Raw genomic sequence first — 72,089 nt, 5'->3', positions numbered from 1 at the left:
ATGAAGTGTATTGCAGCTCCATGCGCACAACATAGCAAAACCTCGCCACTGAAGAAACAAGACCTTGCAGCCCCCAGTCCGAAGACCAGTTGATGATAGAACACCAAAACGAAGAGCACCACCCAGACTCATTCGTTGGCGCCTAGGCATTCACTCGCCTAGCTCTTAGTCACCATACTCAGTTGGAATCACCTAATTTAATCTCTGAGGGAATTAGCCTTAACCCACACACGTACCCTCATGCGTCTAAGCGCTATGCGTGGGACACTCTTGCAAGCTGAGAGGTCCTTAACCAAATCTCCAAAGGCAACATCCTTTGATCCGCTGACACTGCTTAACCGAACAACGCTCTACGTCTATATTGTCACACAATGATGCACTAATGACGATATCAATGCCTATCGCATATTGTGCTACTACCGCACGTCATGGATTAAGTAAACTTATACCGCGCATTCCTACACTTGATGCATTTTTCACTCAATAGAGCTATGCACTGCACATGCCCCATTTCGAAAGATTGGCCCGGGACATTCTCCCTCACCCAAAACCATTGTTGTCCTCGACAATGTTGGTGCAGGTAAGAACACAATCTTCACTGATATATCAGTTTTCCTTTGTACTTATCTTTGGTTTACTCTTTTTCTTCAGCGTACTCAACTTGTTTTAGTTTACATTTACCATCACTGTAACCTTTAACACGTCAAGTCTCATACCTTTAACGCATCTTCGATTACTTAGACTGTGATCTTCTATTTTGTTAACATCAAGCATTTTCTGCTCGTGAGACCTTAGTATAGTCTGAAACACAAACGGACCATCCTCGCCCGTACGACAAACTTGTTGTCTTGATGCTCATAGTTGGGGTGCCTTCCAACCCCAACAAGGACAAGTCCAATCCCTTTGTGGTCCTCACAGAGAAACACGACCACCAATGTGTGCCGCGGGGATATTAACTCCCTTAAGCACCAACTTGTGATTTTTCATTAGTCCAAACTAGTCATCAAATGGAGGATGGTTGCTTGCGTATCACCACAATGCGGTCATTCAAAGTGTCTTCTTGAGTACTCATCCTCACAATGGCACTTTGCCCCAATGCTACACTCTCCTTCTGAAGCCAGCATGTTGGACTCTCTCTTAGAGTCAGAAAAATGTTTCCACAGGAACCAACGAGCCATGAACAATTTTTTCTGCACACACAATTCATTGAAGATCTGCAAACTCAAGAGACCAAAACAATGAACCTTTTGCTCAATGTGAGCATTCCGCTAACCCACAATGTTGGGAGAGAATCTAGATGTTTAATTGAGTCTCTCATACCCAAAGGTGCAAATCCATCTCGCTGAATCCAGCGTACATTCTCTGCATGCACAAGGAAACATGACACTCTACCTGTGAGCCTAACGCAAAACTGGTAGGAATTTTTTGCTTATCTACGTTCTCTTAGCCAACTGAATGGCAACCTTACACTCCTGCTTATCATCGATAAGATGTCCCATACCATCCTACCAATATTCTGCTTCTGTGCTCAGTCAATCACACTTCAACTACGCAAAATTATGTCACCAAGATAAACTATCATTGTCCTCTACAGTGTCGCACACAATGAAGAATAAGGTCTCCATGAATATTTCTGCTCTGATGCCAATTTGTCATGGGCTTACTTTTTTTCATAAGCCAGTATGGCGCAGCGGTCATTCCTGACCACTGCAAGCCTTTCTATTGCTCTATTATAGGCATAGAATGCTTCGCAAACCCACAACGCGCCAAGTTGACCAACATAACGGCCAAAGGCCGCGTACCAACATATTTTCATGTGCTGAATCATTTTTATTGGCCCTACGCACCACCACGTGCGCAGCTACCTAGCGAAAGTTGATCAAGCGCATTTTCAAATGCATATTTCATGTAGTTCATTCTGCTTAGTGCATAGTTGTCTCATACCAGCTATCACTTCTGAAAGAGGCATAAACTTTGTCTTAGCATTGTGTGCCATGAAGCGTATTGCAGCTCCATGCGCACAACATAGCAAAACCTTACCATTGAAGGAACAAGAACTTGCAGCCCCAGTCCAAAGACCAGTTGATGATTGAACACTATAGCAAAAAGCACCACCCAGACTCATTCGTTGGTGCCTAGGCATTCATTCGCCTAGCCTCAAGTTACCATACTTGGTTGGAATCACCTAATGTGATCCCTGGGGGAATTAGCCATAACCCACACGCACCCTCGTGCATCCAACTGATACGCGTGAGACACTCTTGCAAGCTGAGTTATCCTTAACCAAATCTTCAAAGGAAACATCCTCTGAGTCGCTGGCACTACTTAACTGAACAATGTTCCACGTGCCACCACACAACGATGCACTAACGATGATACTGATGCCTATCTCATGTCGTGCTACTATCGCACGTCACCAATCAAGCAAATGCATGTTGTGCGTTCCTACACTCAATGTATTTTCCACTCAGTAGAGCTTTGTACTGTACATTCCCCATTCTGAAAGATCGGTTGTAGACAGTTTCATTGTTTGATAAATAGGTTCCACTTAATTCTCAATGGGATATTTTGTGTCACCCCTATTGAGAAAGCCACCCTCTTTCATATCAAGTGATGTGAAACAAACACCACCTTTGGGGGGCGTTTGTGCAGTGCAAATATACCCCCCTCAAGGGTTTCAGCAGTCTTCTTTCGCTGAAATAGAATCCAAGGAAAGCTTTCTACGAAAAAGAAGGGGATTGTGTTGAAAATGACCCTCTCTTTCCATGGGAAAAGAGAGGGCAATGTTTAAACAGCCACGGTGGGGCCACAAAAATGCTTCGTGCTTGGCGATCTCCTGCAGAAAACCCTTGTTTTTGTGGCACACAAATGTGTCCTAAGGCATTTTTTTCGATCACATGAAAGGCAAGCACTTTGCACGACACAACAACCACGAAGGGATGGCAGTGGACAGGGAAAAAAATGAGACCCCGACCTGCCCCATCCCCGATCCTATTTTAGAGATGGCAGTGGACCGAAGGAAAATGGGCCCCCACCCTACCTCGCTCTGTTTGGAATAAGGATGTAGGAAATAAAACGATGATGGAGGTAGGGATCGAGGTTAAAATTAAAACTCGTGTGGGGATGAAAGGTAAGATTTTGAGACGAAGCCGGGGTGGTGACCTTGTCCCCCACCCCATTCCAGTGCCATCCCTAGCCACGAGAGTGCCTAAAATGCTCATTTCACACCAAACACTTCATTTCATGTGAAATGTGATGGGCTCCACATGAGTTTTCTGCGGATCGCATTAGTTGAATGTCTTGTGGGAAACTATGCCCCTTTCATTCGCAACATCGATCCCCGACGTGTATGGAAGGTGCATGAAACAAATGAACCTTACAACTTATGTTAGAAGCATATTTTCTTTTAAATGTGAAGCTGATTTTTACCAACCACTTTTGGGCTTATAAGTATCATCTAGGGATGTTGAATGAGCCGAGCTTGGGCTGTTTGGGCTTGGGCTTATAAGTATCATCTAGGGCGGTTAAACAAGCCAAGCTTGGGCTGTTTGGGCTCCGCTCTTTAAGGATAAGTCCCAGCTTGAGCTCGGCTTGTGAGCTGGTCACGAGTTGAGCTGAGCCAAGCTCGAGTTCATCCCAAGCCGTGCTTGGCGAGTCAATCGCAAGCTGGCTCATTTTTTTAAAATTTAATTTTAGGTGTTTTTTAAATTGGATAATATATATATAGTAATGCTAATGTTCTTCGAGAATACTTACTTCCACCTACTAGAAATCATAGTTGTAGGTTGCATATTCTCAATCATACCTTATAGATGCACTTAACATAGTTTATTTGATAGGAATCATGTTTTGGATCATGTTTTTTCAATATCAAAATAAGGTTTTTAAGTCATAGAATTTTGGTATATATATTGTGAGCCATTGATTCTTGAAGACCTTAAAAAACTTACATGTATGCCATAATCACATGATCCAAAACTTATTTTTCACTAAATAATGATTGCAGATCTTATATATAGGGTCTGTCAAAATTTGAAGCTTCTATTAGGTGAGAGTAGGTGCTCCGGGAGCACCCTATCATTATATATATATATATATATATATATTATAATAATATATAAGTATATAATATATAAAAATGATCCTATAAGAGCTGAGCTTGTCATGTTCATGCTCCGCTCATTTAGCTAAACAAGCTGGCTCATAGCTCAGCTCGTTAAGCTCAATGTTGGAGCCGAACCGAACAGCGAGCTGCTCATTTTGTTTCACAGCCCTACTAAAAGTGCTAACAGGTTGGATATGAGTCAGATGATAGTTTATCCAAATCCATATCCAATTTACACTTGACAAAGTCGAGCTGCATCGAGATTTCACATAGTAATACGAAGAGTGAGCAGCTCACCACAAGCTCGTCCATTTGGTTTAGCTCCATGCTCTCTCGAACATTACACTATCAATTATTGGTATGCACACTATGCCAAACCCTGTTGGGCCTCTTCTCACATGATTCATATGTACATATGAATCGCACATATGCATAATTTTAAAGATTATCTTAGGGTGTGTTTGATTCGCAGGACAAGTCCAAAGCAGCCTTGTACCTGCGGGACTTGTTTCACATTTGAGATGTGGACACAAAGAGGTCCCCATGGGGACAGCATTGTCCCCGCTTTAAAGGGGCATGCTGCACTTGTCTGTCGCTGCAGCGTTCGTTCGCACATCAAACGTGTTTATTCAGGCATTTTAAAAGTGCTTGTATCTCTATTGCTATTGCTATTGCTCTCGCTGTGGATCTACAAATCACTCCAACAGTTACTTGCCCTGCTCGTCATATGCCGCCTACGGGACAAGTTCATGATCGTCCTAAGGACGATTCGCAATAGGTGAAGATTCATCGGCGTCCTAAGGCCCCAGTTGCTCGTGCTGCTCGGGCTCTGACAGCAAATAGATTTCCTACTCTTTCTGAAAACAAAAATCTGGCAAAGGAACCACAGGCGTCAGATCAAGAATTACCCTCTTCATCACCATCAGTTGTGAGGGACGTCTCTGGCATGGCTATGGAAGTCGAACAGCAACCTCCTTTGAATGGATCATCTACTGAGTTTTCGGGACCCAATGTCATCGATTTGGAGGCTCAGTCGGAAAAGTTGCCTGACGTTTCTACCGGTACGGTGATTCAGTCGAAAGTATCTGCAGGTATGGTGAATCAGCCAGAACAGTTACGAAATTGCTCCACCTCTCACAGTAGTCCAGTTATGGGATAGTTGGAGACTTTGGATGGAAGGGTGGCCACGTTAGACTCAACTGCTTGCCATGTAGGGAAGTTGCTGCCTAAAGTGCCGCCTACTACAGACACATCCCCTGCTGATGTGGGTATGTTGATGCCCACTGTGGACAAATCACCTACCGATGTAGGTTTCATACGGTCTAATTAATGAGGATCCCTTCAAGTCCACTACACTTGACGATGAGACAAGTCGGGCTCCCAACAATACTGCTTTTCGTTTCAAGGCAGACCCTATTATTTCCAATGATAACATCCCTCCTTCACCGAATGGCGTTTTTCTTCATTACAGCATGGGGTCTCTACCAATTACAGCATCAACGCTACAAAACTGGGGCTTTTGATCCTTCTAGACCCACAACCCCGCAAGAAGTGGGTTGCCTAAGCAGTACCAATAGCTTTGTTAGGTTGCAACCACTTCGACAATCTCAAAATTGCTTGAAGGAAAGTGGATATGCTTCTATCGATAGTCATGTTTCTGATGTGCATAAGTGTAACGAGAAAATAACTCTCGCCAGTTGAAGCAGTTCTAAATGATCTCGTTTTTGTCTTGATATAGATTCTCGATTAGGGCTCGGTATTAGAGAGTATGATGTGGCTCTTTGTCATTGTATCTGAAGGAGTTGGCTCTAGCTGGTACATGTTGGAGAAACAAAGATTGCAAGGCATACATGCACCCTTCTACCAAGATTGCATCATCGAGAGTGAAGCGGGTCAAACCACGATAAAAGAAGGTTAGGGCAGCCTTGGCAATAGAGAGGCAGTTGGTCTGCTAACTTCCCTACCTTCGTAACAGGTGGACGGTTCTGACATCCACATAGTTTTGTCCGCCCTAAAAGAAAACTAACCCTACAATGCATAGGATCATGGTATGTTGGATTCGCACTCGAGCTGCTCTACTGACTTCTTCATATGCCTCATACGTATTGGCGGTAGAACTTAAATAAATTGATGTGCTGATTCCCAGATTCTTCGATAAGCGGCCAAGATGGGTGTCCTATTCTTCGAACAAGAGCATCTCGACGGTCAAGTCTTTTAGTATTGATAAAAAATTATTGCTCTAAAGGATCATCTAGCTGACCAGTTGGCTTTGATAGGCCCATGATATTGGTGAATTCGTACAAAAGCAAAGTCATCTCTCCCCATGAAAACTAAAAAGTACAAATGTGCAGATCAATCCACAGTCGTTCAGATGATTCAAAAACATACGGAAGAAGTTGGTGAGCCAAGAATAGTACCACCGAAAAAGAAAATGACCGATGTCGAGGATCCTATGCTCTGAACCATTCTTTTGTGTCAATTATCAGTCAAAAAGATATGGCAGGCAGTTCTCGCAGAGGCAGAGGTGCATCGACACTCATCTTCTATCAGGCATCGTTCAAGAATTCGATCTGATGTCTACTCATTGGTCCGGAGTATACCATGCCACCAAATATAGTTGGAGTTCTTTTGTCAGTCTTTCCATCTTTCTTGGACCTAACGTATCTTCCGATTATTTAGAGTGGTGGGAGATTGTATGCCCGCTCTCTTTTTGTCTATGATTTTACATCATTCTTTAAATAAAATTATTTTCTCATGTGAACCTTTATGGTATTCTTCCTTAGCTGAAATGTCCAGGGTTTGGGTTCGAGATGGGCAAGGCTGCAAATTGCGGGCATGTTGAGACTTCACCAACCTGAGATTGTGTTCTTTCTTGAGACGAAGACCTCAACTGAAGGTCTTGCATCTAAACTGGTCATCGTTCAGTAGGTGATGCTTCTTCACCCAGACCTGCGGATTCAGATAATATGGAGGTTGATGCTGTTTCAGAGCAGGAACAGTGTTTTTCCAAAAACCAACAGGCAATTGTCTGATATGAGTCCAGTTTGGACTCCCTCTTGTAAACGTTAATGTAATTAGTTTTCTTTCAATAAACAGGTAGGGATCCGCCTAACCCCAGCTTTCTCTGTAGAATAAAAAAAGAAAAAAAAAGTGCTTGTTTCTCTGTTCACACTTTAAGCATCACTTCCAATTTTATGCAAATAAAGAGAGTTGACTGTTAACTGTACAAAGTTAACTTGACTTTGAATGTTAACGAGAAGCTTGTTTCTGAAAAATAGAGAGGTTACTTTTCTTAATATGAAAATAAACATCCTTAATATTAAAAAAAATATCATTTTATGTTTAAAGAACAGGGGTGTAGCAAAAAAAAATCTGGGGGTTGGGGGGCAGCGCCCCCGAAAAAATTGTTTTTGAGATAAAATAAAAAATGGCTACAATTATTAATAAAAATCTATTTCATATGGACAAATCAAACTATTTGCTGCAGTCAGGGCTGGGCTAGGACTGGGCTAAAAAAATGGATAAAAATCTATTTCATATGGAATCAGGGCTGGGCTAGGACTGGACTAAAAAAATGAATAAAAATCTATTTCATATGGAATCAGGGCTGGTCTAGGACTGAGCTTTTAAAAAAAAATTAACTGCTTCGGGAGGCAGGACTGCGCTACAGCCCAGTCCTGCCCCCCCCCCCCCAGCTCCGCCTCTGGTGGGGTGTCGTACCGTGTTTGGATCTAGAATTCTACCATATATCATGAGTTAGATATGCACCCAAAACTGAACCACTTATCAAAAGTTGGACATCCGAATGCAACTCAAACCCAGCCCGCAAGCCTTGTTGTATATAAAGCTCATAAACAGGCCGAGAGGGCCTTGTTGACTTTGACTATAAAAAGTTTAAAGCGTATTGACTGCTGACTGTACGGAGTTGACTTGACTCGAGCAATGGCAATCTCCTCTACCTAACCCACTTTTGAATTTCAACAAAGACTAAAGTGAAAAGAATGAATGAAAGCAATCTACATATCCCCCTTTCCATGTGGCCCAACTCTAAGTAGAGTTCAAACGTCCACTCTAGCTTGAGGAGGAATGCCAAAAAGGAGCCCTGAACTTTCTTACTGTAATATGTTTGTTACAACCCCTACAGTTTTATGCTGCCATAACCGCGGCCATTAATTTACCACCGAGGTGGTATCCCATGTGGTAAGCGGAGACCCGTGTCAAGCTGCAAGCTTTGGCGCTACAAGAAAATAGGTTATTGCTGATGATATTTATCATCAATAATATATAATTTATGGTAGTCAATAACATAAATGTTAATAAATATCATTGCCCAGGTCATAAGCCTTTATGATCGTTTATATTACAATTTTTTACAATATTTTATATATCATCATGTATCTAAAATTAAATTCAATAATATGATATAGTCTATATAAAATGGTTGATTCTAAAATATCATCGATAATAGTAATTAAAAGCAACGATATTTATCGTCAGCTATACTAATTAAAACCAACAATAAATATCATCACCTATACTGTTGAAAGCCAACAATAAATATGGTCGATTATATATTAAAAGTTGACAACAATTATCATCGTAGAGATATTGAAAAATCATATATGTTCAAATAGTCGGTAATAAATATCATCGGTTATAATAATTAAATTCGACGATAAACATCATTGCCTGTATTATTTTATCATCGAGTATAGATTAAACTCGACAATAATTATCATTGTATATATATATATATATATATATATATATATATATATATATATATATATTAAAAAGTCATATATATTCAAATAACCAACTATAAATATCATCAATTATATTAAGAAAACTAACTATAAATATCATCGCAATTAACTTTGATATAACCAACCATAAATATTATTGTAAGTCTCTTTTTAACAAATATATATATATTTGTACAGGCACAATTTTTGCATAGAATCATGTGAATTTGCATATAACTTTTATATATTTTGATTAAAATTTGCTTAATTAGAAGAAAAATCACATGAAATCATACAAATTTGCATAGAAATTTTGCATTATTTGATGAAACTTTACTCAATTAATAGAAAAATTGTATAGAATTGTGCGAATTTGCATAAAAAGTTTTCGGAGTTTGATAAAAATTTGCCCAATTAAAAGGAAATGTGCATGGAATCATGCAAATTTTCATAAATTTTGCATAATTAAATCAAAAGTCTCTCAATTATTGAAAAATTCACATAGAATCGTGTGAATTTCTTTGTTTTGTTCTTGTATAAACTGGTTTTTTTATTATTACAGGACACTTCAATTATTACAAAAAAAATATAACACTTCAAACTCTACTATTACATAACAATTCAAACACACTTCAAACTTTAATTCAAATTTAAGATTTTTCTATTATTATGAAAACTGCTCTTCAATTCAAATAACCAAGCATATATAATTAAAAACAATCTATAACAGCAATTTTAATAATGCACAATAAAAAGGTCCATGGATAATTAGTAAAATATAAAAATGTGCACTATATCCTCAGACATAAATATCTTATATTTGTTGAACAAAATATTTTATATTTGTTTAACCTAAATATTAGAAACAAAAAATAAACTTCAATTGTTAGAAATCTCAAATCATCAATCAAACGCTAAAATACATCATGAACTTTTTTTATTCACTTTCTTTTCATCAAAAAAAAATAAGGACAAAGCAAAATCATCCAAATTCAGGCAGAGGATCTCCATAAACGTGTTAACACCTATATAAAAAAAATTAAACATGAGGATCTCAATACAATGTGAACAATCATAGAACATAAAAGAACATAATATATATTTAATGAAGAAACATGAGAATATCATGATTTTCAAAAAACTACCAAGATCTTGCCTTAATTATATAAACTACTTTGTTCACTTTTACTTTATGTGGATGATATGATCATTACAAGAAATGAAACTCATTAGATAGAATCATTGGAGCAAAGATTTTAAAACCAAACGACAATACAACAACAACAACAACAACAATTACGCCTTCATCCCAAAACAATTGGGGTCGGCGATATGAACCAACAAAGAAAATCATTCCGGGTCTTCCACATGAATCCTTCTCCTCCATTCATTTCTATCCAATGTCATGTCCTCGGTGAGGTTCAAAGCATTCATATCCTTTCCTATCACCTTCATCCATGTCTTCCTAGGCCTACCCCGACCTCTTTTAACTAATATATTTTCCCATTTCTCCATCCTTCTAACTGGAGCATCATTAGGCCTTCGTCGAATATGTCCAAACCACCGTAAACGATTCTCTCTCATCTTATTTTCAATGGGTGCAACGCCTACCTTCTTACGTATCTCCTCGTTCCGAATCTTATCTTTTATTGTATTTCCACACATCCATCTCAGCATACGCATCTCAGCTACACTCATTTTTTGAATATGATGTCTCTTGGCAGCCCAACATTCTGTACCATATAGTAAAGCGAGCCTAATAGTCGTCCTATAAAACTTTCCCTTCAACCGCAATGGCATTCTACGATCGCACAACACTCCAGTTGCACTCTTCCATTTCATCCACCCAACCTTTATCCTATGATTTACATCTCCATCAATTTCTCCATACTTTTGAATGATAGATCCCAAATATTTGAAAGAATCATCCACCGGTATTTCTTGCTCACCAAGCTTCACTACACTCCCATCTCTATTTCGTTGCTTACCAAATCGACATTCCATGTATTCTGTCTTACTCTTACTCAACTTAAAACCTCTTGCTTCCAATGTCTGTCTCCATAATTCTAACTTAGCATTGACCCCAACTCTAGACTCATCAATCAAAACAATATCATCAGCAAACAACATACACCACGGCACATTTTCTTGAATTGATCTCGTAAGCTCATCCATCACTATAGCAAATAGGAAAGGGCTTAAAGCAGATCCTTGATGTAACCCAACCGTTATAGGAAAATTAGTTGTCACCCCTCCACAAGTGCGGACATTGGTTACTACTCCTTCATACATATCTTTAATTATACTAATGTACTTGAGAGAAACACATTTCTTCATCAGTCCACCAGAGAACGTCCCTAGGTACTCTATCGTAAGCCTTCTCCAAATCAATAAAAACCATATGCAAATCTTTGTTCCTCTCTCTATTTCTCTCAATAAGTTGTCTAAGAAGATGTATAGCTTCCATAGTAGATCTTCCAGGCATAAAACCAAATTGATTCTCCGATATCATGACAACCTTCCTCAACCTAGACTCAATCACCTTCTCCCAAAGTTTCATAGTATGACTCATGAGTTTTATACCACGATAGTTTGTGCAATCTTGTATATCACCCTTATTCTTATATAGAGGCACCAAAGTACTCTTCCTCCACTCATTAGGCATCTTACTTGTCCGCCAAATCTTATTAAAAAGATTTGTCAACCATTCTAAACCTTTCTCTCCCAAGCATTTCCAAGCCTCGATAGGTATACCATCTGGGCCAACTGCCCTTCTTGATTTCATTTTCTTCAAAGCCTCTGCAATTTCTTTCTTTTGAATCTTGCGCATGAAGTCACGATTCATCTCATAAAAAGGAATGGAAAAGTCTCCAAGATCCTGAGCATGACTTTCATTAAATAGCTTATCAAAATAATCTTTCCATCTCTCCTTAATCTCCTCATCTTTGACTAAAACCCTTTGCGTTTCATCTTTGATACATCTAACCATACCCAGATCCCTCGATTTCCTATCTCTCATTTTTGCAATCCTATAAATATCCTTCTCACCCTCTTTGGTATCCAACTTATCATAAACCTCCTTATATACCTTATCTCTCGCGTTCCGAACTACTTTTTTAGCTTCCTTCTTTGCTATCATATACTTCTTCAAATTCTCATTATCATGACTTTTACTTAGATTTTTATAACACTCTCTTTTAACCTTAATAGCTAAATTGACATCCTTGTTCCACCACGATGTATCCTTACCTAGCGGTGCACCGCCTTTAGACTCACCCAATACCTCCTTAGCCACCTTTCTCATGCCACCCGCTATCTTATTCCACATAGATTCTGAATCCTCCTCGAGACACCAATCAACTTCCTTAACTACCCGCTCTACAAACATTCCTTGTTTAGCTCCTTTCAGTGCCCACCACTTAATTCTAGGATCTATCCTATGTCTATCCCTTTTGCGGCATTGTTTAATTCTAAGATCTAAAATTAAGACTTTATGTTGTGTAGCTACACTTTCTCCCGGTATAACCTTACAATCGATGCAACAACCCCTATCTCTCTTTCTAAGTAGGAAAAAATCTATCTGACTCGTATTAACCCCACTTTTAAATGTTACTAGGTGAGACTCCCTCTTCCTAAACCAAGTGTTTGCTAAAATCATATCATAGGACAAACCAAAATCTAAAATCCTTTCTCCACTATCGTTTCTTTCTCCTATACCATAGCCTCCATGGATACTCTCAAATCCATCCCTACTAATGCCTACATGCCCATTAAGGTCACCGCCGATGAAAAGCCCTTCTCCATAAGATATCCCTTGTACTACTCCATCTAAATCTTCCCAAAATTGACGCTTAGTGGAATCATCTAAACCTACTTGAGGTGCATAAACACTAATAATATTAATAATATCCGTACCTAATACTAATTTAATAAGTAAAATCCTATCACCCTTCCTACGGACCTCAACTACATTATCTATAAACTCACGACTCATAACAATCCCTACTCCATTCCTATTCCTATTTATTCCTGTATATCAAATCTTATATCCCCAAGGTTCTATCACTTTTGCTTTCTCACCTACCCATTTGGTCTCTTGTAGACATAAAATATAATCGTTCTCCTACACATAACATCTACTAACTCTACCAACTTACCAGTTAAAGACCCTATGCTCCAAGTGGCTAACCTAATTTTTTGGTCTTGGACTAACTTCTTTACCCCCACCCGTCCAACAAAGTGAGGGAACCCTTGCCTATTTGACACCACACCCGGGCGCCGGTGTGACGCGTCGCTTCCGTGCGACGACCTAGCAACCCTTGCCCATTTATCACTGCCTCCGGGCCTATAGAGTACAGCGCGTCGCTCAATAGGAAACGCCCCAACGAAATTCTCATATTGGTTCATATTCATAGGGTATGACTAAGTTTTTATGCTGGCTGTCACAGGCCTACCGCAACCCTCCTCCTTTATCCGGGCTTGGGACCGGCAGTGAATAACTAAACAGTTATACACAGGCGGTCAAAAGAAATTCGATCAAGTGGATTAATTTTCTAGAAAATGAAAATATTAACAGTAAAAGATAGATCCAGACGAAACAACTAAAATAGATATCTAGATAAATTCAGATAAAAATTGATCAAGTGAATGAGAAATGATAGATAATATATGCAGACTTTCGTATGTATATCATAAACCATGTAATCAGTTAGAGGTATAGCACATCATCAGCTCGATGTATATCTATAGCATATAATCAACTAGCGGTATCTCTTAGCGTATCAATGGTTGGCAAAACCAATGGGAAGTGAAAGTTATCCAATAGATTCATGCAAGATTAATAAATAAATTTTACCTTAAGAGCCTCATTGCAGAAAAACTTCTTAATCTAATATATTCCAATCATCATGCCTCAACGAGAAGGGTTGAACATTAAATTGATAAAACAAATTTGTAACAGGATATTGCTTGTTTAATCAAGTGATTAGCAATTTTACTTCAGAAATCAGTTGCCAACCAATGAAGGAGTAATCTTATAGCCTCATGGTTCACTTCTAAAACATTCTTAGTCACAATGTCGAGAAGTTTAGTGGATAAGTTGCATTTGTCCTTGATATCATAGATGGTCAGTTCCTTTGTAGAAACTATATGCAAATAGAGAATTCTTTGTGAAAGATGAAATCGCTACAAGAAAACAGGTCATTACCGATAATATTTATCATCGACAATATATGATTTATAGTGGCCAATAACATAAATGATGATATTTATCATGGCTCTAGGCATCGGCTTTTTATGATCGTTTATATTACTATTTTTGATGATATTTATATATCATCATTTTTATAAAAATAAATTTGACAATATGATATAGTCGATATAAAATGGTCGGCTCTAGAATGTCACCAGTAATAGTAATTAAAGGCAACAATAATTATTGAGTTGTACTAGTTAAAACCGACGATAAATATCGTCGCCTATATTATTTAAAGCTGATAATAAATATTGTCAACTATACCAGTTAAAACCAACAATAAATATTGTTGCATATATTATTTAAAACCGATAATAATTATCGGCATATTTATATTAAAAAACATATGTCCAAATAACCGACCACAAATATCGTCAGCTATGTTAGTTAAAATCAACGATAAATATCATCACCTATATTATTTTAAGCTGACGATAAATATCGTCAATTATAGATTAAAGTCGACGATAATTATCGTCGTATATATATTGAAAAATCATATATGTTCAACTAGCTGACGATAAATATCACCAGTTATATTAAGAAAACCGATTTGATCTAGCCAACGATAAATATCATCGGCATAAGTCATTTTATTAAAATATATATTTTTACTGACACAGTTTTTGCACCAGTAAAACATTACTTTTTAAAATATATATATATCACTAGCAATGAAAAGCCACAAATTGGACACCCAATCAGGAGAAATTATATCATATTAATGGCATAAATCTATATATATATATATATATATATATATATATATATATATATATATATATATATATATCACTACAAATTTGTGTAAGATGACACTGCTGTAATATGAATATTGAAAGAAGTCCTAGCTGCAGGTTATGGGCATTCGCTTATAAAGCATGTCAAAAGGAAATACTAAAAGCACTAAACAGAAGGGCCACTACTATAATTAATGACGTAAAACTGCAACTGAAAACTCACCACAATAACAACATTTTTGTCCACATCCTCCCGAAAAAAAAACCCTAAAAGAAAGGCAATTTGGATCACGGTGTGTGCCTTCAGATCTCTACAAAAATAAGTAAACAGAAAATAGAAGCAAAACGAAAAGTTAGATGAAAAATTTATTCCACATTACTAATACAATTCAAATAAAACCTGTCGCAGTCTTTACAAGAATGATGTTCGGAAGCAGAATCTTAAAATGCGCATGTAACTTACAGCTGAGTGGAATCCAATGCCCATCAGGATATATGGACGTATCATCTGTTTTCTCAATCTTGTCACCATTGTCCAACATACTCTGCAATTTTGCAAAGCTGTAGAGGGCACTTGAGGAGTGAGATGCATATCATCCTGCTCTTCAAGCTCCCTGGAACCATTTGCAGGATCTTTTAAACTGACACTATGTGAAGAATGCAAAGAACCAGAAGTTTGTGTCCTGCTCCAGCCATTAGTGCTAATTTGGGAGTATTTTGGCATAAAAGAAGAAACAAAATTACAATTCTGATTTGAAAGTTGTTGTGACTGACCTAAATGCGACTCCCCTAAATGTGCCTCAGTGGAACAAGAAGAATGCTCAAGAACATTCTGAGCCCTTGTTGGTGCTTTCGTTTCTTCAACATCTGAAGACTTCACATCACATGAACCAGAGAATTGATCCCTGAAGAAAAATATGAATTAGAAAATCAATCTTATAAAAATAAATGAATTGGATAGGAAAAACTAATCAATAGAAAAAGGCCTCACCTTCTAAGGGTGCCAGACTGGCTCATGGAACTGATTCTTAGCAGTGCAAAAACACATGGAGGAGAACAACAATTAAGCTCTTGGAATGAGTGTGAAACATGAGCAGACTTAACTGGCTTAATAGGAGACAGATAAGAAATGGAGTTGAACACAGGATATCCCTACACAGAGAAAAAGATGTTATCAGAAGGCAATCTTCAGGGGCAGGACTTCTAGTAGCCAATGGTTTGAGAAAGAAGTCAAAGCTTTAGATGTGCCCAGAAATTAAAATGGCAGGGGAAAAAAGGGAAAAGATTCAGTGGAAAAAGCAGCTCATACAGAGAGGCATTGACCAATAAAAAAATGAGTAGACAAACCATTTATAATTGCTATTAATTATTTCCACATCACCATGCTAATCTATCCATAACAAATAGTTCAGAAGAAGAAGAAAATGGTGGGCATCAAACAATTGGGAGGCAATGGGGCAGAGGCAAGGAAAAAGGACAAAATTAACATCTTCAGTAGAGAATTGCCAAACGTAATCAGCATTAGGCCAAAGTGGTAATGCAGCAAGTAGCAACAAACCAAACTTAAGTACATATTTAGGCCAACATTAATCATTAAAAAAATTATCTGCAATGATGAAAGTAGACACCAATCGGCCATGAAGGAGTAAGAAACAAGACCAGAAGGACATGACTTTAACCCCAAACATGGAAACCAGACACAAATCTTCAAATGAGCAAACAAAATACCTAGTTTGAATGGTGAATGTCTGGTTCAGTATAAAAAACCATCAATATTATTAAGTTTGCATAGAAATACAAGTCAAGTTTCATTATTTGATTCCACGTCAGACAAGGAATCACCAAATATTTTTATGGTTATGAATCGAACATCAAAATTCATGTTCATTAGTGTTGCAGATCAAGATAATAATAGCACATCAGCAGGAAAGCTCCGTGACAAGGTGAAGTAAAAATGAGAAGCTAGACCAAGAAACACCTACAGAACCATCAGGCATTTCAGACTGACAAGAAATCCGTAAAAGATAATACGAACAATAGTGGCCCTCAAGACAATGGGAAAAAAGCATTAGATCTCAAAAACCAAGTAGGAAAGAGCAAAAAAAAGAAGGCAAAAATAGGGATGGGGATGCAATATCAACCAAAGAACACACTCCAATTTGACAAGAAAAAGAAATGCAAGTTTTAGAATTTTGAGAAGAAAAAGGCAATAGATATAAGTGCAAGGAACAGAGTACTAACTATAGATCATACCGCAGTTAATGAGCATATACAGCACTGCTAAATGACCCTACAAGATCATAGTGCAGCTATATCGCAAAACAAGAGGCACTTAATTAGAATTAAGGAAAGGTGCTAGCATATTTGAATACTGTCTTCACCTATCCAACCTATTTAAGCTTTTATATTTGAATTGAGCACAAGTGTCACCTATTTCCTTGTTCTTTTTCAAGATAGAACTAAAAACACATCCTGCCTTATACATCCAAATCCTCGACTGAAAATGCTTGTTCAACCACACATTAATACTAGTTGACATCTAAAATGCAGAGAAAAATTAAACAAGCACATGAACACCAAAAGTAAGAGTCAAAATGAATACAAGAGAAAATCACGTCAATCCATAAGATACTATATCTTTCAAGCATTTCAACAAAGAGTTGATGTGCAACTTCTCAATCTCCAAAGGTTCAACCATCAAGAAGAACCACAACATCCAAATCATGCCCCCAAATTTTAAAGTTTATCCCGACCACCAATGATGGCACCAAGGGATGCAACATCTCTTTTGATCGTCATTTAACAAAACTTGGTGAACATCGGACCAAAAAAAAAAGGTTTCTCTCCCTCAAAATCAAATATCTTTCATTGGTACCTTGGTGGGTGTCTTCAATTCATCCAGATAGCTTATTCTCTCTACTACAATGTGTTAATTTCGACCAAATTTGATGAGAACCATCGACAAAACTTCATGAAAATCCAAAGAAAAGAGAGAGAGAGAGAAGCTCAGCCATCCACTCATGGTTCTGCTGTCGATGGTGTGCTTGTCCTGGATAATGGTGTCAAGGAGGGAGGGATCGGCGAAGACGACAATGACTCTGGGTCGACCGTGACCTAGCGATAAAAACCCTAATGCCACATCGTTTATATGTTGCATGCTATAAATAACAAAATCAGCTTGGACATCTTCCCCGCGAAGAAGAAAATACGCCTTCCCGATCCCGATCCTTCCTACGAGAAGAAGTTTTTATTTCCTTCCAAAAAACTGCTTTTAAAATCACTATTCTAGATGGGAAGGAGTTTCATTTAAGGCTTCCAAACACCTTCCCATCTAGAAAACATAGGGTCACATCCTGGAAGACCTTCTGAGTTCAGGATGGGGCGCCAAAAGTTGCCTAAGCAAACGATTCTTAACAGATTTAAATAAACACCCCCTTCATGTTTGCTTCACTAAACATGTAAAATAATTATATTCTACCATTGTGGTTGACACATGCAAGCATTTAAAATTAGTAAATTAAAATGAAATGAAATATTCAGATGTGAGGTATACTTGATGAGAAAACTGGTGAGGGATATTAAGATTGAGATAAAAGACGTAGTATGATTTAATTCAGTTAATTGGCTTAGATTTGTCACACAACATGATTGAGTTTGATGAGGCATTACTAGGATGGTTGGCGTTAGGTGAACAAAGTGACATCTGATGCGTCCACCCTTGATAGGGTGCAGAGTGTGTGAGGAAATGCAATGACGAGGAACACAGAGAGAAACTGTATAAATGTATTGTCTATATTAGGGTGCATTTGAATAGCAGACACATGAGAACAGGACTAGCCAGAACGTTCATGCACATCTGCAAACAGGATAAGACGCACTATCCTGGCCTGTCCATGCACCCTAGAAAATAAATTTTTATGTTTTTTTTGTCCATGTGCCATTTTCCGTTGTTCTGTGCCCCACAAAACATCGGCAAACATCAAATAACCGTCCACGGAATGCACCAATATTGCTTTTGCATGTTTCATGTATGTGTGGATGCGCGGACACGCATGGGACCCTGGCTTGGTGCATCTGACAGACAGGTGCAGATGACGATTCACACGCATGGGACCTAGGCTAAGTACCGTTTGGATGACACCCAAAAAAAGGTTGGTTTTGGGGTATCAAACTAGGTTTATGCCACAACACTAGATTTTGGGAAAGACTGAGTTTTCAACCCAGATTTGTAAAACAGGTTCTCTTATTTTTTTAACCGGGTTTATTGGGGGTGGGGGGGGTGGGGGGGACTGTTGGGATTCTCTGGCGTAAGAGGTTCAAAGGTGTACTTGAAGAAGCCATTCCAGTCTGGCAATGGCAGATGGTGTTTCGCAGAGCAGAAGAAACGTGAGAAGATTTTCTCCTCAGCGAGATCGCAACCCTTCAATGAGCACAGGTACCTTCAGCAACTGGTGAGCAGGATCCTATTCCACTTTTTGAAATCTCAAAAAAAGGAATTTTTCTTGATCTCTCTCTTGATCCAGGTTTCTCATTGACGCCCTGTTTTATAGCCTTAGTTAGTGAACAATTAAGATAATTGTTCTCTCTAATCTTTAGTGTTTATCAGAAGGGACACCTTTTTGAGGAGTCCCGAACGTGGGTAACTACCACACAATGTGTGTTACTCTAACATTCTCCCACTTGTTCCAACGATAAACCCTTAACTAGAAAACTTTATGGGACTGACTTGATTAATAAATTGGCCTTTACAAATCTATTCTACAGATTCTTAGTTGAATCTTTAATCCTTGCGAGATTAACAATAAACAATCATAATGAGAATCAAAATTATATGTGATCACTTTATTCATATGCATATGTCAAAAAGAGTTTAACATGCTCATCCTCAATACATGTTCGAAATACAATCCTGGTGCTAGCCCTTTAGTAAAAAGTTCAACAGTCATTTCTTTGATACCAATATTAACAATATGCACTAGATGATTCTATGTCCTTTCTTTAACCACAAAGTACTTTAATTTTATATGCTTATATGACATAGTACTTTTATTGTTATTCAAAAAGGACACCGCAACTTTATTATCACAGTAGACCTTCAGTGGCTTCTCAATGGAATCAACCACCTTTAACTGTGATATGAAGTTCTTCAACCATATGGCCTACGAAATAGTCGTGTACAATGTTATAAACTCTGTCTCCATGGTGTGAGCAGTAGTGGTTGTCTGTTTCCCACTCCTCCAAGAGATCGCTCCCCTAGCAAGTAAGAAGACATACCTAGTAGTAGATTTTCTATTATCAAGACATCCTTCTAAGTCCTCATTTGAGTAGCCAATGACCTCGAGCTGATTAACCTTATGATACATCAATATATAGTTTTTTGACCCTTGTAAATATCGCAAGACTTTCTTAACAGCCTTTCAATGGGATATGCCTAGATTACACTGAAAACTACTAAGCACTCCTACTGCGAAAGAGATATTTGGTCGTGAACAAGTCTACGTGTATTGCAAGCTGCCAACAACTGATGCATATGGATAAACACTCATATGTGCTTTGTCAATATCGTTCTGTGAAAAATCCTTTAGGCTCAGTTTATCACCTTTTGATATGGGTGATATACCAGGAGAATAATTCTCCATCCCATATCGCTTTAATACCTTATTTATGTAGGATTTTTAGGAGAGGCTTAAAAAGTCTTTTGCTCTGTCTCGACGGATCTCTATGCTCAGTACATAAGCAGCCTCACCCATATCTTTTATATCAAAATGCGATGCAAGAAACTATTTTGTCTCTATAAGTAACTTTATATCGTTGGTTGTCAGCAAAATGGCATCCACATACAACATCAATATAATGAACTTACTCTCACTTTTTTTAAGGTATATACATTGATCAATAATGTTTTTTGTAAACCCGAAAGTCACAATGACTTGGAAAAATTTAATATACAATTGTCAAGAGGCCTGTTTAAGTCCATATATTGATTTATTAAGTTTGCAAACCAAACAATCATCTTCAGAAAAACTAAGATGTTGATTCATGTATACCTCTTCATTCAGATCCTCGTTAAGAAACATTTTTACATTTATTTGATGTAGCTCTAAGTCATAATGAGCTACAAGGGCTAAAATTATCATTGACTCCTTTAGACAGGAGAGAAAGTCTCATTATAGCCAATGCCCTCCATCTGGGTCAACCCGTTAGCAACCAATCTTGCCTTATGTCTTTCTATGTTACCTTTAGAGTCTCTTTTGGTCTTAAAGACTTATTTACACCCTATGAGTTTTACTCTTTTAGGTAACTCGACAAGATCTCATACTTGATTTTTAGCCATAGAGTCTAACTCTCTTTTCATGGCTTCTATCTAGTGTGAAGATTGTTTACTTTCAACAGCTTTCATAAAGGTCAACGGATCATCATCTATATTTATGAAATCATCAGGCTCCAAAAGGTACACCACATAATCAGGATGTATGACAGATTTTTTAATTCTTATAGATCTCCAAACAGGTCGTTCTTCAAATTTAGATTGAACCTGTTCATGCTCTTCTGCATTGTCCAGAATATGTTTACTTTGGATTTGTGTATCAACAATCGGATGATCAACCACATCAATATTAAGAATAACAATATGGTATCTCTCGGTGCTCTCCTTAACAAGTAATGAAATTGGATCATGTATTTCTTCAAAACCAAGATTCTTGTACCAGATGAAACCGCTTGCACAACTCAAATCGAGTCCAACTGAACCATCTTCAAGAAATTTTGCCTTATCCATTTCAATAATCTATGGTGAATGAGATGGCCAATAAAACATGTATCCTTTTGATCTATCTGGACAACCAATGAAAAATCCACTGGTTGTTCCTGGATCAAAGGCTTTAATGTGGGGGTTATATAACTTAGCATCTACAGGACATCCTCATATGTGCATATAAGACAGTGATGGTTTTCTATCTGTCCATAACTCGTAGGGAGTTTTAGGCACAGATTTCATAGGAACCTTATTCAAAATATATACAACAGTCCTTAAGGCTTCACAACACAATTTTATGGGAAGTATTGAATAATTCAACATGGCCTTGACCATTTTTTTAAGCGTATGATTTCTCCTTTCAGCTACACCATTCTGGTAAGCACTACCCAGCATGGTATACTTAAGCACAATGTCTTCCGCTTTTAGAAATCGCGTTAATGGTTTTTCCCTTTGACCCATCTCAGTAAACCTACCATAATATTTGTCACATCTATCAGACTTGACTATCTCAATAACTTTATCAGTTTGTTTCTCTACTTCTTTCTTAAATTCTTTAAACATTTGAAAAACATCATATTTTTCATAAATCAAGTAGAGATACATATAACGAGAATAATCATCAATGAAGGTGACAAAATATCTTTTGCTTGTATAACAAGGGGTAAATGGTCCACATACATCTGTATGAACTATTTTTAATATCTCACTACTATGTTTGGCACCCTCTTTATATATGTTTGTTTGCTTAGCCTTTATGCAATCAACACACAAGTCATTGTCAGTAAAATCTAGAGATTTAAAAATCTCTTCATTTACGAGTCTCTTTATTCTCTTTTCAAAGATATGACCCAACTTTCGATGCCAAAGCATGTAAGACTTATCATTAATCATGATACATTTATTGCCAACCAATACATATTCAGAAGTCAAAGACTCCTGAGTTTAGATCTTCATGTTTAATTTGTATAAACCATCATAAACTAATGCAGAACCAATTTCAATTGAATTTCTGTAAATGAATAACTTAGAGTTTTCAAATTTAAAGCAATATCCAAATTTATCCAAAATTGAAATTAAAATTAAATTTCTATTGTATGATAAAACATAAAAGACATCATGAAGTTTCAAATCTACGCTGGTATCTAAAGTGATCCTGCAGGTCCCAACACCCTTCGCATGTGAACGCATCTTGTTTCCCGAATAGACGCTTTTCTCATGCATTGTTGGTTCTCTTCTGTTCAAGAATGACTGCAAGCAATTGACAATATGAACAATAACACCAGAATCAATCCACCAGCTATTTTCAGAAATATGTAATAAATTATATTTATGAGAAACAAATGACAAATTACCTTTCTTTTTTAACCATTTCTTGTACTTTATACAAATTGTCTTCCTATGTTCCTTCTTCTTGCAAAAGAAGCACTTTATGGGAGCAGAATCAGGTCGCTTGTTTTGAGATGTCTTATCTTTTACTGACTTCTTCCTAGCATTTTTCTTAAATGTATTTTTTTTTGTCCTACCTTGGATCCATGAGAAGTCATATGTGCACTTTGCACATTCTCTCTTTTTAATCTATCTTCCTCTTCAACACACTTGGTCATAAGTTCATTGAATGTTCATTCATCATTATGTGTGTTGTAAGAGATTTTGAAAGGTCCATAAAGAATCAAATGCACTAAGAATGGGTCAGAAATGGTCAAATTCATGTCATTTAGCTGAGACGCTATGTTTCTCATTTCCAAAATGTTCTGGCAAATATTACCCCCTCCAAAATATTTCATAAATATAAGTTTCGACATTAGGGTGTTGGCTCTGGCCTTATTCAAATTGATAAATTATGCTTCAATAGCACTCAGGAATTCCTTCACTGCCCTGCATTATGGGATAACACTGTGAATATTCTTAGCTACCTTAGATTGCAAAAGCAACATGCTAAATCTATTCGAGTGCTCCCACTTTTCAAAAGTACTATTTTGTTCGGCAGTGCTTTGATCTGTCAGGATAACAAGCTCATCCATTCTTAAGACCAAATTTAAATCCATATACCTTGATGTAAAAAGGATAGTTTCTTTTCAATCACTAAAATTAGATCTATCAAGAAAATGAATAGTATTCGAGTCATCTAAAATCACAGAACTAGAAACTGCATGACAAAAGACACGTATCAAAAGAAAGCATATATGAGACAAACCTGATGGAAAAAGTAATAAATAAAAGGCTCTAAATATGCTTATTTTCGAGCAAGTGTAGGGAGTCATTGAAGCCTTACTTTTGTAAGAACTTCAATATGCATAACCACCATGCCTTTTGACCATAATTGGTAAAACTAAGGTTCATGTAAAACTAGACCATCATCACAAGGTACTTTTAGATACATGTGTGTGATGTGTCTCAACACATTTGCCTTATTTTACCCTACTTGAATTTCAAACACGACAAAACTTTCTTTGGGTCATTTATCATTTCATGAATCTAAGTACAACATTAATATTGGCTAAAGCTCTATGATAGAACAAAAATTTGACAACACACATGTATTCAGTCACTTTGGTGATATGAATTCACTAAGTCATCTAGCTATCCTTGATGCCAATATTATACATTCTTTATACATGCACAATTATAAATAAATGAACATGTTAACAAAATATAAACTTTAACATATTACAACTTGATGTTTACGCCCATGAAATGAAGAAAAATAAATATCCAAATAAAAAAATATATAATGAATCGGCAAAAAAAAAACTTGAACCAGTCCTAAAACCGCATGAACCAATCACTACGACCCTTGACTGATCCTAAAATCACATGAATCAGTCACTAAGACCCTTGAATCGGTCCTAAATTTGCATGAACCGGTCTCTGAAGCTCTAAACCAGATCCAGTTGACTGAGAATCGGTTCCAGAACGTCCTGGATCAGTTCTGAAACCCAGTGAAACGATTGAACCAGTTCACTGTTACTGTTACAGTGCAGTGGATTTGGTTCTTTCAGGTATGCCAGATCTAGAACCATATAACTCGGTTTAACTAGATTCTGAATCTGACATAGATAGAACCAGGTCCAGTTACTCGAATTTGATCCGAGGACATTTGGACTCTGGTACTGTGATCTGCAACCCTGTATCCAGATCCAACCCGGTAGTTTTATGAGTTGGTACAGGTCTGTAGATCTGGATCTAAAGCAATGACTCAATCTAGTGAAACAGTATGGATTGGATACAAATACAGAGTCCAGATCGGGTTCCACAAACCCGACCTAAATCCAAAACCAAAATGGGTCTGGGACTCTTATCTGAGAACTGAATCCGATCCAAAGAACCTTTATGAATCAGTACGGGTTCGGATCCAATTACGAACCCAATCCTAATCCAAAGCTACATGGGTATGGGTTCTGAGAATACTGGATCCCTCACCCAAACTTAAACCCTATCCAATTGAATCTTATGGATCGGTATGAGTGGGGCAGGTCCGGATCCAAATATGGACCCGACCTGAAACATTAATTAAAACCCCTTTTTACGAATTAGGGTTTTAGAAACCCTTAACCCCCCCCCCCCTCTGAACTTTTCTCTTTCCTCCTGAAAGATCGTCATCACCCTCCCTCGAAACCAAAATGCCAAAAAGAAGTCGTCGGTGGCTGGTTGTCGACGACTTCTATTGTGGATGGAGGAGGGCGGTAACCTCCACTCTATTATGGCTGACAATTGGAAGAACGGTGGAAATCTGCCGCGATTCAGCCACGACAGGGAAACCAAAACAGGCGGTGATCGAAAGCCGGCGACTCGGTCGATCGGTGGAACTTTACTGCCAGTAAAGATCAATCGACTGCATCCACCATGACCGTCAGTCGACAGTGGTCTCAGAAAGCTCTTTTTGCAGAAGGAAAAAAGATCCCTCCGACGATTGGTAAGTAATCTTTTGATTTGGGCATTTTGGGAAACAACTGGCACAACGTCGGGCATTTCTGAAACCGATAGAGTATCGTCTGGCATGACATCTCCCTCCTTCAAGAAACTGACCCTATTGGGTTCGTAGAGGGAGATGTGTCGTCGTTCATATGGACGGGGACCAGTCTGCCGAACAAATGCATCATCAAAGGGGCATACAACGCAGCATCATGCAGCGGTATGGGTTGTGGGCCCATAACCCAATGTTGGGATTCTCTGCGTGTAAGAGGTTCGAAGGTGTACCTGAAGAAGCCATTCCATTCCAGCAATGGCATATGGTGTTTCGCAGAGCATAAAAAACATGGAAAAATTTTCTCTTCGGTCGGATCACAACCCTCTAATGAGTGCAGGCACCTTCAACAACCGGTGAGCAGAATCCTGTTCCACTTTTTGAAATCTCAAAAAAAGAAATTTTTCTTGATCCTTTTCTTGATCTCTCTCTTGATCCAGGTTTCTCATTGACACCCAATTTTATAGCCTTAGTTAGGGAACATTTAAGATAATTGTTCCCTCTAATCTTTAGTGTTTATCAGAAGGGACACCTTTTTGAGGAGTCCCGAATGTGGGTAACTACCACACAAATTCTGAAAATCAGGTTTTTGGTCACCAAAACAGCCCTTTCATGTTGGTTTTTGGCAAACCAGGTTTGTTATAATCTTCGAACTTTGAATTATTTTTCATGTCGCCCACGTGCCATGTAGCTAAGGGCGTTTTAATGATGACTTTTCAGCTACATTTTGAATTCAAGGTAAAGTTCGATTCTTTTTCAAAATCTCTTTTTTTAGTTGGTGTCAGCCATTCAAAAAAATAGCTGTTTTAGAGCCTAAGTTTGAACAGCTCTTGTCCAAACTGGGCTTGAGCTCATCTCGGCTCAAGCCCAAAATTTTTACTTAAAAGAAGTTTCAAAGATATTGAGGATGGTGGGATTGGGACTACCCACCTCCCCTACAAAAGGCTTACGCCTTACCCGTCTTAAGCAAGCGCTTGCTGTGTTGAGTTTGTCATAAATCATTCACATACCAATAGTGGACACCTTACATAACTGCACAAACTAAGCTTAATCGGGCTAATCAAGCTCAGCTCGTTTATGTGTACTGATGAGCTTGAGCCCTTGCTCCAGCTTGACTCATTTATCTACTCGAACAAGTTCAAGCTGAGTTTAAACGAGTTAAGCCCAAGCTGGCTCTGCTCATTGTGCACCCCTACGTGTCAAGTCTTATATATCCAGCTAGATTGGGTGTGTCAATTTGAACGCCCAGTCTTAAGCAGGTTGGATTTAATCGGGTTCCATTGAAATGATGGTTCATCCTTATCTGCACCAAGCCTGTTTATTATTACTCAAATGAGTCAGGTCCAAAGATCTGTGGGTTTCAACTTCAACCTGTAGGGTGTAAATGAAGTGAATGAATCGAATAGGACATGTCCAGGCTCAGCTTGTTTACTAATAGATTAAGCTTGTGACTCAACTTGTGCTCTTGTTTAGCTAAGCTAAGCTCATTTTTTAATGGTACGAGACTCATAAAACATTTCATGTTATTTATACATGAAATATACATAATTTTTTTAGGGTTACTATTTGGTGCCTTTGAAAATACCAAATTATATGGAATTATTGAGCTAAAAATAATAGGTTAAAGCATTATCAGCTCAATCTGACCACGTAGATATGCTTGCCTTAAGGATCAAGCCTTGGTTATTGTTATTTTGATCAAAAAATATGATTTTTGCAGTCATGATATTTTAGTGCATTATAGACAGTTCATTTTTAGAGAGCCCTTAAAATACCTGTTTATATCTCAGAATCATATGATTCAAAACTCATATTCCCACTAAACAAACATTGTAGATCACATCCACAATATGTAATTTACAAAAAAAAAAAAAACTAAAACAGTATGATTTTCAACTCAATAGTTTTATATAATTTGGTGCCTTAAAAACTAAAAACTAAAACCATATTCCCACTAAACAAACATTGTAATTAACCTAATTTTTTTATATATTACACTTAAATATATATTTTTTATACATTAACCTTAATAGTTCATGTTTTATGTATAGATTTTTCATACAAAGTTTTCTTCGTGTATATATTTTATGCATTATTCTCTTTATACACACACGAGCTCATCCGACCTGAATTTGGGCTCGGCTTGTTTAAGCTAAACGAATTGCTCGTGGCTGGGCTAGCTAGCTATACCAACCGATGATGAACGAGTTCATAATGAACTGAACCGAGCTGAGTCACGTGCTGCTAGGGCTGTCCAAACCCGGCTCATCTTGAGTTGTGTATTTTTTAGCATTGACGAACCCAAAAAATCAATACACGCACAATGATTTTGTGTAAAGCACAAAAACTCCGAAAATCACTATACTACTATATACGTGTAGCGACTTTTCTTTGTTTTTTTGTGTAAAGTACTCGGCCCCGATCCACTGAATCTGCTCTGAAAGTAAAAAGGAGAAATGATTGCATTTGAAGAACAGAGAGCATCCAATGCCTGAAGAAGCCAAGGTCGCTTTCTCTTGACATGGCCTCGAATCCAGTAGCAGGCCCCACACCCACTCCCCGATATGAAAAGTTGGTGGTCTTTCCCAATCCCATTTGCTGCACCCTACCTTCTCTCTTCCCAATTCTCAACCACAAAACAAACATAACCCAACCAAAGGTACTGAAATAAATAACTCAAATTAAAGGATCGAGATTTCAAATTTCAAAGTCTCCTTCTCTCACTCCTCCCACCGAGGCCGAGGCCATTAAATTTTTCATCATCCTTCCAACTCCGGACAGATTCACCGAGCCGCGCACTGACTGCCCCTCCACTGTAGAAAACTTCGATTTCTAACTAAAAATCCACACTAACCAGCAGTACCCGCTACCCACTACCCACCACTCTCTCTCTCTCTCTCTCTCTCTCTCTCTTCCCGCGCCAGCCAGCCGAGCATGGTAGGTTCAGATGGGACGTCCGGAGGCCTAAACGACGGCGTTGTTGGTTATCTCTTACCAGTTAAAAAAACCCTTCTTTATTTCCAAACTTGTCTTCTTTTTTCTTTTCAGAACGGTTCTTCTCTGAAGATAGCTTCTTTCTGCTCTTTTTTTTTTCAGTGACATCGATATTGGCGTTGTTGAAGGACTGCTGGATGCTGCTCCAAAGGAGACGCTGAGGCTACTTATCTTTAGCTTTCTCCTTGTCTCTTTGGAAACGGAGAAAGTAAGGTTGACCTGATCTCCCTTCTTCTTCTTCTTCATTCTTCTGTTGATGGAAACAACCACCGGAAGATGGAGCGTTTGAAGAGTTGTTGAGAGGAAGGAAGGAAGAAGAAGAAAAGGAGCTTTCCGTTTCATTTATGAGCACAACTGCAATCGTTGCAGCAGTGACAACGACTGGTCAGCTTATCCGCTTTCTCTTATTTCATCTCACTACTGTGCTGCTTTCAGTTCTCCATTTAGGAGCACAGCCAAGGAAGTAGCTGTGCTCGAGCTTGGCTTGGTCAACGGAGCCAAGCCTGTGTTTGACCTTGGTCTCTGTTGACGAGGCGAGCTCAGATTCTTCAGCTTCAAATTTGAAGCGATTCGAATGAATGACCATGATCTGTTCCCCCACTGACTACGTCCACATGCAACTGACACGCCCGGTCGGTCTACTAAGTCAGAGGAGGTCAGGGTTATGTTGGAAATTCAAAAACGAAAATTAACGGGAAATCACCTTGTGCCATGTAGTGCCAGTGTGCATGGTTTGTCAGACGCTGTTTTTTTCCAATGGAAATCGTGTTTTCAGCCTTAGGAACCCGTTTGTTTGGTGCAACTTTTCGTGGGAAATTGCTGAGCTGGCATCTCTTCAATTTCATTTCCCAATACGAGCCAAACATATGTGCGATGCTAAGAAAGTATCATGTTGGCACAAGTGGGCCTACACTCCAAGCACGTTTGGTTGGATCACATGTAAGAATCACTCTCTCATTTGAGAGAATGATTCTTAGATGACCCCAAATCTCATGTTCGGTCCGCACAGCATTTGTCCGGCATATCAAACACGACCTAAAATTCATCTGTCGACATAAAATCGCCACTGAGACGTAACAAAACATGATTTCAATGGTTAGTTTTTGTTTTGGAGTTTGATTACGTGTAAGTTAAAACTGTAGGACACAGCACAGTTAAGGTTACAGTGAGGAACTACACTACAAATCTAATGGTGTGTTGGTTACAATTGTGTGAAACTAGATTTGCGCTCCTGTGCAGGAAAGCGCGTACTTTCATATGAAACTGCTTATTTCGTGTGAAAGGTGGTGGCACACGGGTCATTCACTTCACATGAAAGTGGGTCTTTCTCACCCTAAACCCTTTAAGGTGAATGAAACAGATGCCCTTTGAATGTGGCAAGCAGTATTAGGACCAATTTCTTTTCATGCTGATAATAGTGACCCCATATGAAAAGAGGATGGGTGCATAACTATTGCATATTTGTTTGCTTCCGATGAGAACGTTCTCCCACCCTTCTTTTTGTGATGGGGCCTCACCAAAGGAGAGGGTGGTGTATGTTCACCCCCGATGATTCATTGAATCCCATGTCTGTGTTCGGGGTCCCAAATAACACCACGTATCTAAGCACATGGGGCTCGTATTTTCGTGTATGTTGACATCACTCAGCATTGGAGTCTGGTTCAGTTGTAAAGACTTAAGTACCCTTTCTTGTTATTCTTGCCATAAAATGATGGTTTGAGAAAATGACAAAAATATCCTTCGTTCAAGAAAGGAAAACAAACTGTTCAAAAAAAAGACAAACATGTCAATCCAGAAAGTCGAGGATGATGTTCACTCTTCAAAGTCTACACAGCGAAACGAACCTTAGTCGACGATCCGTTAGTGAGCCGGCGATCCGATGGTCATCCGGCGAAACGAACTTGAGCCATAAAAAATGTCTGTTTGAACTTTTCATCGTCATCTTCTTCATCTTCCTTCTCCGTAAAACACTGTGAAACCCCCTCTCTCTCTATAGAGAAGAAATCAAGGGAGGCAAAGAGTTCTCCTTAGAGAAGGTCATGAACATCAACCCTCTCACTCTCTCTCCCTTCTCTTTCTACTTCTGTGCACACCCAGCAGACGATCCTACATTGCTCCATCAAACACCGACTGATCTGCACACTGATTGTAGCATCGTTTAACTTGATTCGTTGTGGAGCCTGATTTAGAGTTTTTGCCCTTACAGGAGGGGGGTCCGGGGGGTCCCCCCGGCGCGGGTCCCTTGTATAATTTTTTTGAGGCCTTGTATAATTTTTTTATTTTCTTTCCCATAGCGATTATAGTGTTATCCGGTCTTTCAACAACGATTTGTATTGTCTTTCGCAAATCACTACAACGATTTGTAGTGTTGTTGGATCTCACTATAGCGATTTGTAGTGTGTTCCGCAAATCAGTATAGCGATTTGTAGTGTTATTTAGTAAGCAAATTGCTGTAAATCGCTACCTGAATTAGGACCAACTTGTCAGGGCGATATCTCCTTAATTGGAGATCATGTTCCAAATTCGTAAAAAATGGTGTCTTCGTTATTGTGTGTAGTTTATTCCTGTAAATTTTCAACAATTTCTATTGTCATTTCATTCTCCATTTTAACTAAAAACTAGACCCCTATTGTGCAACTCAAACCAGACCTGCGCCAGGGGGGAGCCCCCGGACCCCGCCTCCTGTAAGGGCAAAAACTCTAAATCAGGGTCCACAACGAATCAAGTTGAACGATGTTACCCACGCTGGGAGGAGCCCCCAACCCCCCCCCTCCTGTAAGGGCAAAAACTCTAAATCAGGCTCCACAACGAATCAAGTTGAACAATGCTATCAACGTTGGGAGGAGCCCACAAACCCTCCTCCTATAAGGGCAAAAACTTTGAATCAAGCTCCACAACTCATCAAGTTGAATGATGCTACCCACGCTGAGAGGAGCCCTTAGACCCCTCTTCTGTAAGGGTAAAAACTCTGAATCAGGCTCCACAACTCTTCAAGTTCAATGATGCTACCCACACTGGGAGGAGCCCCCAGACCCCTCTCTTGTAAGGGTAAAAACTATGAACAGGATCCACAACTCATTTATTTGAATGATGCTACCAACGCTAGGAGGTGCCCCCAAACCCTCCTCTTGTAAGGGTAAAAACTCTTAATCAGGCTCTACAACAGTCAATGTACAGGTCAGTCGGTGCTTGATAGAGCAATGTATGATCCTCTGCTGGAAGTGCACAGAAGCATAAAGAGAAGGGAGAGAGAGAGTGAGAGAGTTGATGTTCATGACCTCCTCCAAGAGAGATTTTTTTCTCGGATAATCCTGCAGTGCAGAGACTGGGTCTTAAATAATCATCTTTGGGGGCACTTAAGTCTTTGCAATCACTCTTTTTCTAGAATCGTTATTTTTTTTTGGCACCAATGGACAAGAGGGTACTTAAGTCTTTGCAATCGTATCAAACTCTAATGCTAATTAATGCTGACAAACATGGAGATACGAGACACACAGGCTTAAATACGTGGTGCTTTTTTGGACCCCCGAGCATGAGATGCCCTGTTCGGGAGGGGAAGAAACATATAACCAGCTTCGTCACGAAAGTGCTCTGTCTTGTGTGTGAAAAGCCTTTACTTTTGGGGAGCACTCCACTTGGGGAATAATCTTTTTTTTTTAGTTTTCCCACGGGAAATCCTTTTACCTAATTTTTACCATAGGACGTGTAAGTGAATTAGCAGCATCTCTCCATCCGGGACGAAAATTTTCATGTCTGGACCTCCAAAAGAAGGATGGGGACAAGTAGGCTGAGTAGACCATCATATGGTCCGGTCCGGTCCGCCCCTTACTGAGTCCAATCTTAATCGCCAGGTCCCGCCTTAATTGCACGCCCCCTGGCTCGACACTTGTTGACCCATGTTCCATAGGCCACGGGAATTGGGTATGAAATAATTGAATGAGCTACCTTGACTGTAGTGTTGGTGGGAACAACTGGGGGCAGTACTCAGGCCCTTACCATCATCTGTAGCATTTTGGTTTTTAATATCAGCCCACGGTTTTTAATATCAGCCCACCTATTGATCAATATCACGATTCATTTGGCATGTTGGTACTCTGAAAATGACCCAAAAAGCAAACTCTGCACCATTCAAGACCCGGTTGTCAATGCATTTAAGTGCCCCTCCCTTCTCTGTTGCTGCTGTTGCAGCTTAGCCTTTATGCTCTTATTGCCACCCTCGAGGTAACCGTTGAGAACTATAAATTTTACATCCGAGAGAGAGAGAGAGATTGACAAACAACAAAAAGTAGTAAAAGCAGAATGATCGACTGCCAAAATTCCATCTTTTGTTTTTTGCACTCAGCTGTAATTTTTTGTCCCCTGTTGCCACTTTTTTCTTTGGCAGCTTATGCATTTCTCTGTTTCTTGCAGAGTCTTTTGCATAATAGTCTCGTCTCATCTTACTCTCTCCTCTCTTTTTCTTCCCAGACCAAATAGTTGAGGAATCTCTACTGTTTGCCCTTTTTCCTTCCTAATGGATGTTGAAAAAAACTTATTGTTAATCTCTTTCAGATGGGGAATTGAGATATTAAAATAAGAAAGAACAAGAGGCTTGGTTTGGTGCACTGGACATCATCGATACAAAGGATTCACGTGGTTGGTAATCATGCATAGGCTAGCCTGCTGCCGTAAAGATCGGGAGTTCAGTATGGATTTCGAGGAACACCAGAGTAAGCAACCATAACCTTCTTTTCTCACTGTTCATCAAAAAAAGAAAATCCAACTTTATCATGTGATAGTTTCATTATATCCTCTCCTATTCCTTTGCTGCACATTTCTGTTTATATCTGTTTCTGAAGTTCTTTGCTTTCATAAATTATCTTTTGCATCAATGGCATCACCTTCTGTAACTGTTTTCTGTGAAACGCTAAGATATTTGAGACTACCCACTGTGGAATCTCTTCCAAAAGAAAGGAGTTCAATTACATCTGTATATTCCGATTGTTCTTTTCGTCCATCGATTGCAGAGATCAATTTTGTGTTGCCATCTAATGAATTTCATTTTGCACAGAATGATTTGATGATGGGCTTAGTAGAGTTTCTGTATGTACATGTAATTATTTCGCTATTAGAGGTTTTTTAGTTGGCGCTGAGTTTCATCTCTGTCTGTGCCTTGAGTGCACTTCAATCACCATCACCAGATTTCGATTTTGATTTGATTAGCTTCTGCAGGGATTATGACATACGATGGTCTTGAAAGTTGCATGCATAACTATGCTTTTGAGAATGAGAGCAGCAGCACGGCAGAATTTTACTGCGCAGATTCATTGGAGGAAGATGCCTTTAGCGCTTCATCAAGCAAAGAAGGCTCTGGATCTTTCTCCTCGCAAGGGCTACTGAGCGAGCAGGAAGCAAAACAGAGTGATGAATGTGAATCCCTTCTCGGTCCGCAACATTTCTATGCCAGGGAAAAACCATCTTACACCCTGCAAGTAGATGATGTTGACATCATGAAGGAGAGGTTTTCAAAGCTGCTTCTTGGTGAAGACATGTCTGGAGGGTGCAAGGGGCTGAGCACTGCTCTAGCATTGTCGAATGCGATAACCAATCTTGCAGGTTACATTTATCTATTGAGCTCTTTTGATGTGGTGTTCAATTCTAAATTCTCCCAAGTTGAATTAACTTACACCAAGTTATACTGTTTGATCTTTAGCTTTTAGGTCCTACATCTTGAGCTGGGCCACTTCCTCGAGATTCCACTTGTTTAACTGTACAGGTGCTTATTTGTTGTCCTCATGTTTCCCCTGAGATTTTGAAATTTCTGTGCAGCATCTGTCTTTGGAGAACTATGGAAGCTAGAGCCATTATCGGAAGGCAAAAGAAGAAAATGGCAAAAGGAAATGGACTGGTTGCTCTCTCCTGCTAACTACATGGTTGAACTAGTTCCTGCCAAGCAACATGTACCAAATGGACGATGTTTGGAGGTATAGACATGGACTCTATTGTGTGCGTCCAACTAGTTGTACGATTAAGCCAGATTAAAACCTCTTTCTTTTTCGTTTATGTAACTATTTTGCAGATAATGACACCTAGAGTTCGCCACGACATACATATGAATCTTCCAGCACTTAAGAAGCTTGACACAATGCTTATAGTAAGTTGAGAAAATAACTTACTTGACATTTACTTGCAGTTGCATCCAAATTCTCTGTGTTGTGGTCCTGCCCTGCATGTGTATTGGGCAATACTTGTCATAGACACCAGAAGTATCAATCTCTGTGTTTGTTGCTTGACTGAATGGATCAACTGACTTGACCAAAGTTTCCGGTAAGCCAATTCAGGTGACACTCCTTTGAGAGTATTTTAGATTCGGCTCCTTCCATTAAGTTCTGCATTTCCTGGCTGAGTGTGGTGAATCCTAAACACAATGGATGGGTGTGGACAAAAACTTGAATGATCCCTTTAGTCTTATGCATTTGCAAGCCTGAGTAACTCTTTTCCTCAAGTTCTACATGACCATTGACCCCAAATGTGCGTTCATTGAATTGAATGTAGACTCTGGGAAATCATAAGTCTCTTTTGACCTTTGGTACCTGGACAGTCCATTTTGCTCTCCATACCCGTGACGACACAGGGATATGCATGTCGACACGCATCGACACCTGGACACGCCATTTTACCCTCCGTACATACAAGCTTTATTCAATTTATAATTTATAATTATATTTTTATTTTATAACTTTATGTTTTTAGTATATAATATATTTTAGATATAGCATATATATTTAGATTATATTCAGTTTATTTTGAATTTATTTGTATTTATGTGATATTTAATATATATGCATACATATATATATAGTTGTGCCTCCATGCACACATTTTTTGGAATTGCCGTGTTGTACCCAAGGTTGCCAAATAGGAAGCGGAAGTGAGTAGCGATGCATTTTAAAATGTATAGAAAGCGGGAAGCAAAAAATAAAAAAAACAACAATATAAGAATTGAATGGGAATTGAAATAGAATGCAAATAAAAACTAAAATAAAAGTGATTGTTCATAAATTTCATGATTTTTTAGTGTAAGAATTAAATTTTTATCAAAATCTAAAAATGATGACTGTCAATTTAGAGAAAGCGAAGTGAGTTAGAAGCGTGAGAGGAAACACATAAAAAACATGAAAAGTAGAGTGAGAGGACATATAAGAAGAATAGATGAAGCGTGGGAGAATCGAGATTCTCATCAAGTTTCAGAAATGGGGAGTGTCGGGCTTCCAAAGCGATTTTCTGGGAAGCGGGCTTTCCACTTATCTAAGAAGCTTTCGGTAACTCTGGCTTGTACCCATACCCATACCCCCACACCTGCACCTGCACCTGCACCTGCACCTGCACCCGCACCCAGGAGACAACTTTTGACACATTCTGCAAAAGATGATAGTTTTTAGCTAATACCTTCCGTCGCTTATGGATTCCTTGCATGTAACTCATGAAATAGTCAACAATACCATTCAGTGTGTTTTGATTCAACGAAACAGACATCCTAAAGGAGGCCACTAGCATAGCCATTGTTTTACTTTATCAAAACTTGGTAATGTTGATGTGGTGTCTGCTGTGGTTTGTTCAGTTTATCTTCAGTTGAAGCTTGGCTATACTGGACCTGGTTCTGCAACTTTTTGGAATATGCCCCACTTATCTTGGAAATGTAGACTTATTCAAAATAGTGAACCTATGTAGTTATTGTACCTCGTTATGCAATTTTTTAGAATATGCCCCACTTATCTTGGAAAATTACACAAGGTGCATTGTTCTTAAAGCATGTTTGTTAATCCAGGATGCTGGACTCCAAGCAGGCTAGGATGACTGTTAGGTCAAATCCTATGTCATTCATGGAGGGTCGTAATAACTAATACTTATCTCAAGCTTCCTGGTGAATGACTGATTTTTTTAATTGGATTAAGCCTTGCGAAAAAGTATTTTTACCAATGAAATTCCAAATAACTCAGCTTCCAAGAATTGCATTCTATGTTTATGTAAATGAATTGGATCACTAAACAGAACCCCATTTGCATTTAATGGGACGTGCCGGCTCAGATTTGATTTTGCTGATTTTATCTTTGACTATGCATGTGAATATACCACTAGTGACCGGTTGACATTGTTTTGAACAGTGCATCCACAACTTGGTTGTTCCCTCATCCATAACCAGCTGAGATTTAATTTTTCTTTTCTGTTTTAGCTTCATTATTGTGACTAATTGAAACTGAAAGACTTTTACAGGAAATGCTGGATTCAATGGTGGACACAGAGTTTTGGTATGCAGAAGGAGGCAGCAGAGCAGAAGGAAGAAGTAAATCTCTCAGACAAAGCAAGAAATGGTGGCTTCCAGTTCCTCGAGTCCCTTTAACTGGCCTTTCTGCTGAAGCAAGGAAAAGGTTGATTATTCAGTCGGAGGCCACACGCCAAGTACTGAAAGCAGTTAAATCTATAAATGAGCAGGTTATATCAGAAATTCCAATTCCTAAAGCCATTCATGATACTTTTCCAAAGGTAGAATCTCATTTGCTTTACTTTGCAAATTGGAAATGTTTTTAGGCTCATATAAGTCACAAAATTATCTTTTTTTTTTCGATTTATCGCAATATTCACGGCCTATTTACAGAATGTTAAAATCCATGACATACTTAAAAAGTTAAGAGAGTTAAATGATGTTTCTTCAGGAAATATAATTTTATACTACTATATCCTTTTTATCAGAAAGTATCCGAGAATTTTTCAAGGAAACCCACTTTTTAAATCTCTTGAGGAGTCACTTCATCACTATTATTATAAGACCAATATTTGTAACTATAGTTTACATATATATTTTTTCAAGGAAACAGAAACGTTCTATTAAAAGGAAAAAAAATGTAATGTAGGGTGACAAGAACAATAAAGCATGCATTAGAGTCCCCTCTTTACTAGGGACCAATTCTACATGATCCAATCTATTTCCATGTTCTCACAGTCCCAGCGATTCTTTGCATACAAAATAATATTTTGCATAGTGTGATGCATAGCAGTTGGCTCATTGGCATCATCCTTAGAAATTTTACAATTTCTTTCCTTCCATACAAGGATCAAGCAAGGTACAACCACCATCTTCAAACGACCTGCCACCTTTTTCCCTTTCTACTCACTAGGGGTACCAGAATTAAATCCTAAGTTGATGAGTTCACAACATGACCTTTCTGGGAATCTGACCGATCTAAATTGCACTGGAAGTATGAGAAATTCCAAAATAGGTGTTGAACATCCTTCTCAGCTCTGAGACCTAAACACATTTGTTCACCAAAGAGAAGCCTCTATCTTTGATATTCTGATATGTTAATGCTCTATTTTGTGACATTAACCAATAAAAAATCACTGTTCTCAGTGACATTCCTGACACAAAGTCTTCTAGGAAAGGAGAATTACTTGGACTTGAGAATGGCGAGTAGCAAGATGTGTCTAAGAAAATGATTGGTGGAATATCTCTGCATTAGCAAGTCGTGTGTCTGAGAGTGGACACTGCTGCAACAGTGCTAGGAGCTTGTTGTATTCCAGTTCCAGTGATGCCATACCATCTAGAGGGCGCCTTTCACCTTCCAGCTGTCTATGTCATTCCAGCTATCTGAAATCTCTCTCTATCTCTATCTCAGCACAGCCTATAAGACCTTGGAAAGTAAGTGTACAGACAAATGACGTGTCACAATGCAGTAGCTTGGCCGTTTCCCGTTTTGGCCTTGATCTTCTCCAAGAAAGCACCAAAACATTTGACCCAACCCTTCTAAACCTTAGGTCTCCCTTCCAAATTGGCCCTCTTTTTCCATTTCCAAGGCCGTCCAACCAAACTATATCTCTGATTTACCAACCTTACCCACCAAACACTGACAGTTCTGCCACCACCATTTTAAAATTAGAGCCATATTCTTAGTTCTGAGGTCTCTCATTCCAAGACCCCCTCTACTCCTAGGCTGAATTCTTTCACTCTACTAAGCTAATAGGATCCCTTTGATTCTCTTTCCAGAGTAAATTCCTTGGGCATTCAAGTTGAAAGGTATTGAGGCTAAGTCATAAACAACGGATATATATATGATTTTTCACATTTGTAATTTTCAGATAACCCTGTCATCCACCTCAATCTAATGAGCAGTCTGCAATATACTTCTAACCAGAAAGAGACAATTTCTTGATACCTGAAATACTCCTACACTTGCTGGGATACATATTCAAACCCATCACTTTAGCAAATATTTGCATGACCAATCATATTCTCCAATTTTGGCATCTTCTGCCCTCTCCATTAAAAGCAACTCAGGTGCATTAAACTTTTCACACACAATGGGTCCAATCCAAATTACTGAACTGCTTTAAAAAGTAATAGCCTAAGAGCTCCCACATTGCTAACAACAAAGGGGGTAAAGCGTCTCCTTGGTGCCATCCCCTTCGGGGCTTGAGTCATTCATCACTTCCTGTATTCATGAAAACTGAAATAAAGGCCGATTCCAGCAAACCTTTTATCCACACTCTCCATCTATCCCCAAACCCCATTCCCTTGAGGCAATAAAATAGAAAGTCTCAACTTGCTGAATCATGTCTACCTGAGGATTTCTAAAATAAAATTATCAAAAAATTGAAATGAAAAGAATTTTTGAATTTTCAAAAAAACAATTCTGGGAAAATGCCCCTATAATTTCACATTTTTATTGTGATATCATTCATTTGAGAGCCTTTTCATTTAGAAAATTAAAATGATAACTTCGACAAAAGGATCGTGATACGACTAGGAGACCAATACATGCAGTAAAATGCTTTGCTATACCATATTATTCAGTTGGATCAGCCTGTTATAGGTCCATGACGACTTTAGACTTCAAGCCATGTTTTGTTGGACAAAGCTGCCAGTAATTGATTTTCTTATTTCATTTTTCAGACAATAAAAGCTTGCCTAAGTGAATCACTGTACAAAACTTTAAACATGAAGTCAGGTTCCAGTGGTGAAATTATGCAGTCAGAAGATGAAGCCTTAGATACTGCAAACAGATTACAGATGGCCATACTCACTGGAAAACAAAGGTTATCTAGCAATGTGACTGGGAAAGATATGGTTCGTAATTCATGGTCATTCACAAAAGACCATGAACACGAAGTGGAAAAGACAGAAGGTTGCTTACAGCAAGCTGAAGCAGTTCTGCTTCAACTCAAGCTTAGATTCCCAAACCTTCCACATACCTTTCTTGACATCACCAGGGTGCGGTTCAACAAGGTCAGCTTCATTCATTTCACTAACTGCTTCAATCAGAACATAAAATGCTTGAACTATTTTAGTAGGAACCTAAAAAATTTGGACTGATTAAAGATTAATTGGGTAATGGTATTTGCTTAAATAAGCTCATGCATGGCCAGGGAAGGTGCTCAATCCTAAAGAGTTTGGAAGCAGATCAGGTCATGCTGAAAATGAGCGTTTTCGCTCATGCTGACATCGTGGCCATCCGATTTGCATTTTAAAAAGCTCAAAAGTCAACAAAACCACGTGGCATTCATCCAAAATGCAAACAGACGGTCACGATGTCCGCATGAGCGAAAACGCTCATTTTCAGCATGACCTGATCTGCTTCCAAAGAGTTTGCCAGATTGAGAAATGAGAGTCTGGCTGGATCTTTTACCATGGTTGGTTTCAATCAGATTATGTGCTATCTTGACTGGTGAGAGCCATCTTGTTTTAATTATGCGGGGTTTAGCATGCCCAATCCCTGATTGCATAATCAAGGTCTGCCTGGGAACTTTCACTACAAAGGTTCCTGTCAAATTGCCTGCCATCTCCGAATCCTTCCACTAGTAGGTTGAGCTATTAGTGAGAATTTCATTGATTGATTGTCCTAGAATGGAGCTGGTGGAATCGTAGCCTTTACCTGTTTGGGACCATGTTCATCAAGCCTGAAAACCAATGCAGTGTAACAAAAGCTCACTATCTATCATGATGAACCCTCAGAAACTGTGTATCCGACTTGTGTTGATGTTCGGAGCTCTGTGGAATTATACATTTGCAGAAGACTGAAAATGACATGTTTGCCTCGGACATATATCTAAGACAAAAGTTCCAAATCACCATAGCTGTTAATTTGAGCAGTTAGCATTTCTATGCCCAAGATTCAGGGCAATTGGTTGATCTTCCAGGAGATTATCATGAGAAGACACTTAGAACAGATGATTTTCACACGACAACCAATCATTCTGAGATGAAAAAGCTTATTTTCATGCAACCAAATGTCACGACAATGGCCTGCTAGTTTGATTTGTATTTATTGCATAAAACTTTTCAAAGCGAAGATCTAAACCGTTTCTTTCCATGCTTGCATTTGATTGTTTACAGGACGTCGGGTATTCAATTTTGGAAGCCTACTCTAGAGTTCTTGGCAACTTGGCATACAGCATTCTCTCAAGAATTAGAGATGTCTTGCAGGAAGACGAGATGACCGAGAGTCATCTTGAAAGACTACAGAATCTAGTCACTGTATCTGAATCACACAATAAATCAGAATTAACTGAGGAACATACTTCTGGTACTCAGGAAGACTGTCTACGAAATGTTTCCACAAAACATTCTTTGAACCACAACGATGGTGGAAATAAAGCTTCTGAAGCAAATTCTACCGGGAGTGGAGTGACAACCATTGTTGTGCCAGTGGCAGCTGGTCGTGGAAGTGGTTGTTGCTATGGAAGAGAAAGTTGTAGCGTTGTTACCCCTGTGATTTCCCCTTAATAGTATTTCTACATATTCTTTGAAAGTATCAGGGAAGGATGATAGCCGGCCACATGCACATACAATGTTCAGCTCGGGCTTCAGCTTCAGCTTATTCACTGGGACTTTTTTTCATGAATCTTTGTTGCAGTGAATCGGTATGAGCTATGAGGAAGCTGTTTGATTGCCTGTACTCCGTGTGTATCTTGATTATATTGCCGTATAAAAATATGGTCCACCGCATGCTTATTCTAAGTTTACTCGTAGAATCTAAAGCTTCACTTGCTTCACAATGGACCAGTACTCGGTAGGGGCTGAGATGATGTTGCCACACCATCGACATTCAAGTCACGAGAGAGAGAGAGAGAGAGAGAGAGAGAGAGAGTAGTCAATGGTTTGGAAAGAATGAAGGAAGCTAGTTTTTTGCAATCAAAGACTCGTAAGTCGTCTTTTGTTGCTTTGCACATGGGAATTGTAGTACACGAAAAATAAGCATAGAATCTGCTCCTCACCAGTTCGTATTTTTCATTCGAAGTGCTATACAAAGAGTGTGTCCGTTCTTTTCACACAAAAAAAAAACCTTCTCTTAAAAACATCCAACCAAATACTTTTGGAAGAACTACATTTCGAGGAAAAAAGGCATGATATGTACAAGTATGGAAGTTGGAGTTTCCACAGTATGGCCAAAATGCCGTGTTTCCTAAATGTCCTATAATTTACCAAATTTGCCTTACGGACAATATTGTTGGTTTTCAAATTTTTTTTGTCACTTTTATCCCTTAGGTGTGAATTTTTTATTTTTGCATGTCATGATGCTAAAATAATACACCCATGAAAGTCTTAAACAAAATCACATGTGGTTGCAAAACTCTAAAAAAGTTTGTGAAATTTTAAACAATTTGCTAAATTTGTCATGTCTTTCTCCTAAAAACTTGCAAATATCATAAATTTTGCGAAGGTCTGAAAATTGTGAATTTGTTTACAAGTATTACATGAAGTATTGCCAAAATTCGATATTGTGAAATCTCTTATTCGAATCGCACCTGAATTGCTAAATTAATTTTTCTTGCAATTTTGATTGTACATTTTTTTGATATATATATAAGGGATCCTTTGGATAATTCAAATCGAAGTAATTTGATATCTGAATCGGCCCTATATGATATGATGGATCGATATAAATGCTCCAACACTCCATCTTTGTCATATATTTCACACATCATACTAGATAGATATCATATTCATGGAATATCATTCACTTTCAAGATGCCTTGATGGTAAAATGGTAGACACGTTGTAACGTCCCAAATTTAACACAAAATTTGTAACCATTTTTTTTTTTTGAAACACATAATAGATTTGGGCTCGCTACAAACAAATAACTGAACAAACCATCTTATTGGAAATTCAAGTTCATAATTTAAGAATCAGTAGAATAAGTCTCAAAATATAACAAAACAGCCCAAAACCAAATCCCTAGAACAACACACTCGTCGAGCCTTGTCCAACGCCACGCCATCAATCAGAACCTGTAACATTTTCAATGGAGAGGTTAGCCTCTCAAAGTACAACAGTAAAGATCATAGCATATGAAAACATGGCATTAGAAAATCATTTGTATGTATAGAAATATGTTCCATAGCAAACCTATATACATATTATTTTGTTTCATGTTGTCCCTGGACCATAAAAGTTGGTGTTGACCCTTAGTCAAAACCCATGTCATCAATTCCAATTGTCACATACAGAGGACTGCGGTACCCACAGCCGTTGCTCCCACTAGGGCGATACATTGATCGGGAGGTCCCATAGTGAGCCTTTCATATTGAGCTCAGTCAGTAGGGCTAGTCATCGGGCTTTCCCGTGTAACTACCCAGGTCCCCCTAGGACAACCGGGCTGGGTGGACCGAGGAGACGCCTTGCTCTCCAAACAATATAACAGAAATCCCGGAGCCTGGTACCACCTACCCTCTCCGTAGGCAAACAGAAGTCCTGACTTATTATACTCCCTCAGGAGGAGTTCCACTTCCCCATTTAGGGTACACGACATATGTACAACTTGGTCCAAGGTACAAGGGTTGAGGTGTTTTTACAAACATGATAAATTTAAACTAGAGAAAAAAAAAACCATAGAACACTAAAAAAATAATATCTTCCATGTACATTATCCAAATGCCCTTTATAAATTGTCGTTGGGGTTTTGGATGCAAATACCGTACTTTTATATCTGAACCAAAAGGACTCTATTTCAAACATATAAAACTTTTACCAGAATTTATGAAACAAATAAGTTTGGTCATTTTAACATAATCTGTCTAAAATGGGTATTTCTTGATAAACTTCTGAAAAGACTAATTTTGCTGAAAAATTAGGACTCAGACCCATTCAACATCATTCAAGGACCAGTTAACGAACCTCTCGATGATTCCAAAATGCCAAGACATGCCTAAAAATTTCATCGGATCGCTGAGATTTGCACGTCAATAGTTGACCCAAGTTATTTTATTTTATATATATATATATATATATATATACAGTCTGATTGAAACCTGTAGGTCATTGAAACCATGTATGACTAGAACCTGGCCTGTAAATCATGTTATCAATGCCCTATTATGCTCAGCCATTTACCATCATATATTATCAATACAATAACAAGCTATTCAAAAAGAAGTAATACGAGGTACTTGCATTCACTAATGAAATAATAATATTTATAACTCACAGTTATATGAGTAATCTATATCCATCAAGAATAAACATCTAAAACATGGTTTCAACCATGCCCTCACGCTGAATTCTCCAACCACTTGCCCCATCTAAATGCCATGCTAAAGTACATGCATGAAGTCACATAATATAAAGTCACATAGTATAAATTAATATACACCTAACGTACAATATAAATCTGATGCTTACCCCTTTTTTTTCTTTTTTTTTCACCAACCCCTCTTGAAATACATACTAACGTCTGGTCCCATATCCATTAATGTGTAGAGTTCACCTAATATAAATTAACATATACCCAATGTCCATTATAAATCTGATGCTTACCTTTTTTTTTTTTTTACTAAGCCCTCTTGAATTACATACTAACGTCTAGTCCCATATCCATTAATGAGTAGAGTTCACCTAATATAAATTAACATATACCCAATGTCCATTACAAATCTGATGCTTACTTTTTTTTTCACCCAGCCCTCTTGAAATACATACTAACGTCTGGTCCCATATCCATTAATGTGTAGAGTTCACCTAATATAAATTAACATATACCTAATGTCCATTACAAATCTGATGCTTACTTTTTTTTTTCACCCAGCCCTCTTGAAATACATACTAACGTCTGGTCCCATATCCATTAATGTGTAGAGTTCACCTAATATAAATTAACATATACCCAATGTCCATTACAAATCTGATGCTTACTTTTTTTTTTTTTTCACCCAGCCCTCTTGAAATACATACTAACGTCTGGTCCCATATCCATTAATGTGTAGAGTCCACATAATATAAATTAACATATACCCAATGTCCATTATAAATCGGATGCTTACCTCTTGTTTTATATGCTGATGAACACCTGTACAAACACAAACCCATGTATACCAAATCTCTAAGCCCTCTTGAAACACATACTAACGTCTGGTCCCATGTCCATTAACGTGTAGAGTCTTGATATTTTTTTTTCTTTTAAATCTTTTGGAAATCCAAATGCAGTAAATACAGTTTTAAATTTCCTCAAAAACCTATAGTTCATATGCATGTTGCACATAATCATAAGCTAAAATCTGAACCACCGTACCTTTTTTTTTTTCAAATCGCTCTGGTCCTTCGCTCTCTTGTGCAAGAAGGTTGTGATCAACACGCTCTGTGGCTCAAGCTCCTCTATCGATCTCCAGTTCTCTTTCCCCCTCTCTCTTTTTTTTTAAAAGCTTGTTTGAGGATGCAGTCCACGTCTCCTTCTCTCTTTTACAACAAAACAAATCCCTTTTTTTTGTTTCAACGTAACCTCCTTTTCACCACTATCTCTCTCTTCCTTTCTGGTCACCTTTCCTTTACGTTGTTAATTTTATGAGTCAACCCAATCTTCCAGCCACCTCCTTTCCTTATGCTAGCCATCTAATAAATTCTTTTACTAACATTCCTTGCTACAGTAGCTCTCTTTCTAAATAAAGTTTCCAAAACGTGTGCTACTTACCTCCTTAAAATCCAACCTTCTATCTTCACCTACTTAAATTAGGGGTCATTAAATCACTAACCAAATCCACCTTTTAATTAATTGTTTTTAATAACTTAAGACAAAGAAGGAAAGGGATTTTACTATTCCAATCATGCTGGCCAGAATCGTTATTTTATATCTATGCCTTATACTCATAAACCTTAAAGGCGATTTTGCCCATCAATGGTCGATCCATGTAAAAATATACATGTACAGAAAAATATGAGAACTTAACCATAACATTTAAATTCAAAATAAATAAAAAAAACAAAAACAACAACAACGAACACTGGGTTTTTACATCCTACCCCCCTAAAAAAAAAAATTCATCCTCGAAATTAGTCACATACCTCATCCTTCAAACAGTTGGGGATATTTGTTCTTCATTGCCTCCTCTGGCTCCCAAGTACACTCAGTCTATCGATGATGCTGCCACTCCACCTTAACCAAAGGTACCACCCTTGTGCGCAATACTTGCTCCTTTCTATCTACTATTCGTATTGGTTTTTCATTTATAGATAAGTTCTCCTGGAGTTCCAATTGACCATGTTCGATAATGTGAGAAGGGTCCGGTACATACTTCTTAAGCATGGACACATGAAACACGTTATGTACATGCGAAAATTGTGGTGGTAATGCAATCCGATAGGCTACTTCACCAATCCTTTCTAAAATCTCAAACGGCCCGATAAACCTTGGGCTTAACTTCCCTTTCTTCCCGAATCTGAATATACTTTTTGTTGGAGAGACCTTTACAAATACATGATCTCCAACACTAAAGCTGAGCTCTCTTCGCCTTTGATCTGCATAACTCTTTTGTCGGCTCTGTGCTGCAAGTAACCTTTTCCTTACCAACTGCACTTGGTCTGTATAGTGTTGTAATACCAAGGGGTTTTCTATTTTACTGTCGCCCAATTCTGTCCAACAAGCAGGTGACCTACAAGGTCTGCCATACAGAGCTTCAAAAGGTGACATTCCTATGCTAGCATGATAACTGTTGTTATATGCAAATTCTGCCAATTTAATGTGCTTATCCCAGTCTCCTTTTCCCTCAAGAGCGCATGCTCTCAACATATCTTCCAGAGTTTGAATGGTTCTTTCAGATTGTCCATCTGTTTGCGGGTGAAATGCAGTGCTCAATTTCAATTTTGTGCCCAAAGCCCTTTGCAACTGCTCCCAAAACCGTGAAGTAAACCTCGGATCTCGGTCTGAGATAATAGATTTCAGCACTCCATGGAGTCGCACCACCTCTTCAATATACAAATCCGCCAAACTTGCCAGTGTTTGGGTCATCCTTATAGGGAGAAAATGTGATGACTTGGTTAACCGATCGACTACTACCCCATATTGCATCATGTTGACGTTTAGTGCGAGGCAGACCCACCACAAAGTCCATGGTGATATCTTCCCATTTCTACTGTGGAATATCTATTCTTTGCAAAAGGCCTCCCGGCCTTTGGTGTTCTGCCTTCACCTGTTGGCACACTAGACACTTTGCGACATACTCTGCTACCTCTCTTTTCATGCCGGGCCACCAAAAATTCCTCTTGATATTCTGATACATCTTAGTACTTCCTGGATGTATAGTGAACTTAGTCTTATGGGTTTCATCTAGAAGATACCTCTTAGTTTCTTCATCGGTCGGGACCCACAATCTCTGGTTGAACCAGATAGAACCATCATCGTCTTGCAAATAAGGAGAGTCCTTCTTCCTACATTCTTCTACCATCTTGGCATGTTGTGGATCTTCCTTTTGTTTTGCGATGATTCTGTCCAATAATTCATCTCGGATCAGTGCGGTCATAGTCACTTTTCCTTCAATGTTTTGGAACGGCTCCCATTGAGCTACTTCTTCCATCAGTTTCCAAGTTTGCATTAAAATTCCGCAAGCTTTAGCCTTTCTGCTCAGAGCATCCACCACAACATTTGCTTTACCCGGGTGGTAGGAAATATTAAATTCATAGTCTTTCAAATACTCTAGCCACCTTCTTTGTCGCATGTTGAGCTCTTTTTGTGAAAATAGATATTTCAAGGACTTATGATCGGTGAAGACCTCAAACTCTCCTCCATACAAATAATGCCTCCATAACTTTAGAGCAAATACTATCGCACCCAATTCTAGATCATGGGTCGGATAATTCCGTTCATGCGGTTTCAGTTGCCTTGATGCATAAGCGACTACCTTTCTGTTTTGCATCAATATTGCACCATAACCAGTTCCCGATGCATCTGTGTATACCTCAAATCCTTTTGTCCCAAAAGGGAGTGTTAATACTGGCGCGGATGTAAGTTTCTCTTTTAATGTCTGAAAACTTTTCTGACACTCTTCACTCCAGACGAATTTAACTCCTTTTCTTAGCAACTTTGTCATGGGTAAGGCTATTCTGGAGAAGTCTTGAATAAATCTTCTATAGTAGCCAGCTAACCCCAAAAAGCTTCGGATCTCAGACACAGTAGTAGGTTGCTTCCATTGTTGTACAGCCTCCACCTTGCTAGGGTCTACTGCCACACCATCCTTCGATATAGTGTGACCCAGAAAGCTCACTTGACTCAGCCAGAACTCGCACTTGGAGAATTTGGCATACAATTGATTCTTTCTCAACTTTTGCAGAACCATTCTCAAGTGCTCCTTATGTTCTTCCTCATTCTTAGAATACACCAGTATGTCATCTATAAACACTATGACGAACCAATCTAAATAATCAATAAATACTCTGTTAATTAAATCCATAAATGCAGCAGGTGCATTCGTTAATCCAAATGGCATCACACGGAATTCATAATGGCCATATCTAGTACGGAAGGCTGTCTTCTGAATATCATCTTCTTTTACTAACAATTGGTGATATCCTGATTTCAAGTCAATCTTTGAGAACACCTTAGCTTCTTTGAGTTGATCGAATAGATCTTCGATTCTGGGAAGTGGATACTTGTTTATAATCGTTACTTGGTTAAGCATTCTATAATCTATGCAAAGGCGCATAGATTCATCTTTCTTCTTCACAAATAATACAGGCGCTCCCCAAGGCGACACACTTGGTCGTATGAAGCCTTTGTCTAATAGTTCCTGAATTTGTTTCTTTAGCTCTTCCAGTTCAGCTGGCGCCATACGGTAAGGTGCCCTGGATATTGGTGTTGTTCCGGGTAACACTTCTATTCTAAACTCTACTTCTCTCTTCGGAGGTAATCCAGGTAGATCTTCTGGAAATACCTCAGAAAACTCTCTCACCACTTCTATTTTACTCAAGTCGATCTCCTTATCAAAAGTCGCACCAACACTAACTAAGAATGCGGTACATCCACTATTTATATATTTTTCTGCCTTGACAGTTGAGATTATCATTCCACTGTCCAGTCTTCTCCCCATAGCTTGGTACTCAACCGGCTTTGCATTAACTGTAGATAGGATGACCTTCTTCCTTCTACAATCGATGTTTGCATAATGGTGGTATAACCAATCCATTCTGAGGATTACATCATACCCAACCATCTCCATAATTACTAATTGTGCCAGTAAATGGTGTCCCTGTATTTCCACATCAACATCTGGGAGATAGTATTGGCAAGCATCTCTATGACCCAAGGGAGTTAGGACATTTAGTGTGTATGGCATTCTTTGTTCCTTGATCTCTAAGTTCTTAGCAAAACAATTGGCTATAAATGAATGTGTAGCCCCAGAATCAAAAAGAACACGAGCTAAGTGTGAGTTTACAGGACATGTACCTTCTACTAGCTCATTCCCCTTAAGTTCCTCCACTGTGGTGGCATAGACCCGGCCTTTCACTTTATTCTCTGTTGGTCGCCCTCCTGTTGTTTTTTTTCTTTCTGCTTCTTGCTTCTTAGGACATTCCTTGATGAAATGTCCCATTTCTCCATAGAAGAGGCACGCTCCTATCTCACGGTAGCACGGCTTGCCTGGATGTGATCTTTTGCATGTCGAGCATAGCTCAGCGGCTTTGTTTGCTGTAGAGTCTACTTTATTTTTCTTGAACGGCCTCATGGATCGCTTCTGTGTTTGAAATTCACTTCTTCTTTTGAAACCATTTTGGTCTTTGCTCCTCTTTTGGGACTTGAGCCAATCCTCTTCCAATTTTGTCGCCATAGTGATTGCGTCGTCTAAGTCTCGCGGTCGACTACTCATGACACGACTCCTCAATCCATCACGAAGTCCCCGAACAAACTTGTTAGCCCTTGTCTCGTCAGTTGTATATGTATTTGGGCAATATCTCTCAAGGCTTCTAAATTTGACAGCATATTCTTCGATGTTCAATCCTCCTTGTTGCAGGTCTAAGAACTCCTGCATCTTCCTCTCTTTAATGTGAGTTGGGTAGAAAGCGTTGTTAAATGCTTCCTTGAACTCGGCCCAAGTCGCCCGTACATTAGCAAACTTCACTGTACGCCACCATCGGTCAGCGTCACCTTTCAGGAGGTAGGTCCCAAAGTTGACCTTGCTCCCTTCAGGTACACTCAACACTTCAAATACTCGTTCTACTCGGTACAACCACTCTTCAGCAGCATCACCTGTCATTTCTCCTTTAAACATTGGTGGGTTTATGCTCATGAATTGTTTATAAGTGACAGCTCTAGCTTCACATGGCGGAGTTGTTCGCGGTGTAGCAGATCTTCCTTCCATGTTAGTTCCCATTACAGTTTGCATGAACGTCGCCATTGTGTGCAATGTGTTCATGATGAAAGCTTGTTGTTGGGCAGGATCTTGTGGTGGTGGTTGCGATGGTCCTTGTTCGTCACTCCGGTGGCCTCAGGAATTTCGCTTTCCAGTAGTTGACATGGTATGAGCTCCTCTCGTGCGAACCATCTATACAATTATATTACGGAGGAGTTTGTTATACTTGATGCATTATGATATATATAAACTGTACAAAACCAACTTTCCATTATTAGTACCATGCTCCCAATCCTATTTGGTGCAAGGGTCCAAGCACTTTTAAAGTTGATTGATAGTTTTTTTTTTTTTTTTGAAAATTGTCTATCATTAAACTTAGTAATAATTACCTGACAAGTGGACGTCGAACAATTCTTGATGGTGTGTTACCTCGTAGGTGGCTCTGATACCAACATTGTAACGTCCCAAATTTAACACAAAATTTGTAACCATTTTTTTTTTTTGAAACACATAATAGATTTGGGCTCGCTACAAACAAATAACTGAACAAACCATCTTATTGGAAATTCAAGTTCATAATTTAAGAATCAGTAGAATAAGTCTCAAAATATAACAAAACAGCCCAAAACCAAATCCCTAGAACAACACACTCGTCGAGCCTTGTACAACGCCACACCATCAATCAGAACCTGTAACATTTTCAATGGAGAGGTTAGCCTCTCAAAGTACAACAGTAAAGATCATAGCATATGAAAACATGGCATTAGAAAATCATTTGTATGTATAGAAATATGTTCCATAGCAAACCTATATACATATTATTTTGTTTCATGTTGTCCCTGGACCATAAAAGTTGGTGTTGACCCTTAGTCAAAACCCATGTCATCAATTCCAATTGTCACATACAGAGGACTGCGGTACCCACAGCCGTTGCTCCCACTAGGGCGATACATTGATCGGGAGGTCCCATAGTGAGCCTTTCATATTGAGCTCAGTCAGTAGGGCTAGTCATCGGGCTTTCCCGTGTAACTACCCAGGTCCCCCTAGGACAACCGGGCTGGGTGGATCGAGGAGACGCCTTGCTCTCCAAACAATATAACAGAAATCCCGGAGCCTGGTACCACCTACCCTCTCCGTAGGCAAACAGAAGTCCTGACTTATTATACTCCCTCAGGAGGAGTTCCACTTCCCCATTTAGGGTACACGACATATGTACAACTTGGTCCAAGGTACAAGGGTTGAGGTGTTTTTACAAACATGATAAATTTAAACTAGAGAAAAAAAAAACCATAGAACACTAAAAAAATAATATCTTCCATGTACATTATCCAAATGCCCTTTATAAATTGTCGTTGGGGTTTTGGATGCAAATACCGTACTTTTATATCTGAACCAAAAGGACTCTATTTCAAACATATAAAACTTTTACCAGAATTTATGAAACAAATAAGTTTGGTCATTTTAACATAATCTGTCTAAAATGGGTATTTCTTGATAAACTTCTGAAAAGACTAATTTTGCTGAAAAATTAGGACTCAGACCCATTCAACATCATTCAGGGACCAGTTAACGAACCTCTCGATGATTCCAAAATGCCAAGACATGCCTAAAAATTTCATCGGATCGCTGAGATTTGCACGTCAATAGTTGACCCAAGTTATTTTATTTTATATATATATATATATATATATATATATATATATATATATATATATTTATACAGTCTGATCGAAACCTGTAGGTCATTGAAACCATGTATGACTAGAACCTGGCCAGTAAATCATGTTATCAATGCCCTATTATGCTCAGCCATTTACCATCATATATTATCAATACAATAACAAGCTATTCAAAAAGAAGTAATACGAGGTACTTGCATTCACTAATGAAATAATAATATTTATAACTCACAGTTATATGAGTAAACTATATCCATCAAGAATAAACATCTAAAACATGGTTTCAACCATGCCCTCACGCTGAATTCTCCAACCACTTGCCCCATCTAAATGTCATGCTAAAGTACATGCATGAAGTCACATAATATAAAGTCACATAGTATAAATTAACATACACCTAACGTACAATATAAATCTGATGCTTACCCCTTTTTTTTTTTTTTCACCAAGCCCTCTTGAAATACATACTAACGTCTGGTCCCATATCCATTAAAGTGTAGAGTTCACCTAATATAAATTAACATATACCCAATGTCCATTATAAATCTGATGCTTACCTTTTTTTTTTACTAAGCCCTCTTGAATTACATACTAACGTCTGGTCCCATATCCATTAATGAGTAGAGTTCACCTAATATAAATTAACATATACCCAATGTCCATTACAAATCTGATGCTTACTTTTTTTTTCACCCAGCCCTCTTGAAATACATACTAACGTCTGGTCCCATATCCATTAATGTGTAGAGTTCACCTAATATAAATTAACATATACCCAATGTCCATTACAAATCTGATGCTTACTTTTTTTTTTCACCCAGCCCTCTTGAAATACATACTAACGTCTGGTCCCATATCCATTAATGTGTAGAGTTCACCTAATATAAATTAACATATACCCAATGTCCATTACAAATCTGATGCTTACTTCTTCTTTTTTTTTTTTCACCCAGCCCTCTTGAAATACATACTAACGTCTGGTCCCATATCCATTAATGTGTAGAGTCCACATAATATAAATTAACATATACCCAATGTCCATTATAAATCGGATGCTTACCTCTTGTTTTATATGCTGATGAACACCTGTACAAACACAGACCCATGTATACCAAATCTCTAAGCCCTCTTGAAACACATACTAACGTCTGGTCCCATGTCCATTAACGTGTAGAGTCTTGATATTTTTTTTTTCTTTTAAATCTTTTGGAAATCCAAATGCAGTAAATACAGTTTTAAATTTCCTCAAAAACCTATAGTTTATATGCATGCTGCACATAATCATAAGCTAAAATCTGAACCACCGTACCTTTTTTTTTTTAAATCGCTCCGGTCCTTCGCTCTCTTGTGCAAAAAGGTTGTGATCAACACGCTCCGTGGCTCAAGCTCCTCTATCGATCTCCAGTTCTCTTTCCCCCTCTCTCTTTTTTTTTAAAAGCTTGTTTGAGGATGCAGTCCACGTCTCCTTCTCTCTTTTACAACAAAACAAATCCCTTTTTTTTTGTTTCAACGTTACCTCCTTTTCACCACTATCTCTCTCTTCCTTTCTGGTCACCTTTCCTTTACGTTGTTAATTTTATGAGTCAACCCAATCTTCCAGCCACCTCCTTTCCTTATGCTAGCCATCTAATAAATTCTTTTTACTAACATTCCTTGCTACAGTAGCTCTCTTTCTAAATAAAGTTTCCAAAACGTGTGCTACTTACCTCCTTAAAATCCAACCTTCTATCTTCACCTACTTAAATTAGGGGTCATTAAATCACTAACCAAATCCACCTTTTAATTAATTGTTTTTAATAACTTAAGACAAAGAAGGAAAGGGATTTTACTATTCCAATCATGCTGGCCAGAATCGTTATTTTATATCTATGCCTTATACTCATAAACCTTAAAGGCGATTTTGCCCATCAATGGTCGATCCATGTAAAAATATACATGTACAGAAAAATATGAGAACTTAACCTTAACATTTAAATTCAAAATAAATAAAAAAAACAAAAACAACAACAACGAACACTGGGTTTTTACACACGTGAAACTCAAAATCTCGTTCTAAAGAGCGTGGAGGTTCAAGTCCTCTTCAAGGCATAATATTAAGAATGCTCATTGAAAGAGAAATTCAATAAGAGATCTTGGATCTAATCGATATTGATATAGTGAGTATCTATTGATAGAAAGTATTTCAGCAATCCCCACGATTCGAGTGCGAGCTGTTGGAATAGGTTCGACGTTCGATAGTGGATCTGTCACATATAAATGATTCTTTGTTTCACAGTCTTTTTTTCATCTGAATGTCCTATTTTTACAACACCTAGTGTTCTTGTGGTCAACAACCAATGGTCTCCAATATCTCGATGATCTTCTGATGACATTTCAACAACATTCTAGTGGGCGGCGACTTCGCGAAAACCACTCATCGATTTGCTTGTTAGCTTCCTCAATTTTTTTTTGTCATATATCAATGCACATATAGTTACTTATTTTTGTCTATTGCTTGTCAATATTCAATGGTTTTGTCAATATTTATCTTTATTTGATTGGGGCTAGGGTTGATTGTGCACAAACATTGAATAGGAGTTGGTTGTATGGGGTATTGTGGTTTATTGTAGGTTGTTGGTTTTCAGATTTATTAACTAAGTGATACGTTGTGTGGTTGGTATAGACAGTTATGATGACTGGTGAAATGGTATTTGTAAATTACTGTAGCATTAAGCAACCTCTTTAGAGATCTATAATGATCTCTAAAAATAGCACTATAAGGAATTTATAGCATTAATGTCTCATAAAACTAGATATATGAAAGAGTTAATGGTCCTTCGGTATAAGTGCACTATAAAATTAGATGACAAAGATATATAGATATGTCTCTTGGACGATGATGGTGTTCAATCAATGTTATATTGGGGCAACATTTACTTAGTTTCTAGTAAAGCTACATGAATTGACAATGTTTACAAAGTTAAACATGTTGAAGGATGCATAGCTAAACATCAAGTGGGATTCTGATGTGATGTACAAGAATAGAATGATGAAAATCTTGTGGATAATGTGTATTTATCTCAACCACCAGCTATTGAGCTTACTCCTCTATCAAACATCCCATTGTTCTCAATAGTTAATGCTGATAGAATCACTGCAAAACGATGTGGAACCACTTGAACAAACCAGTACCAATGATCTTCATTGCAGGATGTTGTATGACACCTAACCTTTCAATGCAAATGACAAATCTAAAAGTGTTGTCGATCTTCTCACTGTCGATGATTTTTTCGATGTTGATGATTTTTCACTGATCTTCTGGTCGTCGATGATTTTTCACCAGCGAAATGTCATTGATCTTCTCACCACCGCCGCTTGACCGTGAAAAATGATCATAATTTCTCATTAGTTGGATACCACAAAAACCTAGTTTCTCAGAAACCCTAGCTTTACTTTTATAATATTTGTAAGAAATTTTGCATTACCATGTTCTAAAATTCGTAAGATACAAACTGCTGCAACACTATAAAGGATTTTTGCAACGTGCATTGTGAAACTCATGACAAGTTTCGTAAATTATTTGGACTTTCATAAATTATTTAAAATTTCACAAACTTTTTTTTAGAATTTTGCAACCTCATATGTGATTTTGTTGATGAGTTTTGTGGGTGTTATTTTAGTGTCATGACGTGCGAAAATTGAAAATTCGCACCTATGAGGGATAAAAGCGACAAGAAAAAAATTATGAACCTGCAATATTGTTCATTCAATGGATTTAGTAAATTGTGGGGCATTTTAGGAAACACATCATTTTAGCCTTATAGTGCGATCATCATTTTTCGGGTGCAAATCTAAATGCCATTATTTGATTTTGAAATGAAAAACAATGCCTCATTGGTGGTGAATGGTTATCCTTTAAGCAAGGGAAATGGCATTTGAGAAGTAGAATGATTATTGGTGCTCTTATTATTGTAAGAATGGAGTATTTCACTTCATACAAAGTCATCCCTCATCTTCTCAGCAGCCTCCCCAACAAGATAGATAATCTGGTTACCTCAATTCTTGGAAGATTCAATAGGTGCTCTTCGACAAGGAAAGGAATCCCAATTTCCTCAAATAGCCTGCCTTGATCTCCTGCCAAATCGTTTCCACTAGTTCTTTTTTTCTGTTTTTTATCAGGGGACTTTTCATTAGTTTCTTTCAAATACCTCCTCCCAACCACTACCTGGAGGGCTTCTGCAATTCCTTTATTTATCTTTTAATTTCTTGGTTCTTAAAATTTGAAAGCTAGAAATTAAACACATCTAGGTAAGTTCGTAATGATCCATTTTAGAGTTTATTTATCTTTGTATTTGGATATTGAATCTATCCAAGATCTAAAAGTAGGATTAGGGTTTTATTTTTTCTATAAATACTTGTTATGTAGGGGATTAGAGAGATGGATGAAAACCCTTGTTTTATTTCCTTGATGTATTGAATTTTAATTTGTTATTTTTTATTATATGGTTATCTTCCTAGCATAGCTTCATAGGACTAGGAGTAAGGTAGAGATTTTTTTTGCTTATATTATTGATGATGTAATTGACCGTGGCCCTGCTTTGGCATACACTGAGAGAACTCTGTAGCTAGGCAGATTTCAGTGACAGAAAAATACAAGACGAGTAGGTCGGCTGCTTTTGAATGGTTCAATATCTTTTCAATATACTTTAGTTTGTGTTGAATGCTTCAATAGATCCACCAACACGTGGCTCAAGGTTGGATGTGGCCTATTTTAGGTCATGCGACCTGAGATCTCCAAAATGACCTAAATCACTCAATCGCACCCTTAGAGCATGTTTGACACGCAGGACAAATCCCGCCGTGGGGACAAAGCGGTCCATGTTGGGACCGCTATCGCTTTGTCCCATGCTGTGCAGTTTGGCAGGATGCACGAGACTCACGGGTCCTGGACAAACAGTGCCTGGTGCATCTGGGTAGCGTTTGTCCAGCCAATCAAACACCTTTGTAAGGAGTATTATATGGTTATAACAATCTTTTATAATAGAAATATTGCCGTTATCAGAAGCCTCCAAACTATATTGGTCAGGAATCATTTGCATTATAGTCACAAGTCTCATTCTTGGGAGAATGTTGACGAGGGCAACCTTCGTGATACTTAAAAAAAATGCTTTTTTCTTTAGTGAATCTGGAGAAATATCAGTTTGTATAATTGATAACATATATATATATAATGTAATTATATAATAATATAAAAACTTGGCAATAAATGTTTTATTGTGTTAATATCAGGTTTACGTGATATTTTAAAGGCAGGCAATATTTTGAAAATATCATGTATTTACCGGTGCAATATCGCCAATATCTCAATTTGAATTTTCAAAAAGTTGGCGACATGTGTGACTATGATTTGGATACATCTAAGAACTCATTTTTGTCATTTCATTGATTCGAACCTTTTGGCTAAAGATCACGTATGACTGACTCTAAAGACAAATTTACTCTGCCAAGTAAACAGGAACAGAGGTCATCTTTGCTTAACCAAACCTCCCAACAACCCCCCATCATCTTTTATGCAGTGGCACTGTATGCTTAGCATGCAGCTCCACTACTGCTGACCAACCATCACAACGTTTTCGAGACTTTTATATATATATATATATATATATATATATATATATATATATATATATATATATATATATATATATATATATATATATAGAGAGAGAGAGAGAGAGAGAGAGAGAGAGACCCATCCCGTCCCACATTAAATCATTCAGACCGGCATGTGTTTTTTTTACATTTTTTGACATTTAGGAGTGGTCCAGGACCGCAGGTAAATGTCAAAAAAAAACATGGATGTGTTGGGTGCGTTTGATCGCATCTAACATTCTGGATCATATATATATAGAGAGAGAGAGGGAATGAAAACCTCTCCAATGAATTTTTTTTGGTATTTTTTTCAAAATTTTACTATAAATTGGCACTTGGATCATGAATTTTGGATAGAAAAAATGGTATTTAGAGCATTGAAAATTTATGAAAATTGTAAGCCATTAATTTTGAAACTTTTAAAAATCTATCCATGCATCGGAATCAAATACTTCAAGAACTGATTCCGATAAAAACAAGCATATAGATTACACAAAAAATAATTGTACTGTACAAGTAATTTGATATATTTTCCTAAAAAACCTATAATTTTTTGTATTCTTCTCACGTCCAAAATCTCAAATATCTAGATTTAAAAAGACATTTTTATCCTTTGCATGAGATTTCTAAATTATGCAAATTTTTTCTCAAATATGACTATTTTTTACATAATCGTCTATATTCTCAGATCTGTATCTCTATGATCCAACGTCAAAAACTTATATTTTTTTAATCGTTAGAAAGCTGAGACATAGACATGCAACTTTTCTATTTTGAGTCAAAGCCGAAAACTTTTTTAGGATTCTTATTTTTGTGCTCCAAAATCATAATATAAACATGCTCTACAGGCTAGAACAGGCATGATTGCTCTTTTTCTATTTGTTCTATACTATTTTTCAGCCACATTTCTGAAAATAAAAAAAAAGTATAAAAAAATAAAAATATATTAGGACGTTAGATTTTTAACGTCACCAAGATCACCTTGATCTGATGAGCAATTGGGAAGAAACGTCATATGAAATATATATATATAATATTTAGTTGTTCCAGTCTATAGATCATGACTCAAAACAAAAAAGTTATAGTCTTATATCTCAGCTTTTCAAAAAATGTAAAAATGTAGGCTTTCAACATTGGAGCAGAGATATACAGACCTGAGAATATAGACTGTTTTGCAAAAAATATATATGTAATTTCACATATATTTGCTATGTTTTTTTCTTAAATATATATATGATTTTCTCCTATATATGCAAATTTTACATATAATTTTTATAATTTTCTCTTAAATATATGCAATTTCCCTTCTAAAAATATGCAATTTTTCTCTTTTGTATGCAATTTTTGCTCAAATATATGATTCTCTCTTAAATATATATAATTTTCATGAATGAAAAAATCATAGGAGAAACTTTGCATATATTTAAGAGGAAATCATATATATTTAAGAGAAAATTGTATGTATAATATAAAACTCTTATATATTTCAGAGAAAATCACATATATTTAAGAGAAAATCACATGTTTAGGAGAAAAAATCCATATATAAGAGACAATCGCATATATTTAAAATAAAATCACATATATTTAAGAGGAAATTGCATAAAATATAAACAAAAATCACATATATAAGAGGAATTTGTATATATTTAAGAGAAAATTGGATAAAATATATGCAAAAATCACATTTATAATTTTGGTAGAATAGCCTTTGTTCTCAAGTTTGTATATCTCTGCTTCGATAGCAAAAATTTGCATTTTTATAGTTCTTGGAAAGCTGAGACATTTGCCTATAACTTTTCTGTTTTGAATCAGAGTCGAAAACACTTGTAGGATTTTCATTTTTTAGCTCCAAAACCAAAATTGAAGCACGCTCTGTAGACTGGAACAATCGAACAATCTAGCTTTCATATGGCGGTTCTCTTTAACTGCTCATCAGATCAAGGTGATCTTAGTGGCATTGAAAAGTTAACGTACGCCCTGATCTATCTCTGTCTTTTTTTTTATTTTTTTATTTTTTTATTTTTTTATTTTTTTATTTTTTTATTTTTTCATTTTTTAGCACATGTGATTGAAAATTTGCTTAGAACAGACCAAAAAGGTGCAGTCGCACTTATTTCAGTCTACAGAGCATGCTTGTAATCTAATTTTGGAGCTAAAAATGAGAACCTTAAATGGGTTTTCAGCTCTGACTCAAAACATGAAAGTTATAGGCCTATGTCTCATCTTTCCAACAACTACTAAAACACATTTTTTACTTTGAAGAGGGAAGATACAGACTTGAGAACATATGCAGAAAATAGTCACATATTTGAGAGAAAATTCATATATATTTAAGAAATTGCATATGCAAAGCGTAAAAAGGTCTTTTTAAATCCTGATATTTACAATTTTGAACATGGAGAGAATATCCAAATTTGTAAGGTATTTCAGAAAATGTGTCATATTTGCCATATAATACGATCATCTTCCAAAGACTACCTCTGTATGATCAAAATTTTGAAAAAAACACCAACAATCCAATAAAACGCCCATTGGGAAGGGTATATATATATATATATAAAGAAAAAAGAATTTTTCCTGAGCTTAATATTCAAAGGAGCTTTAAATCATGGAGCCTTGTCCGACATCAATGAAAGACTTGGTATGTCTACTTACACCACATGTTCTCGTCACCGTTAAATGCCTTTATTCAGTGAATGAATATATAACATATGCTGGTTATCAAAAAAGAAATCTTTAACAGAAGGCCGCACAAAAGGTTTGAAAATGTTCCAGATTCCAGGTAGAACCAACTTTCTTTCGCTTTCAATTTCCCTTTTTTCTTTGTTTCAAACCTTTTATCTTGATTCCGGTGTCCCCACATTTTTTTGGCAATTGCCATTGATCATCGTTGATTTTTCCGGTTGTCATTGGTGACAATTTTCATACTAACAAAATACTTGGCCATAAAACCACGCAATTTTTCACAATATCAAAATATCTTTTGCATTATTCTGGCCTTTCCAACCAAAGAAAAGGAGTAAGACCCCAAATTTGCAATTCATCTAAAGAGGGAGGCCAAAAGAATCCGATTCACACACCATTGTCGTTAAAAGGCAATGGTAGAATCCAATTCTAGATACCCCTAGTTCAAAATAGTCTTTTTTTTTTTAGAGAAAGAGAAGTATATCAGTCATTCACAATGCAAAATCTAAGAATGAAAAGGAGAGAATTTGCATAAGGACGAAGTTTATTATGCTCTTGGCGGATGTAGAACAGAGTACGCGATGATGATGGTGACTAAAATTCCATCAAAGACATTACAAAAATGCACTGGGTTACAAGAGCACCACAGGCTTCATCTCTAACCCAATCCAAAATTAAGACGTGCCCTGAAGATTGTTTGCATATAAACCCACAAGGACAGAGGCGTGAGTGGCAAACCTGGAGCGGAGAAGCGTGTAAAAATTATTCTTGTAGAGTTGTTACGTAACTTTAATGGTATAGCCAATCATGGAAGCCAGCCCACCAATAGCTACAGCCTACAGCTTACAAATCTCTCTCTCTCTGAAATATGGGCATTTCCAACACTTCTTTTGCAAATCCAACCGTGTGGATGGGTTTGATATGGTGAATTTGCTAAGAATCGACCATTGGATCTTTTATTTTCCATAAAAAATTTGTTGATTTTTTAATGTTTGAATATTTATGAAGATTATGAGCCATTGATTTTAAAGGCTTAAAAAATCAAGTTTATGCATCAAAATGGAATGATTCAAAAAACGGGATCTTATAAAACCAAACATGTAGATCATGTCAGTATGGTTAGATTAAAGAGAAAACAAAAAACAAAAAATCCATGAAAATCGTAGTTCACACTAGTTTTCGTAAAATGCCCCACTAAACGATACTCTTCAGAGAGGAAAAAGATATTATGGTGGGTATATAAATACTCCCTTTTATAATGATACTCTTCAGAGGGATAATTTGGGTATAAACTCTATGAAAGTTAAAGATAGAGGTATTGGGTGTATTTCTTGTCAATCTTTTTTTATTGATACAAGGAATATGAAAAAGGATTTCGAAACTACAATTAAAAAGTTCATGGCCTGCAGTTATAGAAATAGCTATAATCAGAGCCGAACCCTTGTAAAGAGGCCAATGAGGCTTGGGCCTCAGGGCCCCTGGCCCAAAAAAAAATTTAGGGGCCCATTTTTAAGGCCTGAGCTTCCCATTTGTTTAGAAAATGTTTTGTTAAAGGATTAGACTCGGATCCTTTACCCAACCCGGATCCGATTAAACATTAAAAACCCATATGCCCCCTCGTCTTCTTCAATTTTTATTTAATATAATATAAATATTTAGAATATTATATTTGTTTAATGTGAATGCAAATTTTATTGTTATTTTAATTCTTTAAAAAAAATCTGGAGGCGTTGCCCCTAAACTCCTACTATTAATAGGGGGGCCATTTTTTCCCTCCGCCTCAGGCCCCATAAAACACAGGTACGGCTCTGGCTATAATCCAAGAGTTATGACCATTACCATGATAATTTGCCCTACACTAATACTAGTGTGACCTCTGGGAAGGCAAAAAGCAATAGCAATTTGCAATTATAGCTTGTATTAAGTATATTAGCCTTTTGTTGTATTTAGCTAGGATAAGGCTGATTTGAAGGGACGTAGGGTCAGGTAGATTTGCATGGAATAAGGCTTATTTTATGGATATTATAGCAACGGGATAGGGCTTATTTTATGGATATTATAGCCACTTTGCGATTAATGTATTTTAAACCAAGGATGTCAAGTCTCTCAGAATACTTTGCTATAGCGTTTCTTTTAAACCTATAAGTTAACAGCGGGTTTAACTACAAAATACTTTGTTACGGCATTTCTACCAATAATAAATGTCATACGAAATACTTTATAATTGTAAATTGCTATTGCTTTTAGTCTTCCCAAAGGTCACACTAGTATTAGTGTAGGGCAAATTATCAAGATAATGGTCATAACCCTTAGATTATAAGCTATTTTTATAACTGCATGCCATGAACTTTTTAATCGTAGTTTCGTAATCATTTTTCATATTTCTTGTATCAATAAAAAAAGATTGACAAGAAATACACCCAAGACAATATCCTATCTTTAACTTTCATAGAGTTTATACCCAAATTATCCCTCCGAAGAGTATCATTATAAAAGGAGGTATTTATATACCCACCATAATATCCTTTTCCTCTGTGAAGAATATCATTTAGGGAGGGGCAAAAAAAAAAATATATATATATATATATATATATATATATATATATATATATATATATATATATATATATATATATATATATATATAACTGTTGGACGGGTGGGGGTAAAGAAGTTAGTCTAAGACCATAAAATTAGGTTAGCCACTTGGAACATAGGGTCTTTAACTAGTAAGTTGGTAGAGTTAGTAGATGTTATGTGTAGGAGAAAGATTGATATTTTATGTCTACAAGAGACCAAATTGGTAGGTGAGAAAGCAAAAGTGATAGAACCTTGGGGATATAAGATTTGGTATACAGGAATAAATAGGAATAAGAATGGAGTAGGGATTGTTATGAGTCATGAGTTTATAGATAATGTAGTTGAGGTCCGTAGGAAGGGTTATAGGATTTTACTTATTAAATTAGTATTAGGTACGAATATTATTAATATTATTAGTATTTATGTACCTCAAGTAGGTTTAGATGATTCCATTAAGCATCAATTTTGAGAAGATTTAGATGGAGTAGTACAAGGGATATCTTATAGAGAAAAGCTTTTCATCGGCGGTGACCTTAATGGACATATAGGCATTAGTAGGGATGGATTTGAGAGTATTCATGGAGGCTATGGTATAGGAGAAAGAAACAAAAGTGGAGAAAGGATTTTACATTTTGGTTTGTCCTATGATATGATCTTAACAAACACTTGGTTTAGGAAGAGGGAGTCCCACCTAGTAACATTTAAAAGTGGAGTTAATACGAGTCAGATAGATTTTTTCCTACTTAAAAAGAGAGATAGGGGTTGTTGCATCGGTTGTAAGGTTATACCGGGGGAAAGTGTAGCTACACAACATAGAGTCTTAATTTTAGATCTTAGAATTAGACGATGCCGCAAAAGGGATAGACATAGGATAAATCCTAGAATTAAGTGGTGGGCACTGAAAGGAGATAAACAAGGAATGTATATAGAGCAGATAGTTAAGGAAGTTGATTGGTGTCTCAAGGATGATTCAGAATCAATGTGAAATAAGATAACAGGTGGCATGAAAAAGGTGGCTAAGGAGGTATTGGGTGAGTCTAAAGGCGGTGCACCGCTAGTTAAGGATACATCATGGTAGAACGAGGATGTCAGATTAGCTATTAAGGTTAAAAGAGAGTGTTATAGAAATCCAAGTAAGAGTCGTGATAATGAGAATTTGGAGAAATATATGATAGCAAAGAAGGAAGCTAAAAAAGTAGTTCGAAACACGAGGGATAAGGTATATAAGGAGGTTTATAACAAGTTGGATACCAAAGAGGGCGAGAATGATATTTATAAGCTTGCAAAGATGAGACATAAGAAATCGAGGGATCTGGGTATGGTTAGATGTATCAAAGATGAAACGCAAAGGGTTTTAGTCAAAGATGAGGAGATTAAGGAGAGATGAAAAGATTATTTTGATAAGCTATTTAATGAAAGTCATGCTCAGGATCTTGGAGACTTCTTCATTCCTTTTCATGAGATGAATCGTGACTTTATGGGCAAGATTCAAAACAAAAAAATTGTAGAGGCTTTAAAGAAAATGAAATCAAGAAGGGCAGTTGGCCCAGATGGTATACCTATCGAGGCTTGAAAATGCTTGAGAGAGAAAGATTTAGAATGGTTGACAAATCTTTTTAACAAGATTTGGCAGACAAATAAGATGCCTAATGAGTGAAGGAAGAGTACTTTGGTGCCTCTATATAAGAATAAGGGTGATATACAAGATTGCACAAACTATCGTGGTATAAAACTCATGAGTCATACTATGAAACTTTGGGAGAGGGTGATTGAATCTAGGTTGAGGAAGGTTGTCATGATATCGGAGAATCAATTTGGTTTTATGCCTGAAAGATCAACTATGAAAGTTATACATCTTCTTAGACAACTTATTGAGAGATATAGAGAGATGAACAAAGATTTGCATATAGCTTTTATTGATTTGGAGAAAGCATATGATAGAGTACCTAGGGACGTTCTCTGGTGGACAATGATGAAGAAAGGTGTTTCTCTCAAGTACATTAGTATAATTAAAGATATGTATGAAGAAGTAGTAACCAATGTTCGCACTTGTGGAGGGGTGACAACCAATTTTCCTATAACGGTCGGGTTACATCAAGGATCTGCTTTAAGCCCTTTCCTATTTGCTATAGTAATTGATGAGCTGAGGAGATCAATTCAAGAAAATGTGTTGTGGTGTATGTTGTTTGCTGATGATATTGTTTTGATTGATGAGTCTAGAGCTGAGGTTAATGCTAAGTTAGAATTATGGAGACATACATTGGAAGCAAGAGGTTTTAAGTTGAGTAAGAGTAAGACAGAATATATGGAATGTCGATTTAGTAAGCAACGAAGTAGTGATGGGAGTGTAGTGAAGCTTGGTGAGCAAGAAATACCGATGGATGATTGTTTCAAATATTTGGGATCTATCGATCAAAAGTATGGAGAAATTGATGGAGATGTAAATCATAGGATAAAGGTTGGGTGGATGAAATGGAAAAGTGCAACTGGAGTGTTGTGCGATCGTAGAATGTCATTGCAGTTGAAGGAAAAGTTTTATAGGATGACTATTAGGCTCGCTTTGTTATATGGTACAAAATGTTGGGCTGCCAAGAGACATCATATTCAAAAAATGAGTGTAGCTGAGATGCGTATGCTTAGATGGATGTGTGAAAATACAATAAAAGATAAGATTCGAAACGAGAAGACACATAAGAAGGTAGGTGTTGCACCCTTTGAAAATAAGATGAGAGAGAATCATTTACGATGGTTTGGACATATTCGGCGAAGGCCTAATGATACTCCAGTTAAAAGGATGAAAAAATGAAAAAACATATTAGTTAAAAGAGGTTAGGGTAAACCTAGAAAGACTTGGATGGAAATGATAGAAAAGGATATGAATGCTTTGAACCTTACCGAGGAGAAGGATTCATGTGAAAGACCCAGAATGATTTTCTTTTTTGGTTCATATCGCCGACCCAAGTGTTTTGGGATGAAAGCATAGTAGTTGTTGTTGTATAGACAACTGTTACATGCTTTTATCGGCATAACAAATTATCATCAATAGATAGCCTACAGTTTACACCCATCTCTCTCTCTCTCTCTCTCCAAACAGCAGTAATGAATTTACTTAGAACCCGTCTTTATTACAAGATCCCCCTCTGACAAGAAATCAAATGTTGGGATCCTCTAGTAAAAGAAAAGTTATCTACAAAAGCTAAAACGCTGTGAGGAAAGATACAAAATTACCGTCACTGTAGTTTTTTAGCTATTCCGACTCCTACTCTCTTTACGTTAAAAAAGAATTCCACTGTACCGAAAGTCTCATGGGATAGCCAAGGCAGAATGTTAAAATAAGTCTTTAGATTTTACAAAAGGACAAAAATCATGAAGCTACCATCTCTCAACTAAGCAGCAGGAGGCAGCATACATGGACACGCACAAACAAAACATTTTTACCCTAGACATTCCTGCATCTCAGCTGCATGAATCCGTCTTAAATCATGTGAAGACCAAATGAATATACAAAAAACTTGTGCTCTCAATCTGGCATCCAAATAATCATACAGTTAATAGCATAACTTACCAAGTCATCTGTGAATCCTAGTGTTGGAGGGACAGAAGATTTGTCAATTTAAACTGTAATCCTATGCTACACATTCAACACTTAAACACGGGCTTCAATCCTAGGCTCGAAGCAGAAGCAAGATATGAACCTCTTCATTCTCCGGCTGCCAGGAACATAACACCTCGGCAACTCTACCCACGAATTATCTACAACATTACACAGCACAACTCGATGGAATCGCCGGGAGCTGATGCAAACCATTATAAAATTGTCATAGCCAACACAATTAATATCAGCCTTCTTTCCATAATACGTGTTAGACATAGCTGGTGGCATTGCTAAGACCTGCACCCACTCCATCTCTCCCTGTCGAAATTCCCAAATCCGGATGGTTGCAGTCTCCATCATCTCCAGAAGCACAACCAGCAGCACCCTTCCCCTGCATTCAACAAGATCAACCGAGTATTCAAACTCAGGGGGGAGAATTGCAGGGAAACTGTACATCATCCCTTTCCGGGTATCACAGGCAACCACCCTGCCATTGCCATTGAGGAAGTGAATCACCTCACCACCAACAGCAGAGAACTCCTTTGTCAGATTCAGGCGGACATCGCCTAAGCCAGGACCAGCTATAACGTATGCACCACCATCATAGGCAACAGACGACTGCTTCTCAAACAGTTTGCTGGCTACATCTTCTATGCTGCCACTCACAGGCAATTCAACCCATTGCTTCTCTGAAGATGTATACACTTTTACTCCAAATTTTAATATTTCTCCAAATGTTACCACGATCCTGTACGAGGACTTATATGCATGCATGGAAATTGCATGAATAGGATACACTGAGTTCAGAGGTGGCAGTTCCCGGCATGATCCAGTGAGTGGATTACATACAGATAAATCACCATTTGGTGACCGGAAGCATATAAGACCACCAGCAGCTGCCACAGGAATCAACTTTCCAGGACCAGTTAGAGCAGACAAAAAATTGATCTGGCGCCACCTAGCAACATCCATGTCATAGACGACACCACTATCAGATTTTAAATCAAGCATGTAGAACCAAGGACCCCGCAAACTCACTTCACTACATGCTGCAAGAAAGCTTGGTGATCGGATCAAAGAGCTCCATCCTTTGCACACTGAACGAAAACGAAAGAAGTCAGAGACTGGCAGCCTTGCTAAAATCAGCTCAAGCACACCATCATCCAAGTCACACCATGGTACTTCATTATTGGGCCTTTGTGCACACTCTAGCGGGGGATTATCCTTGGATTTTTTCTTCCTCTTCCTTGGACCACCACGTTCATAAAAGGTGGTATTTGATCTCTGATGCATAGAAAAGAATTCTGTATTCATCTGAAATTAGGCAAAAAAAATGCTCATAATCAATTGGCAAAATTATTCCACAAGAAAATACAATCACAAATTGAATCTATAGAAGATAATGTGTGGGAGAATATCCACATACTTTAACGCATATACTTTTCCAAGTTCAAACTTAAGAAGACTATTCGAGAACATGACAAACAGGGGATTAAATTTGTGACTAGCTATGTGCACCACCCTTTTCTAAGCCTCATGATGTCAGACTTGTTACAGACAACTCATGGACCTGATACAAGACCAATAGGTTTTCATTCAACTCAGATTCATAATCAAGTAAGCTTGACTCAGGTGCCTTACCAATGTTCTTAGGTTGCGAAGGTCATTTCAATTACTGAATCAGACTTAGACAATTGGTACATAGTGAGATCTTGGATCTGATCTTAAAAACCCATATCAGTTATTTGCATGACTTGAAACAACAGAAAAATGAAATCCTCAGGTTTCCTATTTTAGGTAATGATAAAAGGATGACTGTGGTGGATCTGCGGCTTCAGAATCAATTTAAACCATATGACCAACCTTCTATTTTCAATTCCACAGTGGAAGAAATATCATGAAAAGTATTTACGCTCAATCAGCTATAAACTTGCTTTCAAAACCGATATCTATGCTCAATCAGCAACCTTTCAGATTCTTATCTTTGTGTGCGTACTCTGTTAAAGCAAACACTTTAAGAATATGCAAAAATTTAGAGGGCCATTTGACATGAACTAGGTCAGTGAAACTAAATGTCAAGGTAATAGCCTCAAATATTCCACAAACAGCTTGCAACAAGACAAGAAAAATGAAAAGTCTAATGGCTGAAATAGTGATATCCCTTCATTCCCTCAAAATAGAACAAAATGCACACAATGAAAAGCATGAGTGATACATCACATTGTCTAAGCGTTCAGTAATTTAGATATGGTCCCTATTATATGAATGCTTGTTAAATGCACCACCACCTGAACATTTCTCACACACATCCACCTGTTGTGAAAATGATCAGAGTGAAAAAAAAATCAGACTTTTAACATTTTGTAACAACTACTAGAGAATAACAAAAAGCATATGGAAGGCTTTAAACGGCAGGTAACCGCTTCTTTGAGGAGGCTTTGTTCAACATTCATAAATTCCAGACATGATTATTTTGATACCTCACCCTAAGCCACAGCTGACACACATTTTGAAAATTAAAGCACCAAAGCACAGAAACTTGCCAAACCATATTCATAATCAACACCATCATCATCATCATAAAGCCCTTCAAGCATATGTAGAGAAGCCAACACAGCTGTCGGGAATATCATTTTGAAACACAGTACCAACTAGCAATATTACCTTAGATGATAATGAAGCCAAAAATCCATCTGGGTCTCTCATTCAATAGAACAATTCTGATGATATAAGTTCAAGATCATGGAAAGCACCTAGAGAAAGGTAAGTACAAAATTAATGTGACATTGTGAATGTGATTAGGAAAAAAATGCTCCACTCCAGTCTCCCTCTCTGATTACTCATCTTGGTTCCCAACAAAATTGTTTGCAGTTTAATTGAGATCAAATTCCATTTATGGCAAAAAGACCTTCGTCACAGGCCTGCAAGTTATCCATTTCAGAAATACTAATCATAAAGGCAAAAAGACAATCTGGTATAAAGTTTTATTACCTTTCCATTCCAAAAATAATTAGTGTGAAAGGGATCCATCAACCTCTAACTATAATTGTTGCGATAATTTTTGTTCATCAATCACGTGCAGGACAGTTTCAACAAAATCATAAGCCCTCGATAAAAAGATCTATTAAACTTTAACCATTAGTAGGCAGCATGATACCACTTAACTTAAGAAATCATGAACCACTGTAGAATGTATAAGTACATTCCAGTTCAGGAAGCCATTGAGCTGACACAAGATGTTTAAAAAAATAGCTTCCTCCTAGCATAGTGGAAAGCAAACCTTCCGTATGATGTCTACCATCAACAGACTGAACAAGAGAAATTTTGGTCTGGTAGCCGACTTGAGCATGTGGTTTGTGAACTTGTTTACCTCCAAAAATCAAGGATCCATATACGCTACCAAAAAAAATTATTATTTCATCAAATACACAAAGGCTATGCTCCAAATCATATGATCATCCACAAAATCCACGCAATATATTTCTGATTGAGATGCTCTAACAGATGGATCAGTGCATCTCAAGATATGGAAGGACAATGATCCTCGTAATTCCATCAAATCCCTCCAAATGGACCAATTTGTGGAGAACAGTAAAATCTTTAGGTGGTGTTTGGATGCATAAAATGGGATGTTCTATTATGGAGCACAGTGCAATTTCCCAGCTTATTCCATTTATTTGTATAAGCGGGTGCATCCAAACAAGAGTTATCGGAAGCTTCTTAAGTAGGTGGAAAGCGCACTTTCCTGGAAACTCGCTTCTGAAGCGTGATACTCCTCCCTTCTTGATTCCCCCACGCTTCTTCCCATGTTTCCTATATGCTTTTCTCACGTTTCTTTTCATATTTTTCATGTATTCCTTCTCCCGCTTCCACTAACGTCCCATGTACTTTCTCTAAATTGCTCACCATCATTGTTAGATTTTAACAAAAATTGAACTCTTTTACTGAAAAATCATGATAAGAATGATTAATTTTATTTTAGTTTTTATTTGTTTCTTGTTCGAATTGCTTCATTTTTATTCATCCGCTTCCGCTTCCTAGTTTGGCAACCTTGATCCAAACACCCCTTTAAGGAAACCAAAAAACCCAGACGACCTCTCTCTCATGGTACCCAAAAGACCCAGACAACCACCAACTCGCCATGCCTGAAAATCGCAAGCTTACCAATGCCATTAAGACCCCAGCACTGAAACATGATGTCCACACCCATTACCTTCAAAAAGCATTCACAAAGAGAACAGAAAAAAAAAAAAAAACCACCCACACACACACAAACAATGATGAGAAAAACCAGAATGTGCAGAGTCAACAGAATCACCAACCAAAAACAAAAACCAAAATGAAGAAACAACAAAAGGAGAACAAAAACTAGAAATAACCGAATATCAATCCATCAAAAGGAAAGGAAGAGCACAGAGAGAGAAAGACTTACAAGGTAACCTGCTTGATGATGTCCCAGGGTGGGTTGTTTTTGAGCAAGGTGAAGAAAAAGGAGAGCAGAGTGTGTGTGGGTTGGTGGTGCAGGAGAAAGGTAAACAGGAGAAGAAGGAAGCCTTCACCAGCAGCAGCAGCCCCAACAACAGGGGCATCTGATGCCAGACGACGCCATGAGAGAGCTGCCCATGGAATCGAACCCCAACCCCCAATTAAGGGATAAAAAGGCCCTCAAGGAGAGAGAGAGAGAGGAGTAGAGAACGAGAACCCCATTTTTTATTTTTTTTTATTTTTTTTGGTGGGAGTTTCCCTTTTTGCCCTTTCATCCTCTCCTCTCTCTCTCTCTCTCTCTCTCTCTCTCTCTCTCTTTTAAGTGAATCCAGGAAGGCAGACGCACCCAACCAAGGTGGGGGCCCACCTCCACGACCACCGCTTATGCGTCGCGTGCGTGTGCGACTCGTGTGGGCCCCCACACGCCCCCAACACAACACCACCCCCTCTTTGACCTTCTCTCTGTCTCTCTGCCGTCGTGTCGGCCGCGCTTGCATTTGGATTCGGTCCGGTGGTGGTGTATGTGCGGGCGTCGGAGGACACGTTGACTGTTCGGTTCCGTAACCAAAACTTCCCCCGCTTTTCCACAAAACTACCGAACTATCCCTCTGCCCACGTTAGCGATACAAACCGTTCGGATTCGAATCGGATGTAACCCAATACCATATCCGATCAATCGGATGTTGGCTAAACGAATTCGAATTCGGACCACAGATTCGGATGGTGAAATGCTCGTACCAAATCCGGTTTCTTTTATGTCTAAATAGATTAGAATATCTATCAAATCCGAATATCAGTGGGATTCGATTGCAAAAAAAACAAAAAACCATATCTGCACGTCCGATCATCATCGGATATGACCGGATATCAAATAAAATCTGATCCATGAACATCTCTCTCTCAGCATTCAAGGAGTCCTTGAATCTTGTCTCACCGATAGTGGGCCTCACTTGCGTCCGTGCGACCACGCAAACGCCAGACATGCAGACACCGATTTGGTGCATCCCGCTAATGCGGAAACAGCGTCTGCTGCTATTCCGTGCTCCCCTCACACGGAGGCAAACAAACAGGAACGGATAATAAAAGTACACATATAAGATCGAGTTAGTGCTTATTACTGCAAAAAGTGGCATTGGTGGTGCCGGTGGGAGGATCTTCACCTTGAGGCACAGCTCTAAAAATAATATTCTAACCTAACTCTGAAAAAGAAATACCAAATAAAGTTATGATTCTAACATACTTTGACTTGGCCTACCCATATATATATATATATATGGGTAGGTGCTTAAT

General features: G+C 37.8%; 3 protein-coding genes across 7 annotated transcripts; 1 reads left to right on the top strand and 2 right to left on the bottom strand.

Annotated features, from left to right (window-relative positions):
• Positions 1-9,706: 9,706 nt before the first annotated feature.
• LOC149819017 (uncharacterized) lies at positions 9,707-18,953 on the bottom strand. The gene is made up of 6 exons (XM_089986325.1): positions 18,833-18,953; positions 17,720-17,763; positions 15,836-15,996; positions 15,619-15,749; positions 15,068-15,155; positions 9,707-9,875 (listed from the first exon to the last, which is right to left on the bottom strand). The coding sequence occupies exons 1-5, from the start codon at positions 18,951-18,953 to the stop codon at positions 15,148-15,150; spliced, it is 465 nt and encodes a 154-aa protein (XP_089842451.1). The 3' UTR covers positions 9,707-9,875; positions 15,068-15,147.
• Positions 18,954-28,251: 9,298 nt separating this feature from the next.
• On the top strand, positions 28,252-41,550 carry LOC149819016 (rop guanine nucleotide exchange factor 14-like). 2 transcript variants are annotated; one of them, XM_089984127.1, is made up of 9 exons: positions 28,252-28,562; positions 28,662-28,943; positions 33,111-33,268; positions 33,771-34,154; positions 34,368-34,522; positions 34,618-34,692; positions 36,813-37,082; positions 39,487-39,819; positions 40,927-41,550. In XM_089984127.1, the coding sequence occupies exons 3-9, from the start codon at positions 33,205-33,207 to the stop codon at positions 41,314-41,316; spliced, it is 1,671 nt and encodes a 556-aa protein (XP_089840253.1). In that variant the 5' UTR covers positions 28,252-28,562; positions 28,662-28,943; positions 33,111-33,204; the 3' UTR covers positions 41,317-41,550. The 2 variants fall into 2 exon arrangements, with proteins under 2 accessions (XP_089840253.1, XP_089840252.1); XM_089984126.1 differs by lacking the exons at positions 28,252-28,562; positions 28,662-28,943 and adding an exon at positions 32,803-32,903.
• Positions 41,551-65,823: 24,273 nt separating this feature from the next.
• On the bottom strand, positions 65,824-71,064 carry LOC149819015 (F-box only protein 13-like). 4 transcript variants are annotated; one of them, XM_089985639.1, is made up of 3 exons: positions 70,747-71,064; positions 68,979-70,527; positions 65,824-67,628 (listed from the first exon to the last, which is right to left on the bottom strand). In XM_089985639.1, exons 2-3 carry the CDS (start codon positions 69,018-69,020, stop codon positions 66,366-66,368), a joined length of 1,305 nt encoding a protein of 434 aa, XP_089841765.1. In that variant the 5' UTR covers positions 69,021-70,527; positions 70,747-71,064; the 3' UTR covers positions 65,824-66,365. The 4 variants fall into 4 exon arrangements, with proteins under 4 accessions (XP_089841765.1, XP_089841766.1, XP_089841768.1 ...); XM_089985640.1 differs by having other exon boundaries at positions 68,979-69,067; XM_089985642.1 differs by lacking the exon at positions 68,979-70,527 and having other exon boundaries at positions 70,747-71,063.
• Positions 71,065-72,089: the final 1,025 nt, after the last annotated feature.

This window comes from Nuphar pumila, chromosome 13 (assembly GCF_984573655.1).
Source record: "Nuphar pumila chromosome 13, dmNupPumi1.hap1.1, whole genome shotgun sequence".
NCBI lineage: Eukaryota > Viridiplantae > Streptophyta > Magnoliopsida > Nymphaeales > Nymphaeaceae > Nuphar > Nuphar pumila.
This window is presented reverse-complemented; position numbering and strand designations above follow the sequence as displayed.

Bases quoted from the DNA above. Each gene is read 5' to 3' on its own strand.
- LOC149819017 (XM_089986325.1), bottom strand. From the start codon at position 18,953: ATGCGTGTGAATCGTCATCTGCACCTGTCTGTCAGATGCACCAAGCCA. The intron at 17,764-18,832 runs GTTATTTGATGT...AACACATTGTAG, and splicing joins ATTGGTGCATTCCGTGGACG to TAGAGAGAATAAGCTATCTG. The intron at 15,997-17,719 runs GTACCAATGAAA...TTCTCTGTGTAG, and splicing joins AATTGAAGACACCCACCAAG to GGATATCCTGTGTTCAACTC.
- LOC149819015 (XM_089985639.1), bottom strand. From the start codon at position 69,020: ATGAGAGACCCAGATGGATTTTTGGCTTCATTATCATCTAAG. The intron at 67,629-68,978 runs GTAATATTGCTA...GCCTAATTTCAG, and splicing joins TGGCTTCATTATCATCTAAG to ATGAATACAGAATTCTTTTC.
- LOC149819016 (XM_089984127.1), top strand. From the start codon at position 33,205: ATGCATAGGCTAGCCTGCTGCCGTAAAGATCGGGAGTTCAGTATGGAT. The intron at 34,155-34,367 runs GTTACATTTATC...ATTTCTGTGCAG, and splicing joins TGCGATAACCAATCTTGCAG to CATCTGTCTTTGGAGAACTA. The intron at 34,693-36,812 runs GTAAGTTGAGAA...AGACTTTTACAG, and splicing joins AGCTTGACACAATGCTTATA to GAAATGCTGGATTCAATGGT.